General features: G+C 38.4%; 1 protein-coding gene across 2 annotated transcripts; it reads right to left on the bottom strand.

Moving 5' to 3' along the window:
• Positions 1–2,554: 2,554 nt before the first annotated feature.
• Positions 2,555–33,908, bottom strand: LOC119816978 (cytochrome P450 2J3-like). Of its 2 annotated transcripts, XM_038334090.1 has the most exons (8): positions 33,699–33,908; positions 29,573–29,735; positions 20,345–20,494; positions 19,819–19,979; positions 15,120–15,296; positions 13,189–13,330; positions 9,852–10,039; positions 2,555–2,662 (listed from the first exon to the last, which is right to left on the bottom strand). In XM_038334090.1, exons 1-8 carry the CDS (start codon positions 33,906–33,908, stop codon positions 2,555–2,557), a joined length of 1,299 nt encoding a protein of 432 aa, XP_038190018.1. The 2 variants fall into 2 exon arrangements, with proteins under 2 accessions (XP_038190018.1, XP_038190019.1); XM_038334091.1 differs by lacking the exon at positions 15,120–15,296.
• Between the last annotated feature and the right edge of the window lie 27,040 nt (positions 33,909–60,948).

Genomic DNA, 60,948 nt, shown 5'->3' with positions numbered 1-60,948 from the left:
GCCATCACATTCCCCACCATTCCTGTCTGCTGCCACACTCCCCACCATGATGATAATGAATTAACCCTCAGAAAATGGAAGAAAGCCCCCAAATAAGGCCATAGTTACTCCAACAAAGCCACACTTCCTTATCTTTCTCAACAGTTTCACTTCTTGGTGACTTGTATTCAAACCACCACACTCCCAAGGGTTATGGTGAGTCATCATAGCTTGGACAACTCTTGGAGAAGAGGGTATTAATATTGCCTCAAAGAAGTGGGAAGGCTCACCAGCCACACTCCCCAGGTAACACAGACAAGAAACAGTTGCGGGGTCTGGGAATGGGGAAGGGACTCTTCATTTGTTATTAAAGCTGCCCATCAATTAAGCAGGGCACTCTTCAGTTCAGATGCCTTTGAATCACCCTTGCTCCTTTCATACTGACTCACCAAGCTGGACTTTGTGGTCGATTGCTGCTCTGGGAAGAATAGACGTAGATGTTTTTAAGGAATGCCATGTGACAGGTAGAGTAGGGATAGAGCAACCTTGTCTTGTTTCCTTACGGAGTCCTACAACAGAAAGTGCTTTACTCTGTAAGATTTCTCAGTTCTGCATTTTATCATTTCCACCAGATGGCCAGATTTCTTCTTTTATACCCCATTTTATTTTTTATTAAAAAATGTGTATTGGTGTTTTGCCTGAACATCAGTGTACCATGTATGTGAATGGTACCTGTGGAGACCAGAAGAGGGAATCAGATTCCCTGGAAGCAGTGTTTACAAATGGTTACAGTTGAGTGCTAGGTATCAGAGCTGAGTACCCTGGAAGGGCAGCAAGTATCTTTTATCCCTGAACCATCCTTCCAGTCCCTTGGACCCTATTTTAAAGGGAGAAAACTCAAGATTACAGGTTTCAATGCCGTCATGAAGTCACATGATCCATGTTGCTGTCCTCAAGCCCATTATCCTAATTTTTTTCTACTTTCTCCTTTAATGTTTAGCACAATAGCAGGACCAGGAGGCTTGGGATTGGACAAGGGATAAAGACAGAACATTCTGTTTTTTCCTGTTCTGACTATGTTGCTTCCTCTCCCACAAAGTCCTGTCTTATTTTAAATGTTCACAGTAGCACATCTACTTCTATGTCTTTTTGCAAGACATATTAAGAGAAGAGTCACTTGCTTAGATGCATTTAATAAATTTCCTGCCATTTAATAAAATTTAATAAAATCCTTTCCTGCCATAGGGTTTGTACGTGAGGTGTCAGGTAGAAGTAAGGATGGGAGAGAATATTAGAGAATCAAGAAAAGATGCACTGGGGCATCCGGAATCAGGGAGGAATCGTGGTTGTAAGATGCAACATCAAAATCTTGGTGGGAGACTGAATTCATATAATTTTCTATGAACAATTAAAAATAGGATACATGATTCACTAGTAGACATTTCTATGAGGAGCCATAATCAGCTTCTCTAAACATTGCTGGCTCATTGTGGAAACACGATACTTAGCTTTGTCAATAAATTATGTGGTGTGTTGAGTTCACACTGTGTTCTGCCCTGCTCTCAGTTACTCCTTGCAGCACAGAACAGAGGTTTTTCAACATGCACCTTTCCCTGATACCCTTTGTTTTACAAGCTAGTTTCAGCTCCATTTTGAATAGAGAATTAACTGTGTAGCTGGGTGAACATATGAACGAGACCATCTCTCTGCCACCACTCATGGAGCAATGACTGATGAGAGACTGATGCCAGAGTGCAGAAAGAAAGACACCCTATCAATTTATTGGTATAAGCTGGTACTGTGGGGGCACATGGATATCTAGGAATCATATTGGGAAATATGGGTTCACCTTGTGCACAGAAGCACAAAGCTTGCCCAAGTAAAATTTGCTCTCATCTTGGGCTTGAACACCTTTAATGTTCAGAAGAGCCCTGTGCTCTCTTTAGTTTGGGCAACACCACTTAGAGTCAGAGAAATGACATCATAGTACAGTCTTACATAGTTGCTTATCACTTAGAGTCAGGGAAATGACATCACAGCACAGTCTTACAGACATAGTTGCTTATCAGTTTTATTCACAGTGAGAGTTCACAGGCTATGAGATGGAGGAAAGATCTCTGCACCAGTTTCACAAGAAACAATTTAACATCTAGAAGCAATTGCACATTTATGAAGGAGGCAGGAAGTGAACTGAAGGTACAATTTTATGATATGACTTTAATGATTTCCATGCTGTCTCTAACCCACCTTTCATATTTACAACACTTTCTTTACAGGAGGAGCCTTCATTATCTTTGTAACTCCTAGATGAAAAGATTTATAAGTGATGTATATATGACCAATTCAGAGGGCACAGCAGTCCAGGACATGAATCCAATAACCGTAGCCTAATCTTCCCATCCTTCCCCGGTCACCTTCCTTCTCTCCCTTCACATAGGAGCGGCCCCAGTGGCTCAGAGCATCACACAGTTATTCCTTTCTCCTTTCTCTTTCTGCCTCTGAAATTAGAATCGAGGGACAGCGCGGAGCTGGTGGCTGACTGGGGAAACGGTGACACCCATTCTGAAGTTCAGGCTCAGCTTCTCATTGACTGGGGGCTTGAAGGTAAATTTTTGCACAAGAGCAGTGAATAAAATAAAGAGCTCAGATCTTGCCAGTTGTTCTCCAAGGCAGGATCGCTTTCCTGCAGAAATAAAACAGAAGATGAGGTACTTTGTCAGCTGCCATTGGTGCCTGCAGGGACTGGTATTGCCATGTTCACCCTGGATATTCTGAACTGTCACTAGGCTTTGTGTCTGGCTGTTTGTTTCTGTTTCTTATGTGTCAGAATGTGGAACTCCAGGGTCACAGGTTTTCATGTGGGACAATAGCAATGAGAGGTATCACAGACCATAATACAAATAGTGCAGATGACAGCTAATATTTAAGAGGTCGACCTACCACAAGAATAACTCTCTGATGGAGACCCCCACTTGGAAAAGACCATGGGGTCACTGGCTGTAGATGACTGGTTGTTTCTGGCTGTAGTTTTTCTCATGTGCCAGCTATGGGTATTTTCCCCACTGCTTGTGTGCTTGTAGATATTCCATCTACCAGGCATACATGTAGCTGTGGATGGTCAGGAAAATGATTTTGGCTTAATCTGTTTCATGCTGATAAATAGAACTATTACTAGGATACTTTTCATTACTCAGACTGACATAGCAAAGTAATAGTGCCTTCTCACAATGACAGCTAATTTTAGACTTCAGAACACATTTAAAGCAAACTGGTTGCCCCCAGATGGATATCTAGTTGCCTCTAGATGAACATAAAAGGACAGTTTCCCAAGTCTTTATTGCTGATTCCATAAAGAAATTTTAGTAGACATAACTTTCTCAGCAAAGGATTTCTCTATGTATTTGCAACCTTAAGGTTTAGCCAATTAACTCTTTGTTCTTAAAGTCCTGAATTTCAATGTCCCTTTCTGTTTGGCAATCCTGATCACTCAGAGCTATGTGCTTACTTTACTAACCGGGTCCAGTCAGTGCTACCTCCCTAGCCAGAGAGAAACTGTGTGATCAGGATGGCTCTGTTTTTTATTATTTACTCTCTGTTATGTAACCCTGAAAATGTGACTCATGTTAGTCCTGAGCATTTGCTGTAAGGGGAGTAGGAGAGAAATGTGAGCAATGTATGTGTGAGAGAGAAGTATGGGAGAAATAGGAGGGATGTGAGAGAGGAGTGTGTGTGTGTGTATATATATATATATATGTGTGTGTGTGTGTGTGTGTGTGTATGTGTATGTATGTGTGAATATGTGTGTATGTGTGTATGTGTGTGTGCATGTGTGTATGTGTGCATATGAGCAGAGAGAGAGTGTATGAGAGAGAGAAGTGCGAACAGAAATAGCTAAATGTGCAGAGAGAGAAGTGTGGGAGAAATAGAAGAAATGTGAGCGAAGTGTGTGTGTGTATGTATGTGTATATATGTGTGTATATGTGTGTGTATGTGTATATATGTGTGTATATGTGTGTGTATGCGTATATATGTGTGTATGTGTATGGGTGTATATGTGTATATGTGTGTATGTGTGTATATGTGTATATGTGTGTATATGTGTGTGTATATGGATGGATATGGAAGATGTAGCTGTATAAAGGAGAGGTGTATGTGAAGGAAGAAGTATATGGCTGCGTGGAGAATGCAACTATGTGGAAAGACATGTAACTGTAATTACGAAGTGTGAAGGTTGTAGCTAAATGGAGAATATAACTGTGTGAAACTAGGTGTAACTGCATAGAGATGTGTGTGTGTAGAAGGTAGATGGGGAGCGAGATGAAGCTGTGTGCAGAGATGTAACTCTTTGCAGGATGTATGACTGTGCAGATACACACACACACACGCACACACACATATACACACATATGTAAAAAGAAAGATGCAACTGTACAGAGAAAATGTCAAGAAAGAGAGATTATTCACGATGAAGTAAGAGAAAAAGTTACTATCAAGAAGTGTGTGCTTGTTCCTTCCTTCTTAGGTTACCATCAGAAAGCGTGTGTTTCCCTGTTACCCCCAGACAGAAAAAGTTTAGCACTCATATAGAGAAATTTTCAAGTTGCAGTAATAAAGAAAGTTACCTTCAGAATGTATAAGCCTTTTCCAAAAGACTCTCAGACACATAACCCTCACTACTTTAAAGGCATCCTTTCTACAACCCTAGTGAAGTTCTGAGAGCAGGGTTCCTGGACTGTGACAGAGATGCCTGAACTAGATGAGAGAATGCATGACTAGTCTCAAGGTTTTTCAAATTCGTTTAATAAACATATATGATATACCACACAATGGCTGAGCCGCAAAATCATGAACTGCTTTGTAACCCTTTTGGGGAAGAGCTTAATGATTAAGGTTACTTTCAAAGTACTGGAGATCAGATTTCAACATCCATATCAGGAGGTGCACAGATACCTGCAACTCGAGATCCAAAAGACTTATGATAGCAATATTCTCTGCAGGGTAAAATCTCACTACCTAAACACACATACCTCCTTACTTCTCAAGATAAAGGTAGCCCTGACTCACTTAAAAATCAAAACTGCATTAGACTGTGGCTCTAAATCTAAGCATGTTTTTAGAAGGAAAATTCAGAGTTTCTGTCTCACATCAGGAGAGCCAACTGGTATGGGACAGAGGGAAAATAAAAATCGAGGGACTAAGGTTATCAAAACTCTGCTTTCAAAATTCCTACTTCTCTTCATACCCTATTTTTGTCTCTGATACCTTTCTTTGAATATACAGCTATTAAAATTCAAGCCTTTCCCTTTTCTTAAAAAAATATTTATTTATTTATTTATTTATTTATTATGTATACAATATTCTGTCTGTGTGTATGCATGCAGGCCAGAAGAGGGCACCAGATCCCATTACAGATGGTTTTGAGCCACCATGTGGTTGCTGGGACTTGAACTCAGGACCTTTGGAAGAGAAGGCAATGCTCTTAACCTCTGAGCCATCTCTCCAGCCCCAAACCTTTCTCTTTTGATATGAATAATGTTTAACTTCTCCAGAGTGAACAGTAAGTTTTCCTATAGCAATTGCTGAAGGCTCCAGGAAGATGGGGCCCCACTACAAAGACCCACCGTGTTTTACATGATGCCATTCAGCTGATAGCACCACTTAAAAATTGGCTTTGGACTACAAACAGCTCAAGACAATTTTGAGGTGTCTAGATGAGTAGATTCAGGCTAACAGACTACTCTATCCAGGACTTAAGACATTTTCCCATTACACAGAGACAATGCAGCCCATCCCTCGTGAAGGTTCTAGCTTGTTAATTGGGTTTACTCATCGATGATAGATAGGCAACTAGAAACAGACAAAGGCTTGACATCTCTGCCTTAATTTTGTACTTGTCTCTTGTCTCAAACATTGAGTCAGATTCCTGCTCAACTCTACAGACAGGCATGTCCATCATTTAGTAAGGTACACATCTAAACCTGGCCATCATCCCTTTCAAGGATGAAGATGCCGAGACGTGAGGATCTAAGGTATCAAATTGAGAATGGCCAGTGATCCTCGTACAAAGCCCTGCAGTAGTACCCAGAAGTCTTCAGTCATTCTCTTAAAGCATCCAAGACTAGCAGAGCCTTGCATGGTCCCTAAGCAGGGCCTGTCATCTCATAGAGGACAACTGCTTAGCTTTCCTTTTAGAATCTCTTCTCTGAGAGGTCCACATCCTGCAAAGAAAATGTCTCCAGGAGGAGTGGAGATTTGCTCAGCACCAAGTACAAATTGCTCACCCCTAGAGTTGGTCATTTTCTGGACACTAATGTCCTGTGTGACCAGAACTGAGATAATGGTCAGCAAGATTCAGTGTGACAAAGACTGTGGTGGCCTGAGTACAAAAATCTGAAGATGTGTCAGGCAGCTGTCTGTTGCTCCACTCCCCTGCATCATCATAGGAAATATAAAATTAGTCATTTGTCTTGATTCTTTATATTTTGCTTAATTTCCAGAGAAAACATTAGTGGGACTCATGATCCAAATCATTTCCTATCTCAGGATTCTGGTTACATTTTCCTTCATCTTAGAGACCTTATGATACGGATGGTGAACAGATCCCATTAGGCTTGCCAGCTGTGCCCATGACACCCTTAATGTCACATGCTAGGCTTAACTGTGTCTCTTTTGTCCTCTTCATATGGACCTGATTACCCAACTTTTTTTTTATGACTTTCAATATTTTTTTCTTAATGATCATGGAAGATGTTTTTCTAAGCATTTTTTATTTACCTAATGGGCAGACTGGGTTTTCTGGAAGAGTATCTAGTATTTTAACCCAATCACCTCTCTAGGCCCTCTATTGACATTCCAGTGCTACTTGCCCCTCTATATTTAATCACTCATGTTTGTCAGTAAGTGTTACAACCCATTGCTAACCAGCACTTGTTTTAAAACCACAAACATTTCAGACTTGACCATTCAAGCTGGTGTTTCCTGATTTCTGAATAACAGTGTATTCCAAACATATAGGTTTTCCTTCTCCAAGACTAAATTTTGTCATTTTCCATAAGTCCCAGTTCTTTTCACCAAATAATAATATGTAGAATGCAATACAAAACAGCTGGTCATGAGGCTTACAGTGTCACTTGTGGATTGACAGTTCTCAGCTTGGACTGATCACTGCTCTGTCCTCTATTCTTTCTCTAGAGATCTTGATCACCACCAATCAGAGCACAGGATGAGATGTAAAGCAGGGAAGCAAAGGTTCTCTAAGCCACTGACCTCGTGTGGAAACCTGTGAGCAGTAGTAACAGGTGGTTCTTATTAAATGATGCAGTTTGTGATGCTAACTGATAGAAAGGAGATGGACTTGGGAAATCTTCAAATGGATAGGCCCATAACTTTGGTGGAAAGTTACACTCTGGATGTATTACAAAAAGAACTAAACTACAAATAAAAAAAAAATAAGACCCTGCTCTATTAGTTCTTGGGACCTGTGATCTTGAATAAGAAAGAACTCCCTATGTATCTCTCTTCTTTGGAATCTGCTTATGGGGTGGAAGTAAACATTTTCTTCCTGAGTATTAATGACTGTATTTGTGGTGATTATCTGACACAATGGCCTGCCAAATGAAGTGTGTAGTTTAGACTAAATGGCAACATTTTAAATAACTGTAGATGTGAAGTGTGTAGTTTAGACTAAATGGCAACATTTTAAATAACTGTAGATGTGGTCTCTGTTGGTTGTTACTTTTATTTTACAACTGGTATAGATAGAAGAATTCTTTAAACTCGGTGAGGCAAGAGGCCTCTATGGGAAGAGAATTTTGCACTATAGCGAGGAGAAGGCTTGTTTATGGGCAGCAATGGGCCTCGAAGTACTGTAGAACAATGCTCTTGTGCCCTGTAAAGATTTGTCACTTGCATTGGTTTAATAAAATGCTGATTGGCCAGTAGCCAGGCAGGAAGTATAAGTGGGGTGAAGAGAATAGTAGAATTCTGGGAAGAGGAAAGGCTCAGTCTGCAGTCATCACCCAGATGCAGAGGAAGCAAGATGAGAATGCCTCACTGATGAAAGGTACCAAGCCACGTGACTAACACAAACAAGAATTATGGGTTAATTTAGTATGTAAGAGTTTGCTAATAAGAAGCCTGAGCTAATGGCCTAGGCCAACAGTTTATAATTAATGGAGGCTCTGTGTATTTCTTTGGGACTGAACGACTGGGGAACCAGGCAGGGATAGAAACCTCTGTTAACATGGAGGAACATCTTCCTGTGGAAGCCATGATGATGATCTACTCTCATTCTTCTCACCATAGTCCTAGGAATTATCACATAGGGCATTTAATAAAAATGTAAAAAGGACCATATTTCTAGCCTCTCCATATTTTATGGATCTGATTCATTAACGTAGAATAGTTGAATAAGTGAAATATGTATCTAAGGTTTTGTCTTTATAATTTTATATTATATTATATATTATAATTTTTATAAATAGGAAGAAGGGACAAAGTCTCTGTGTCTTATCAGCTTTCCTATTAAAGTGAGTTGTGAACAGTGAGCAAAGGGACAGACGGTCCCAGATGGAAAGACAAAGAGGTCAGAACAAACGCAGGGCAGCCCAGCCCCAAGAAACACCAGCTCTGGATCAACACTAGCTGTGCAGGCAAATGCAGTCTCCTCCTAATCTGAGCCTCTGCATCATGAGAAGCAACACTGCCTTAGATAATCAGGCAAACCTAATGATCATATCAAGCATTTCAGTGTGCTTTCTGTGCAGCATTTAGTCACCTTCTGTAAACAGTGTTAGGAAACAGAGCTTCTGTGTGAGAAAACCTGGTGGACACTGAGCTCTGGGAGAAGCACATTTGTCTAGGTCTCTGTACTTTTCTCTGCAGTGTTCACTGACTGCGGCTTGGAAGGCTGCAGTGGGACACATGCTCCAAGGGGCAGCTCTGCTTCATCTCTTGTCCCACACGTTCCTGCTCTCAGGTTGTTTGTTTTTATAGGTTAATGCTTAGAACACAGTTATGAAATTAAAGAACTGCAAAATTACTTGACAAACCATATGATATATATCTCAATACCTAGAATATACCAGAACATTTGATTATGGATTCCGCACCCACTACCACTAGAGTCTTTAGAAAGAGTCATCACGGGCATATGCTTTCCCGCATGTCAGGTGGTGCAGCAGATGCATGTACTAACTACAATTAACAAAGGCATTCCAATTTAAAAAGAAGACCTATTCAGGGAGGGTTCATGGGATAGAAGCCTATTTACTTAAGCACATGTCAGTTAAAACTATCTAACAATGAAAAACATTAAAATTCAACTCTCTTCTATGTAAGGAGGCATCTGTTAAAAAGAACTGCTATGTTCAAAATGTCTACACAATGGCAGGAATTCAGCTTTGTTGTGCTCAGCAAGAGGCACAGATTAGGTCTTTGTTGTCAGTGAGGTAGAAAACAGAACAAAGGAAGTTGAAATCTCCATCAGAAGCAAGGATTGACACTGTACCTGTGTGTGTATTTGGGTACTGACTGAAACCAGCTGCAAATTGGAGATATATGGGAAGACCCATCTGTAAGGATTCCAGGAAGAAGAGAAGGGATAAGGTGGAGCTTTGATCCCCCTCCTGCTCATCACAACTCACCCATTGAGAAAGGCAGAAAAGATTCTCTCTTCCTAAACTCTCCATTCTCCAAAAAGTGCTCCGGATTGAAAACGTCTGGGGTGGCCCATTCGTTGGGGTCCATGTGCAGTGCAGTCAAATTGGTCTGGAGTATGGAGCCCTAGGGAAGGCAACAAAGATTCAAATAACATATGGACTAGACACACAGAGGGTTGGTTGTTGACAAACTTCCAAGCCTCAGTTACTTACCTTCGGCAGATAGAATCCAGCCAGCGTAGTGTCAACTGTCACTTCCCTGGGAAGATTCAGAGGGATAATATTTCCCATCCTCTGCACCTCATGGACAACAGCATTGGTGTAAGGCATGGAGTCTCGGTCATTCAGGCTGGGCTGCTTCTTCGGGCCAATCACTTTGTCAATTTCAGCCTGGACTTTTTCTTCAAGGAAATAGGAGGCTCCATTAAGTTTAAAGGTTAATGTTTTCTTCTAAAGATAGAGAAAGCTGTCTTTCAAAACATATATGCTTTTATTTCATCTAGTGTCCTGATTGTGATGAATTAAAAATTCCCTATTCCTTAGGAAGCCTGATTTAGGAAACTGTAAACTCTATAACTTTCTTCTAGCCTACAGCATAACTATTTATATTTATATAATATATATATTTCCATATATACTGAAGTAATAATCCGGATGGCCATGGCTAAGCTTGTATCAGTATCTATTCAGACTTTTATAAATAAATACTTTTTACTGAATGATTATCACCAGTATACTTTTTTTTCTCCTTGCAAAGACTGTGAATTCTAAGATAAGGACATCAACAGAGTTCTTGTCTGGTAAGGACCAATTTCCTTTATCAGAGTTGGGAAATCTTTGTTGTATCATCATGCCACAAGGTGGAAAGAACAGGTCTAGCTCCTCTTTCTAAAGCACGAATTCCCTTCATCACAGGAAATTACATCCTCACACCATCACATTGGTAATTAAGTTTCAATGAGTTTATAAAGGAAGACACAAACACTGAGACCACAGTGTATCTGCAGACTAATTTCTCAAGGATATGTGCTATCATGGGCAGTGAATTGCAATGTGTTTCTGGGCAGCACTGATGATCAAACTAGAACTTTTTTATGAGCGTTGGGTTCTTCATCTGATTATTAAAAAAATCAGTTTTATCACAAGGGGATTTTAAAATTTACGTAAATTAGTATAATCATGATAACACATGGTAGACGCTTCCTCTCAGTATCTTCACTGTCTTAGAGCAGTAGAGACTCAGCTGTTTCCCTCCTTTTCTAGCTAAAGAAGTCGTTTCCCAGATCCCTACAGAGCAAATGTGACAGAACTAAAACATAAGCAGACATGGTGTTTCATCTTTGGGACAAAGCTTGTGGAGACAATGTCCCCTTCCTTCTCCAGTTCCCTCCCTGGGGTGCAAAGGTGGTTCTCATGGGAGCCACTGCAGAGTCTGCTAGCCTCATCTGAGCTCTACCACTGCCACAATGTAAAAGAATTTGGGACTCAGGTCTTTTACAAGGTCCGTCATGGCTCTTTCTCTTAAGAAAGAAATATAAATGTCTAATGTTGGCAGTACTGTACATATAAAAAAATTAAATGGAAATAAAGTTTATATAAATCAGATTTCAAAAACTCTGATGATTTTGAGTTATGGCAAATTCATGTCCATGATCACCTTTAATTTTCAACCTTCTTGCCTCCGTCTATAAGCATTTTGATTAATGACGTGGGCTGCTAATCATAGCTCTTTTTGCAGTTTTTAATTTCTATTGATATAAGATTAAATATATGTTGAGGGATATTTGATCATATGGTGAATTCCAAGTTTGCATTTGCATTAATTAAATAAAATTAACCTCAGGTTGGGAGTTGAGTTAGCAACTAGTCCACAGAAAAGTAATAATAGATTATCAGAGTGGATCTCAAAGAGATAGACAGATGCACCGAAAGTAGTTTAGAGGGGTTTTGAGTGGTTTGACATTTTTTTTGTTTGTTTGTTTTGGTGGAGGAGAGGGATGTGCTTTTGGGAGACACCAGCTATGAGAGAAGTTTAGCTAGCTGCTACTCAACCTCTCTGTGCTTGCAGGTTTTCACCTCAGTCTTTGACTCTGGAATTTTACTTCTAAATAGAATGATAGAGATTTAGTTAATGCTACCTTTAGCACAGTGGCAGAGCCAGGGCCTGTGGGAACAGAATTCCTGCAGGCTGTGCCCTGAGTGCCTGGGCTACTGACACAGAAGCAGGAAGGTAACTGAATTGCAGCTGCTGGCTGTAAAGGCAGTAGATTGAGCAGAGCTACTGTGCCGAAGTTGAAACAACGGATTCATCTACATTGTTGTTTAAGTAATGGCAGGACCAGTTGATCTTGTAGAGCAAGCTACCTCTTCACAATCCATGGTTTATCTCTCTTATATTCTACCTTCCATGTCTACAAATTGAACTATTCTAGAGAATTTGTATAGTTTAATATACAGGACTTTTTCTTCCATATTCATGCATGCATCAAAATGTTTTTCCTCAAGGACTGAACTTTACTCATGGCCCATGAGTATCCTGGATGCTTCAACTGTTGACTACTGTTAATATTATAAAATGAACATAAATTAAACTTCTATCAAAATATACTGGATGGGGAGATGGCTTAGCACTTATGGCCAAACCGGATGATGTGTGATTGAGTTTGGGAAACCACGTGGTAGAAAGATCAACTTCCATAAATTATTCTTTAATCTTCATATGTACACAGGAAAAGACAGCATGCAAGTGTGCAAATATACAGACTATATATATATGTGTGTGTGTACATATATAAATGCATATATATGTACATATATATATATACACATAAAGTTTTAGAAATATAGTAATATATTCTGGAATCTTTGTTTCAGAAGGCTAGCCTGAAACATAAATCAATAAACTTTAAGAATCTTAAAAATGTAACTTTCATGAAGAAAGGCATTTTAGATAGTAAGCCAGATATGCATAACATAGATACAGATGGCATATTTAATATGCATTAATATAATTTGTGTGTGTGTGTGTGTGTGTGTGTGTAAGTTAGAGTATATGATTACCATACAAGCATGTGAACAAGTTGGAATTACAGGACAGATTTAAGAAAGCCAGGTATGGTAGTCTGTACTGTTTGTTGTCCTAACACTTGTGAGGCAGATACAGGAATATCCCTGGTCTGGCAGAGGGGCACACATGACAAGACATTAGATACCAAAATAAATAATTAGTACAGTACTCAAACTGGAAAGGATTGTTACAAAGGAAGGAGGGTGTGAAAGGGTGTGAATGAATGTTGTGTGGTAAATTCACACTCTGTGGAGCATACCACAATGTGAATTGACTTCTCTCTTTATTCTGAGCTTCAAGATAGTTGAAGGTACAGACTAGAATATCTGTACTCCTGGGATCATCGTAGTCCTCACAGAACATGTGACAGACATGCTCTTTCCCGAGTGCACAACACCTCACATATGCTCCTCTTCCTCCCATGCCCCCATCCTATCTTCTGAACCCATTCTGCCTTGGTTAGATGCTGTCACCACATCTCACCTTGGATTTCTGGGTAGACCGCCATGTAGAGCAGAGCCCAGCGCATGGTCGTGGATGTTGTCTCAGTTCCAGCAAGGAAGAGGTCCAGAGTGCTGCAAATGAGGTTTTCTTCATTGAAACTTGTAGTAGTTTTGTCGGGGTGCTAGAAAAGACAGTGTGTATTTGTTCAATCATAAGATTTTTGATTGTCTCATAACACTGGTCCTCACCCTGAGGAATCAGTTGCATTAAGTCATTCAGAGTGATGCTCTCTTTGATATTTCACAGGTGACTTTGCTGATACCAGAAACATGAATATGAATTTTCTGTGTTTATTGACTCTCCAATCTGCATCATGTTGCAAAATCAAACCGCACTGATTCCATCAATAGTTCTTTATGACAAACATCACCTTTCTCACTTCCTCTAGAAGCACCAGTTTGTTAATACTGCTCTTAATGTTCTTGTTCTCAAACCTGTACTTCATATGGTAAAGGATTTGCCTCCTCCTCTGGGTGTAAATATCGCTTCTATCAATATTATATTAAGATGAAATAAGAGGAAAGATAATAAACACACACACACACACACACACACACACACCATTGTGCCCCAGCCAGAGGAGGAGCCCATAATCCAGAGAGTTGAAGCTTCCATGACAAATTCAGTGATCTGTATTTACCAGCGCTTGCTAGGATCAATAGGATCAAAACTTACATTTTACAGTACGGTTTGAATCCAACATGTTCCACCACAGGTTCATGTTTTACATACTGGTTCCTTGCACTGATAATATTTGGGGAAGTTCTTAGAAATAGGAAAATAGCATCCATCTGACAGTAGGGATGGTAGCGCCTAGAGTTACACCCAACCCATGGTTCCTTCCTTGCTTGCTGTTTCCTAATGCACTGTGATGTGAAAGCCTCCACCATACCCTTCTGCCCCATGAGCTGAGCTGCTTTGCCATTCACTTTGATGAACTGAAATGCTCTGAAACTTGGCCAGGTGACATTTTTGCTTTATTCAGTAATTGCTCCCACTTATGGTTGCGACAATGATGCAAAACTAGCTAATATGTTCTCTCAGTGTCTTCTTGCCTTGTTCTATTATTGAATAGTGCTCATGTGGAGTCCAGGGAAAGGTATGTGTCTCAGCTATACATGAAAGTTAAACTCTATGATTTATGTAGCTGAAGTTAGTTTATTTCAGTGGAGTCCCACTTGGGGAGGGTAACAAGGCCTGGACCAACTCACAATAAAATAAAGCTCTAACATTTAACTGCTACATTTATTTTTCATCTAACTCCTTCAGATATGGGAGAAGGAACAAGGGAGTAAATAATATGAAAGGAGCTGGGCATTTCTAGGACCTCAAGCCAAATGGTAGCAAATCCTTTACTCCAAATCTTTATTCTAAAGACCCAAACAACACAACGTTACGTTACCATGCAATTATAAAATGTTATTCCTATGTTTTACTTCTAAGGGTGTGTTAAATAATGATCTACAAAGATGTTCATCTTGTCATCTTTGCAACCATGGCATGTTACCTGATGCACAAAAATAGATCTTGAGGATATGATCATTTCAGGAGGAAAGGTTATCCTGAGTTATTCTTATGAGAGGGGCCTCCAGGGTTAGAACAGGAGAAATGAGATGTAAAGGATCAGAAAGGAAAGAGATGATATAATCTCGGCACTGAAGATGGAGCAGGGAACCACAGCAACAAACACCAGTGTCCCCTAGGAGATGGGAGACACAAAGCAATGACGTTTCTATTGTTTCCCAAAGTTGGTTGCCTGGCTGGCAGAATTACAGGAACGATCTAGAACTATGAGAGAATAAATCTCTGCCATACTAAAATCCTACCTTTGTGCTAGCCTGCTGCTCAATCAATTGGAAGCTATTCTACACCACCCTTTCTGTAAGAAGACCCAGGGACTGTCTTCCCACCTTGGTCATTTCCTTGAGAAAAGCGTCAATGAAGTCTCTCGGCTCATCAGGGTTCCAGTTTCGGCGGTGTTTGTCAACTATATTAGACACATATGATTTCAGTTCTCTCCAGGTAGACAGTGTTGTTTGGTGTGATCCGGGAAGATATCTCATTAACCATGGGAAGATGTTATAGAGCTAATTAGGGAGAAGAACATGATCATTGAAACAACATAAAATCACTTTACGTTTCAAGACAGTCTTTACCTCTTAATCTCTTACACTGGAATATCTGGACTGCTGTTTTTCTTCATACCCACTGGTGGGCATTTCAGTACTCCCATGCAAAGTATACCAGGTTCAGACCACTTCTCACTGGTCCAACTCTTTCCTATCCAGGACACACATTGGCATAGCATTCAGTAGCTGTCCCAATTTTGATTCCAATGTCATCAAAGACAATGAAGGGTCAAAGGATGAAGGTGTTGGAATGTGAGATCAGACTGGGAATCATATAAGGTCAGGGAGATAGCCCCACCTGCAAATTGAACTTAACAACTGAAATTAACCCCGAAATTTGATATTTCTGAGTCTGAAATCATGGACTGGATTATGCAGCTAACCTTCTGTGATTCATTGCTGTAGAATGGAGAAATTCTGACATTACAGGGGTGTATGTGACATGAAGAGGGGTATTCCTGCTGCAGCATAGTGATTGGTACTCAGGGATCCCTGAAGGAGTAAAAGAAGGTGTTGTAATTTAGAAAAAGTGGCATGCAAGAGAAAGGCGCCATGTGAAAGAGCCCAGGTGGAGAAGTTTTATTTATTTATTTTTTTAATTGGGGCAAAGTAAATGGGAAAAGGGGAGATGGGAGAGCAGAGACCAACCTCTGAGGACAGGAGTGGCAGAAAAAAATAGAGAGAGGCCGGGTGGTGGTGGTGCATGCCTTTAATCCCAGCACTCGGGAGGCAGAGGCAGGCGGATCTCTGAGTTCGAGGCCAGCCTGGTCTACAAGAGACAGTTCCAGGACAGGCTCTAGAAACTACAGGGAAACCCTGTCTCGAAAAACCAAAATAAATAAATAAATAAATAAATAAATAGAGAGAGAGAGAGAGAGACAGAGAGACAGAGAGACAGAGAGAGACAGAGAGAGACAGAGAGAGAGATGGGAGGTGGACAGGGCCCTTTCAAAAGGGAACATAGTGCATGTGCACAGGAGGTGTTCTTAGTGGCTACAGCTGAGGACGTACACCCCAATGTCAGGCCAGTACAGATGCCTGAGTACTAACAGCAGGTCCTCTTGCTTCCCATACACTTGGCATACATCCCCACCTGAGAGTCTTAGCAGGGGTTTTAATCTAGGAAGTCTTGATGGTGTGAGAATATGTGCCCTAATCACAAAATGTTAAGGTAATTCTGGCTTATAGAGGATATTGTTACCTACAGAATGAAAGGAGCATCCGTGAAGACAATTCTGAAGATAGGAGATGCTTGCTTCAGTACAGACTCAGCAACAACATGCGCCAAAGACAAAACAAGAGTCCACAGGGCTCAGCTCATCTCCTCCATGCATGTAACCAGCAGCCTCCAAATTTTATGACCCAGAATGCAGTTGGGTCAGTTGTCTCTTCTTTATGGTTTCTCTTTTGATTTTTTTCCTTTACATTTGCAAATTTTTTAAGTGGACACTGTTTTTCCTTAACTGTTATTATTACATTTTTAGTTTTTATTCTTTTTCAAGAATTCATCTAACACCATTTATCTATAACATTTCTCATCCATAAATCATTTCTACAACCTATAATATTCCCTTGCATTTAGTAGTATTTTGAATTTATTGAGTTTTTAAAATAATACCTTTATAGTTTACTTATTTTTAATATTTATCTTATTTTATTTCTCAACTTTTTCATTACTGAGTAATATTTTTGACACCCCCTTAAGTTGCTTGTATTTTTCTCTTCTCCCTCATATCATTTCTCTCTGCTCCTTATTATTGAACCTTGCCTGTCTTCTTTTTCTCCATTTCCTGATCTCCTCCCTTTATCTCACTTATTTAACTTTTTCCACACTTACTTTCAATAATTTTGTCTTTCTAGCAAATTACAAGGAGCCTTCACATTATCGTTTCAACAGAGACATGATAGTGAACTATCAACAATTTTAAGTGTATTTTTAGATCTGTATAGGTTAATATTGCTGCTAGAGGAGTTTGTTTCTACTTGCAAAATGATACTTGCCTTTGAGAACAGGGTGCTCAATATGAAGATCCTTTCAAAGAATCCAGAAGAGATATCCCTATCAATAGATGCGGACATTAAAAAAAAAATACATGAAACAAAAAGGGGAAGATGATGCCTCAAAAAAATCATAACCCAAATAACACATATTTCAAAGACCCTGAAATATGTCAAAAGTTGGGTGCCCAAGCATTTTCCGATCAAGATGATCAGAGATTGAAAGGAAATACAAAGAGGCAGAGGAGTCCAGCGTGGGCTCTAGAGGTGAAAGTCAGCCGAGTGGAGGAAACAGGGGAAAGGAGGAAAGGGGCAGCATAAAGATGAAAACTGGGCAGAATAGGAGAAAATACAGCAAGGAAACTGAGATTTTATAGAAACAAACAACAAACAAATAGAAGTGTTGGCAATTTTAAAGCTGAATCAAAAACAAGACAAAATGAGATAAAACAAACAAAAAACCACAACAGAAAACACCAACAACAACCTCCACCCAGAGAAGATCCAGAAGGGAGAATTGCTGATGAGAAGCTGCACTCAAAGAGCAGCAACAAAGAATGGAAATAATGACCACAGGCAGAATGAAGAACTGTCATATGATCAAGAGACCTAGGAACGTGCAGGACTTTATTTCAGAAGCTGAGCAAAAAAGTAAAGGGATGGAAAATGAATTCAATAAAATTACAGGAGAAAGTTTCCCAAGTCAGAGAAACGAAAAGACATTCAAATACAAGAGTCATTTAGATCCCCAAATAAATATAAGTAAATAAGAACATCTCCATCAAAACCGTAAAGGAAAGCAGCAATATTTACATTTTAAAGGAGATGGCTCAGTTAGTAAAAGTGTTGGCTGCACAAGCCTGACACCCACATGCACACCCCCAACAGAGATATAATTAAATTTCAAAAATTAAGTTCTAATGGAAATATTCTCACTGACACACAATGACTGAAATAACCATCAAGATAGCGCTGAAGAAGATACTTAAGTGAGAGCTGAACACAGAGAAGGAAGAAAGATGAGTCTCAATCATGAGAGCATAGGGAAGAATAAATGGTATGAGAACATCTGGATAAAGAAGGGCCAGGAAGGAATCCATCATGTCTAGCACAGTAAACAAGCAAATTCTTCGTAGTAGTTGATGGAAAGTAAAAAACCAAATAATCCAAGCAGCCAGAAAAAAAAATGAAACTGATGGAATTAACATGACTAATCAACCTCTCTCCATAATAACCTGAAACAATACAGGAAGCAAAGAGAAACTGGAATCAAGCTCTTCTGATGTTAAAACAAAATAAGCTAGAGGATATTTTAAAAAAAGCCACTACCTGTTCATAAAAGGAACAATTCATTAGTTAGAACAATTGTAAATATGCATGCATCATAATTTGGGACTCGTAATTTCAAAAGACAAATAACAATGAATACGAAGTTCAGACAGATTCTTATGAAATAATTAAGGTAATGTCAGTACTCCACTCCCATTCCTGCATAGGTCATTTCACGCAAAATCCAACAGAGAAATCTCAGAGCTAAACTGCATGAATCAAATACACTTCACAGACATCTAAAGAGTATACCATCCAAATGAAACCAAGAATATTTGCTTCTTAGCTGCACCTGGAATTTTCCTCTAAAATAAGACCCAAATCTTAGCAAATACAAAAAAATGAAATAATCTGTTATATCCAAATAGACTATACTGTAATAAAAATAAAAATATCAATAGCAAGAAACACTACAGAAACTACACAAATACATAGATTAATAAATTGTTGAATGAACATATCTCATTGAAAAAACATGGAAAAAACTGTCAAGCTCCTAGAACCAAATGAAGATGAAAGTTCAGTCTACCAGATCATTTCTGAGAGAACCAAGCCAATTCTAAGAGGAACATTTGTATAGGAATGAGCACGGGGACAAACAACCCAACAACATGGGGCGGGGGTAAAGATTTATGTCTAAATGAAAACACAAGAAAAATAAGTGGATGTGGCAGCATGAACAATTAGAATATTCACAACACAGTGTTATTAATACAAACTTTAGCTTAGAAACAACTGGATGTCTAACCACTGAGAAAAGATTAATGAACAATGACAACAGGTTAGCAAAGAGAAGCACGCACACAGGATTATAGCTAGAAAGTATGCTTCTATCTCTCATGTGAGGTGTGAAGTTGCAAGAGAGAAATAAAGTCAAAGTCAGCAATAAGATCTTCATACTTAAAAAAGAGAAGCATTTGGACATGCATGGCTACCACATAAATGTTGGGACTTCATTAAAATACTGTGTTGTACACAGTAAGTTTTCTTATTAAATACTTCTAAATCAGCAGATTAATTTGTACCACGCTCAATTAAAATACATTATGTTTTAGCTTCAAAAAGTGCCGGGAACCAAAAGAAAGAGCCTACTTGTACTTGAATTAGCCCCAGTCCAATTTTCTCCCAAAACAAAGGAAACCAAAATACTTACATGGACCATTATTGAGGAACCCAAATACATGGCCTCTTCCAGTAACCTCAGCAGCTCGTGAAACTGCTCGTCATGGTAATCAAAACGCTCACCAAAGGTGATGGAGCAAATGACATTGGAAACAGCATTGTGGATCTTCAAGTGAGGGTCAAAAGGCTGCCCTGAAGATGAATAAAGAAAATATGCATCTTTCAAAGATACTGGTTTATTAATTCCATATGACAGAGAAAGATACATAACAGAGAGCTGGGTTAGTTTGCTATGAGATTAACATATACCAAAAAAATCTGTCAGTATCTGTGAAGTCAGACTGATGGCCAGGCCTTAACTGCAGCAGTGTGTGTCATGACTGTTGTGTGCTTAGTTTCAGAACTCCAAGGGTAAGGTCATGGCTACATGTTCACTGCTCTATCCTCAGTACTCAGTACAGTGCAGAGGCCAAGCCAAGCACGTAGACATTTAGGAAGATTCTGCTCAATGAATGAAAGGGTCACAGCCGCCCACACCAGCCCTGTGGAATACCTACCTTTCTCCTCTTTTATGGCCCCTACAAGGTGTCGAGCTTCTTCCTGTATGCGATGCTCTATGCTCTTCCTTCCCATTCCAAAATTCCTCAGGGTCATCAGGGCAAACCTTCTCTGCTCCTTCCATGTTTGGCCACTGGCGAAGACCAATCCTGGAAACAAGCAATTCAGCCTTTATGACATTGTGATTCTGGTTTAAAATTACCTAACAAACAAAGGAGAAGAGCCAATAATGGACTTGACAGCTGTCTAAGGAGAGAGAATATCACAAAACAAGGAGCACAGTGGCTAGCATCTCCTGGTGACTTGCAACACCACAGTTTAGCTAGTATTTCTAATATCTTCTCTACTTTAATACTCGTAGAAAATCGAAAGGCTTATTATCAGAACATTCCAGATCTATTACAATGGGTGGAAAAAGGAGATGCAAGAATAAAGTACATTTTTAAGGGAACTAGGTACACAGCATAATTATATATACAAAACAGTTGTCTGTAGTGATGAGGCGAGTGGGCCACGTCCCGCCACCTGGCTAGCTTTACCCGAAATAATTACACGAAAACTGTATTCTTTTAAACACTGCCTGGCCCATTAGTTTCAGGCTCTTATTGGCTAATTCTCATATCTTGCTTTAACCCATATTTAGTAATGTGTGTAGCACCACGAGGTGGTGTCTTACCAGGAAAGATTCAGCATGTCTGACCTGGCAACTGGCTCCATGGCATCGGTCTCAGAGAGGAGAGGCATGGTGTCTGCCTATGGCGACTGCCTGAAGCGTCTGCCTAACTTCCCTTCTTCCCAGCATCTGTTCTGTCTACTCCATTTATCTAAATCCTGCCCTATCAAAAAGCCAAGGCAGTTTCTTTATTAACCAATGAGAGTCCTACATCAGTTGTCAAGCAAGAACTATAGTTACAATATTTAGTTCATCTACATTTGACAAATTAAAGAAAATGCTCTATTATCTATTCTATCTTAGCTTTTTTTTTTGTTTTTTTGAGACAGGGTTTCTCTAGTTTTGGAGCCTGTTCTGGAACTAGCTCTTATAGACCAGGTTTGCCTTGAACTCACAGAGATCCACCTGCCTCTGCCTCCTGAGTGCTGGGATTAAAGGTGTGTGCCAGGGCTGGAGAGATGGCTCAGTGGTTAAGAGCATTGCTTGCTCTTCCAAAGGTCCTGAGTTCAATTCCCAGCAACCACACGGTGGCTCACAACCATCTGTAAAGAGGTCTGGTGCCCTCTTCTGGCCTGCAGACATGAACACAGACAGAATATTGTATATATAATAAATAAATAAATATTTTAAAAAATGTGTGCTACAATCACCTAGCTGAGTCTAAAGTTTTATATCTAATTTATCTTTTATCATAACTAAGGAAATAATAACTATGTGTGTTCAACTCTTCATAGACCCCAGAAGGATATAATATTACCTAAGTAAATGAGAAGGGCATTGTAAGCAGCTTCCAAAACTATAGAATTGACAGAGACATTTCCCTGAATGGACAGTCTACCAAAGTTCTTCTGTAATGTTGGGTTATCCATCTTCAGCCTACAGGCCCATAATATCTGGCAGACTTTTCAGTGAAGCAGGGAATTTGAAGAACTGTTCTGCCTTCTAATGACAAAATTCATCAGTTGCTTTTTTTCCTGTGTCTTGCAGAATGTCTTGGCAGTTTCTTCTGTGAAGCAGGAACCCTAAAGCATCATTCCATCTTTTGGAAAGCTCAGTAGTCACTTTTCTGTGGGTCCTGAATGTCCAGTTCATACAGAATACCATCAAGTAGTCCAGGCAAGAACAGTTTCTTACCCAAATGGCTAGCTTTGTCACACTGAAGGCAAATTAAATAATACATTTCTTCAATGTCCATTAATCTCTCTGAAGTAATTGGTACTGCCAGAAGCAGATATGTCTCACTGTTGAGAAAAGTTTAAGTTCTTAAAACCTTTTAAATGCCATATTCCGTAGGTCTTGAAGTGTTGAAGGTTATTTATCTAACTGAACTATATCTCTGTATATCTAGAAAAGCTAACATGACTAAAAGTTTGATTATTGTAGATGATACATATTAATCTGTACTTCTTAATTATATATTACATTTTTAAATGAGCTGAACAAAAATGTAATACCTTAAACAAGAGCAGAAATACATATATACAGTGTAACAAAATTGACCTTAAGTTTGTATCAAGTTCCATACCAATGCAAAGTATTCATCTCTATATCATATCCCTCTTTAAATAAAAACAAATATTTATAAACAATCATTTTGGGAATTTGGACATTGTTTTCTCCAAACTGCTTCCTGCTGTTTGTTGGGCAAAGTATTTTTAGGGTTCATGGAGACTTTCAGGGGGTCTTATTCCACAAACCACATTAGACTGAAAGGACCCCACAGATTCTCATCTTCTATGGAAACAAAAGCACAACCTCTTTCCCAAAACAACATATCCCTAGAACCAAATTTAAAACAAGGTACCTTTATGTTGGCTTAACTTAGTAGCCTCCAGTATCAAATGTCTCTCTGCAGTTAAAAAATTCAAAGAAAACACAATAATATACATAATCCAGACTCTCTGTGCTGTAGAAAGTCTTACAGCCAAAGGTTACCCGCCCATTGGGGTGTGGCCTCTTATACTATATAAGCTGATGTAGAGTATGCCTCCATTCTCTTTTCCAACCTCTCTGTTCCTCTTGCGAATTTTGGTTTCTGATCTCTGTTCAAGCAGAGGATTCTGATTTGTGAGTCTACTCCTAAATAAATAACCATCTATTTTCTCAATTCTGAGCTATTGTGGTATTTCTTTTAAGCATCCTTTCAAATTTGGTACCCATGTGGAATCGGACTCCACGCCTCCAGGGTGGATGTGCTGAAGGCCTAGCTAGTCCACAGCCCAGACAGTCTCCCAAATCTGCCTGCTTGGCTTGCTTTTACCTAAGCAGTTTTTGTAGAATCTCCACCACAGTGGAATTTATTGTGTGTGGCAACTTGGAAATTTCCCAAGCACATGCACGACTGTCGCATTCCCTGGTGTGGTTCCTTGCAGCGTGATGACTTGTGCAGCTTCCCGTTTCTGCTCCCTGCCCATGAGTTCTGGGTTTCTTGCTCCATGTATGGAATTGATTTAATTGCTTTTAATTTGTCAAGCAAAGCATATTTCTCAGTATTTAACCAGTACTAAGGCTAGAAACTAAAGCAGCTCAGAAACTAAAGCAGCTCAAGACTGTTCCTGTTGCCACTGCAAATCTGCAACCACGATATCTACTGGACAATAAAGATTATTACACCTAAAACAATTTGCCAGATATCATAACATGTAATTAATAAATCAATGTGACAGATCACGTTAATATTGAAACTTTTAGTAATTTTTTGCTAATACTATGGATTGTATTCTGCGAGGTTTATATGGCTATGGTGATACTTCAATTTATTGGGTATTGGGATTCAGTTTTTTTCTCCATATTCTATCATTAAGAAAAAATATGGCACTTTTAGGAATGATACAATCTTTACAGACTAATAATGAACAGCTTGTTGACAGGATTAATACCATCGAAAATCAAAAGTTGCCTCAAAAAATTAATATTATTAAAAAGGATAACATTAATTTTATAGACAAAATTGAATACATACTAAGGGTATTAAGAAGTTATCTGAAAGAATTCATACTGTTGAATTTGATAATCACTATTTATTAAAAAATTATGATAAGTTAGCAGATAGGCTGGCTGTCTCTCCAGGATGGCAATCTGCACCCTATTCAAGTAATGTCCAAGGATGGGATGTTATCTTTAAAGGAGAAATTTCAGACCTTGAAATCACATGTGCAGAATGAAGATCAGAGACTAGGTGCCTCAATGAAATCACTAGAAATATATACAGGCCAGGAGATTCAGGCTTTACAAAAAATAATAATAAAAAGATTTGAAATAATTGAGGAAATTATTGGAGCTGATGAACAGAGAAAGAACACTGCCCCCATGACGATTAGCTGGAAGTAATTCTAGAAGATGACATCCCCTTTCCCAACAAAATTTGTCCTCAGGGTTAGGGACATCATTTAGTGGTTGATTATAATTGGTATAGGGTTGGGGGTTGGGGAGGAAATTTTATAGGCTCAGGTATCTCTTTAAAAAAAGAGGGGGGCTTGGATGGGATAATAGGTTAGTATGATCTACTCACACTATTAGTAATAATACCAAGTAATAGAGTGAATACTTGTAATTATTTATAGGCAATTACATTGGTATAGATTCTTGTAAATTGATACAAAGTTAAATTATATTGAATATTGTATGCATGCATGTTTCTACCTCTGCTTAAAACATTTTTTATATAATGATATATATTTATCATATTGCAATGTACATTTCTACCTCTGATCAAGATACTTATACATTGTTTATATTTTGAGGTCATTGTCCTCATTTCTTGCACAATTGATTATTGTATAATTTTCTAATACAAAGTCTTAGTCTTTAAGTTATATAGGTATTAAGAATTATAAATCAAGAGTCATCTATGTTTGTCATACTTATAGTTAGACTAATCAGGTTCTTTAGACACGTAGAGATTATATTCTGCATAGATAGGTAATCTTCAACCACTTCAAAGAGCTGTAGATTATGGCATTTAAATATTACTTAAGGTTCTGTTGAAGTGAGACACAATGGCAGCACTGATCTATTCCTGAGAGAATGTTGAGCACTGAAGACACTCCACTTGGAGCTTGTTTTCTTCTTGGCAAAACTTGCCTTTGGGCAAAGAAATGCCTATGCCTCAACCACTGACAAGATACATGATATTCAGAAATGGATAAGCAGGACTGTCAAATCTTGCCAAGACAGGATAAGATAGTTTTGAAAAATTTCCTACCTCTGTTATTCTAGGCCTTAGCCAAAGTTGATTGCTTCAATGTTGCAAATAAGACTTTGGGTGATTGCCCAGGTAGCCAGTTGTCTCTGTCATTTGTTGCATATTTTGGAAGTTACTTGATTGCACTTCCTGTTTACTCAAGTAATATTATTTTCTTTCTTGGACTTCGATGGGGTTGAAGACTAAATAGTTGTAGTTACTTTCTTCTCATGACTTGACCAAGTTATTTATTATACTAGTTAGGATAGGTTAATTATTGAATATATTTGTTCTTATTGTAAATAATTTTGTATTAGGCTTAGAACTCTCTTATTTAAACAAAATGGGGAGGTGCTGTAGGAAGTCTTACAGCCAGTGGTTACTCGCCTATTGGGGCGTGGCCTCTTATACTATATAAGTTGATATAGAGCATGAGTCTGCTCTCTTTTCTGGCCTCTCTGTTCTGGTTGTGGATTTTGGTTTCTGATCTCCGTTTAAGCAGAGGATTCTGATTTGTGAGTTTACTCCTAAATAAACAACCATCTATTTTCTCATTTCTGAGCTAGTGTGGGATTTCTTTTAAGAGTCCCTTCACATCTCTGTGTATATTCCATCTTTTTGTGGCTTAATTTTCTTTACTTCTTAAATCTATGACACTGTCTCTTTAAAGACTTTCCGTTAGGGGGCTGGAGAGATGGCTCAGAGGTTAAGAGCATTGCCTGCTCTTCCAAATGTCCTGAGTTCAATTCCCAGCAACCACATGGTGGCTCACAACCATCTGTAATGAGGTCTGGTGCCCTCTTCTGGCCAGCAGGCATACACACAGACAGAATATTGTATACATAATATATAAATAAATATATATATAAACACTTTCCTTTATTTTTAAAATGATTTGTTTCTTTTTATAAATGTCTATACTCTTTTTCTCTTCTCTCTCCCAAGTCTACGTACATTCTTTAAACACACTATGACCCATTCAGAGAACTCTATCTATATGAATCTGTCCTTATTTTGTATCTGCCACCATTTTCAAACCAGGAGTGCTTTTAAAATGGTAAACAGCTTGGTTGCAGCAGCTGTGGATGCTGGTTCTACTTCTCTTGGCCTTTCCTATGGCAGAGGTATTTTTACCGACAGCTCTTGGAGTCATGCTCACTGCCCCAGCTCCAGGGACACAGCAGGTCTATATTGCCGTTAAGCAAACCCTCAGTGCTCTGTAGAACAACCTCCCAAAAGATCTGGAGCCATTCATGCTGCCAGTAGGAATAAGAAAGCCTTCTCTTATAGAAACTGCTCTTCTGCTTGAGGCATGCAAACAGCCTATCTGAAAAAAAAATGCAGCTACCAACAAACTGTGTTTGGCTCCTATTTTTGTGAGTCTAGAAGCCCTCTATTTTTCTCCACCTTTTTTTAGGTCTTATGTGGATCCATGCCCCAGACAGTGGGCACCATTTTGTAAGTGGAGACTGCTCTTTTGTTTCCCAGCCCCCTAGACCCGAATAATCACACAGAAAGTATATTAATTACAACACTGTTTGGCCAATGACTCAAGAATATTCCTAGATAGCTCTTATATCTTAAATAAACCAATTTCTATTAATCTGTATATCGCCACAAGGCTGTGGCTTACTGGTAAGATTCTAGCATCTTTTTCCTTTGGCAGCTACATGGCATCTCCTTGACTCTGCCTATTCTTTCTATTTATCTCTGCTCAGATTTCCTGCCTGACTTTATTCTGCCCTGACATGGGATGAAACAGCTTCTTTATTAGCTTATGGTAACAAAACATATTCACAGCATACAGAGGGGGGATTCCCACATCAATCCACATTTTTGATTAGTATATGTATGTCTTGTTATCTATGTCAAGCTAAATACTACTACTACTGGTACCACAATCTGAATTAGTTAGAGTTCTTTTAAACAGTGGTTCTCAACCTTCCTAATGCTGTAACCATTTAATACAGTTTCTTGTGTTGCCATGACCCCCAAACATACAATTATTTCTGTTGCTAATTGACAAGTGTAGTTTGGATACTGTTATGAAATATAATGTAAATATCTGATATTCCCAATGGTCTTAAGTGACCCCTGTGAAAGGTTTGTTCCACCCCCAAGAGGGTGGTAACCCACAAGTTGAGAACCACTGCTCTAAAATCTAGAAGTACTAGAAAGGATCTAGAGATATTAAAGGGTATTTAGTAAAGTGACTTATAAGCTAGTCTAAAAATGACTATCTCTTGATGGAAAGGCCAATAAAGCTATGATTTTTCAATTTATGAGGCTGGATGTCTCAGCTGATCTTCTTTATACACTGGAATCCTAAAAAAGCAGACTCTAATACCAGTGAAGGATTTCTTCATCAGCAGGATAGCTGAACTTGCCAGTGACAGTGGGAACAAGAAAGCAAAAGGCAAAAGCTTCCTTCTTCCACGTCCTTTTATATGGGCTTCCAGCAGAAGGTTTGGCCCAAATTTAGGGTGGGCCTTCTGATCTCAAGTGATGCAGATTTAGGGTAGATCCTCTCACCTCAAAAATTCCAATGAATCAAAACTCCTCATTTGTTTGCCCAGTTTCTAGGATTTTAGTTGATTCCAAATGCAGTTAAGTTACAACCAAGGTTAGCCATCAAACGGCTGGTGGAGTTTTCTCAGCATCCTGCTCTCCTGGCAGCTAGATCATGGAGTCATGTTGGCTTTTCTCTAGCATGCCTGAACTTCTGTTTGTAAGGCTTCAAATGCCATTGCCCTGGTCTAACTCACAGTGTGGTTTTGCATCTGGAGTGTGTAAGCTCCCACCCTTCACATCTAAAACAAGGTTCCCTTTAATATCTCTAGATCCATTCTAGTACTTCTGGTCCTTTAGAGCAGTGGTTCTCAACTTGTGGGTCATCACCCTCTTGGGGGTGGAACACATCTTTCTCAGGGGTCACCTAAGACCATTGGGAATATCCGATATTTACATTATGTTTTATAACAGTGTCCAAACTACACTTGTTAATGTCTTTCCTCCTCTCTCTACCTGATATCCTAAGATCTCCTCTGCTCAAAACCACTCAGAAGTTTTACTGGCTGTTAGAATAAAAATCAGCATTTAGCAAACACTGCCTGTGCTCTTTCTGATCAAGCTCAGAAGTATCAAGAGCACTTAATCATGTCCTTTAAATACCACGCTTGCTACACTGGATGTCTTTCCATTCCTCAAGACATCTCTCCTTTTTGTCTTTTCAAGGATATTATATCCCCTTGACTAAGTATTTTTCAGTTCATTAAATAAATATCATTTACTCAGAGAAGATTTTTCCAGAATCCTCATACAATCTTAGATATCTCTGATTAAAAGCCTTCTGCATTAATACTGCTTTACTACTTTAATCCCTGGCATTAACTTACACTGTGTTGGCTGGTTTTATGTCAATGTGCTTCAAGTTAAATTCATTGTAGAAGGGGGAGTCTCAATTGAGAAAATGCCTACATAAGATAAGGCTGTAGGCAAGCCTGTAGGACTTTTTGACATTAATGTTTGCTGTGGGAGGGTCCATCTCATGTTCTTAGTGCAAATCCTGGGCTGGTGGTCCTGGTTTCTATAAGAAAGCAGGCTGAATAAGCCATGAGGAGCAAGACAGAAAGCAGTATTCCTCCATAGCCTCTGCATCAGCTTCTGCTTCCAGGTTCTTGCCTCGAGTTTCTGTCCTGACTTCCTTTGATGATGAACAGCCATATATAAGAGCATAAGCCAAATAAACCTTTTCATCCCCAAGTGTCTTTAATCATGGAATTTCATCATTGTAAAGTAACTCTAAGACCGATGTCTCGTACTGTGCTTCTCAAAGCAAACATCACAGTGTACTGATAATTATTTCGAAGAGTAATTAGAAAGCACATAAAATGCTGTTTTGTTGGATTAATAGATCTCAAATTCTGTGTTCAACTTATGACTTTATTTGATAACAATATAAAGTATTCATACTAATAAATTATAATATTGATTTGGGGCTTAGAAGCTACAAGCAAGATGCAATAGAAAAGAAAAGCTGACTTACATCCATTTTCCTAGGGTTGATGTGAGAAAATGAAAGTGAGCACTGTTTGGCTGTGTTTGGCTGTGTTTGGGTGCTGTGGTTACTTCCAATCAAAGCATCTAGAGTTAGTTTTTCCAAACATGTGGTTTCACCCAGTCTCTACTAGGACACACTATAAACCATCTTAAGGGTGCTTTCATTTAAGAAATGTGGTATCCAGCTCCCATTAATGGTGGGATTTCATGAAGGTATTGACTTATGAGAGTGTTGGATAAGTAAGGCATAGAGATACCTTTAATATATCATAAATATTACAATGCATATCTGATAACACATAAAAAACTTACCATTTTCCTTAAAAATATGTTTGTGAATAGGAAATTTAGGGCGACTCATAAAGTTTTCTTCCAGTTGAGTAAAGGCTTCTTTGATTAAAGGCAGGCTGCTTATAATCACTGAAGACATGATTCCAAAATCCAGACTGATAACATTCCCATACTTCTTCACAAGCTGAAACATATTTCAATAGTTAGAGGTGGGTGTGTTCATACCTCTCTGTCCAGGGATGGAAGGCATGTGTGTAGCAAATGGTAATCATATTGTGATAAGTCTTTATTTCCCTGTGGATGATACACCTTGGTGTTTGGAAATGGTTTCGATTTTATTTTCTTTGAAATGTCCTAAACGCAAATCAACTTTAAGAATGAGATTTACCAATATAAATCCATTAATAGAAATAAATGAGTGGAAGATGTTATAGTGTGTATCTCTGTATAGAGATTTTAGTACACAGATTTCAACAAATAAGCAAATTCTCTAACTCTGGCATTCTGCAGTCTAGGACAGGCAGAACACAGTGTATGCCACCTGGTAAAGACCAAGGTGTGTCTGTGTGAGTCTGCTGTAGGTATAACAGAATAAGAAAAAAATATTTTTACATCATTTTATTCATTGTTTTTTGTGTGTGTGTGTGTCTGTGCGCATGCATGTGAAGGGTGGTGTTGTACATGAGTATGTCAGTGGACATCGTTGGGGATCGTTCTCTCCTCTCACCATGTTTATCCAGGTGATCAAATTCAGGTTACCAAGTATTTCAGCAAGTGCCCTTACCCAGTGAACAACCTCTATGGCCTGCAAGCATGAAATTCACAGTAAATGAAAATATCTGTTGCTGGCTTTCTTGTATAAATGCTATGATAACAGAAGCAACAGAAAAATAACTGTGGCTGTTTAAATATTTGAATGTGAGTTAGAAGAGGACTCTGGTAATGGAAACAACAAAAGATGGAGGGGCAGAACCCAGAGACAGTGCTGATGGGCTCATGCAGCATTCACGTCACAGAGATCCTGGCTGATGTGAAAAAATCGACCTGGGTTCTCAGGGGTCTGCTCTGATAATATGTAAAAGATGAATAAAAGGAAAAAAAGAAAATGAATGAGCATCAACTCATAGGAGACATCTGAACAGTGACTTGGAATTTATTGAGTAATAATATATTTTATACATACAATGATCACATGATGGATGCTTAGGGGGATTGTATGTTGGGGTCCCATCATTACAGCTAGCTTGAAGTGCATGCTAATATCTAAGTTGTGTATCACAGCCCACTTTCAGCCTGACAAGGCTTTCTCTTATTTAAGCAATGTTCTTGTAAGAATTCTGTGAACTACTACAGAGAAAGCTAAGAAACTATGATGTGGCAGGAAGTACAGCTCCCACGTACTCAGCAAGGAGCCCAGCTTCTTCACTGTCCCTATCCTGTTTTCAATGATGTCACCTAAACTGATCTAAAATGTCCATTCCTATACTTCACTAGACGCTTGTTAAACATTCCTTCTAGGCACAACTGGTGACATCATTCTATCAAAGGCTAGGCCCAGAGATGCCCATCCATCTAGATTTTGTATGATATCAGAATTGTTAGCAGAATCCATAGGACTCATTGGACCATAGACTGTCCTGTGTTGTGCCTGTCACGCCAAGCATTTGTTTAATGTCTCTTGAGTGAATGTGTCTGTGAATAAATATATCTAGTTATTAAAAGCCATTTTATTCTATTAGAATATATGTTTTAAGTTATTGTATTGAGTTAAATCATATATGTTCAGGCCCTTATTTTGTCATTATCCCACTGAGCAACCCGGGGAAATCAGTTTACCCCTTTCCTTGACTTGAAAATGGAATGCTAACAGATGATTGCTAATTGTTCCATGTGTGCTTATCATGGAGTCTGAATGAAGGGGGCATAAACCCCAAAGGTTTATGAGGAAAGGCACACATCAGTTTGTGGAATTATTTAAAAATAGCAAGATTAAAATTTAATTATGCCTCAAGTTATATCATTTAACTTCATTTGTTTATACCCAGATATCAAAATATCAAAATGTAAACCCATTTGAAATACAAAATAAAGAAAAGAAAAATTACTGGACTGGCATGATGTTTCCAGCCTCAGTGTCACCATGACCTATTGCTGTGACACCAGACATATCACCCAACCTCATATGACTGTGTAGCAAGACATAGACTGGAATATTTTAACCCTGACAAGATAAGATAAAAACATTTCTTTTTACTATTGCAACACATGCTATCATTCGCCAGAAGCAAAACTCCAACCAAAATTTACTCTCTTTTGCCAAAATACAAGAAAAACGAGGCTCAACAGGTCAGAAATCTTTTTTAACATTTTTGCTTATGAAATCAAGCACCATTACGATGGGACCCTACAAAGGGTTAACAGTGGTGGGGTTCATCTATGACATCTTGTCACTTGCTATGTGTCTCTTGGGCTGAGCCTGTGAGGTGAACTGTGACTTCTCCAGCTGAATTGCTATGGAGAGAATCTCCGAAAAAGCCTGGGAGAGAATTCTGCTCCCCACCCTTTTTTTGCAGCAATAAATACATCCCTTCCCTATGAGACAATTACGGGAAGATCACTGGTATTCATCCTCCTACAGTGAGTTGCAGCTGCACTATACTGATGGGGCCCTGAAATTTGCAGCCATCTTCCTTCTTGCCAGCTCGTGCTGCTTAGATTGAGGAGGCAGACGTGGCAAGCGCAAACGGTGGTTATTCTGATTCATAAAATTTATTCTGAAATTTCCATTTGAAATGCCTTTCACAAAAGTGAGTTCTCTGAGCCTCTAAAGCTACTCCTACAAGTAAAACATGGACCTACTGTGTGCATCAGCCTTATAGCACACTACACACAATGCCCAGTCTGACATTGCTTCGTTCACTCACTGAGACCCAAGAGAACCTCAGCTTTGTTGAGATGGCGCAGATGTTGGTAAGATGGAAAAAAATTTCCAAGAGGTTATTACAAAATTATTCCAAATCGTAACAGACAAAAGAAAGATAAGCAGAATAGGCATGAATTGACGACAGAAAGCTGTCATGGCCTCTGTGGAGATCTGCACAGCAGAGCTTGGCAGAGCAGTGCAGAGGTGAGAGGCAGCTCTCCCATGCACAGCACAGAGAAAGCCGATGGCAAACAGCAAGACCCAGCACCATAGATGTCATGGCTGTGCACCAATGTCCTGAAAACAGGAATGTTAGATGAGAAATCACCTGAAAAAATGGTGGAAACTTCCTAGTCTGGGAAGATCAAAACCAAAAATGAAAGAATGGAAACAGCAAATAGACAACTGCAAAAATTAAACATTTTGTTTAATGCTTATATATAAGTTGTAAACAGATGTGTCCCAATTAATGATGAAACTTGAATAATAAAAACATCCCAAGTATATGCAATCCAGATGAATGCAATTCTAGTATCATGCGTAGGTAAAAATAAAAGAATTGAAAGGCATATGCCTTTCGCATACTGACCAAAAGGGGGCTTGCAGGGTTTAAGACATCAGAGAAAATTCAGGCAAAACAAATCTGGATAAAGAGGGATATTACATGGTCACATGGCTAAGGATTCAAACGGCCTGGCAATCTTAAATATGCATTGTGCATACAGAACAACTTAATGAGGGAGAGCTTCCAGAACTGAGTGAAGAAATGGGCACTCTCCTGGCAGAGCTATATAGAGACTTGATTGTGGCTTTCTTAGTAACTGATAGCATCAGTAGTAAGCAAGGATGTAAAAAAAAACCTAAGGCTTAGTAAGAGAGAGCTAACACCTAAATAGCTTCAGTCTTCAGTCAATCTCTCTTTCTCCCTCTCTCTGTCTGTCTCTCTCTCTCTAGGTTTCTCTGTGTAGCCATGGCTGCCTTGAAACTCGGTCTGTAGTCTAGGCAGGCATCAAATTTACAGAGATTCGCCACCACTGCCCTGTTGATCTGCATATGTCTTAAAAGAGCATGTTTAGAAGTTAATTATTTGGCTTAAAATTCGCAACGGTGAGCATAAACCTTTAAGCTAGGCCCACCCCACCCCCACCCCTGTTCCCGGATGTCGCCAGTCTAGCCTTTTAGGATTATGTCACTGCATCCCCAGGCAACATTGTCTCTTCCTACCTGCTGCACTGCCAGATGTGGTTGCTCCAAGTCCAATTGCAGCATGTTGCCCACAAAGGGCAGACGTCGTGGCCCTGGTGGATAGTTTTTTGGGCGCCTGCTTTTGAGATAGTCGGCCAGGAACAAGAAGGTGACAGCAGCCAGCAGCAGGGTCCTGAGATGGATCGCTGCCCAGATGGCGGCCACAAGGGAGACCGCGGCTGCAAGCATGGTTGTTATCCCAGCAGACTCTTCAGAGGAATGAGGGTCTGAGCTGAGGCTCAGGGCTCCTCGTTTTACAGAGATCTCAGCTAAATCTGTTCCTGTTTCCTACCAATCACACCCCTCCGTTCAATTTGGAGGTCCTAGGATGCAGAGAGCACAAACACCCCCGCTCTAACAGCCCCAGCCCTCCTTCACTAACCAGAGGTTTTAGCCACGCCTTCCAATTAGCACATGGCCCTATCCCTTATGCTCCGAGCTCTCTGCCCTGCCCCCTTACAAGCTTAACCAGACAAGACAGACATTTGGAGTTGTGGCTTTTCCCTTCAAATGACAGTTACACTAAGAGCTAAAAGGAATTTGGGTTTAAATTAGTCGTTATAACTTGCACTTACTAATAAACTACGTTGGTATCATGTACATGATATAAAAAGCCCAAGTACCTGTAGAAAGTACATAGATACACATAGCTGTAACTGAAGGTGGATTATTTGTTCTAAAATCTGATTTCTGTAGCTTCTATTTAGATCTATAACTTGCCAGTTTTAAGGTTACACCATCTGGTTTTATTTTCGTAGCTCTAAGCAATTACTAATTGGAAATTTATCCTCTTAAAAGTATGAGCCAATATTAAGCAGAAACCTTTATTTTTTAAAGACACAGAACTTAGCTGGAGCAGTGATAAGGCTCTTAGGCAGGGTGAGAAGTCATTGACAGCCTGGTTTTAAAATAATGTTTTTCCGCCAGTTTAAAATGGAAGAGATAAGAACTTTGAAATACTTAGCTTTTGAATGTGACTGTTTTTGGGGATTCTATCTCCCTCCTGAAATCCTAATCATGAAAAAGAAAATTTTAAAATAGATCTTTGTAAAGAAATTTGTCCTTTTTACATGTATTACAGCTCAATAAGAGCCTCCCTTACCATATATATATGTATATTAAGGATATTTTTGAAGACATTTTAATAAGGATTTCTAAGATATATTCCCAAGAGGCATTCTGATTAACATGAAGCATTTTATACCATATAGTTCTTATTTTTCTCATGATCATTAGTTAATTAAAATAAAAATTTAAATGATTTTTTTCATTATAGCCTGTTTTGGAAGAAAATCCTATTCAAAATCTATGTGTGTAACATTAAATTTTATAACTTAAGGAAACATTAGTCCTACAATTCCAAAGAATGGTGTTTTATATAAACAAATATCATACTAAGGTTTTTATAAAACACTTAATAGACCACAAATACCATTTTAAAAAGTTTGAAGATATTAAGCCTACCTGTATAAGGCAGCAAACATTCATTAAGTCTTTTAAAAATAACTCAAACACTCACATTTATAAATACACACTTGTGCATTTGAATTGAGCATTCTACATATATGCATATATACATTTATAACAGTGTATATATATATATATATGCCTATAGCAGTACTCAATGCAAATAAATAAAAAATTGAAGTGGCCACAGGATTTGTTAGTCTTTCTGTGGAATGAAAACAACATGTGAACATATTTATCATAGACTAGACACAATTACATGCAATGCAGACATGTTCAGTATAATAACCAAGTAGAAAGCTCATATATTCCTATCTCTTTAAGATATGAGGAAGGCTGAGTAAAATAATCAAAAGGTCAAGTTTATCATTTATACTTAAGGCAACATTCTTTTCTAATTTTAGAACTGATCTGATGGTGATGAAATGTCATCACAAATAAAACAAACTACCACCCCAATGCTACTTTACATTAAAAAAAAATAAAAAGAACATTTACTCTTCTAATTTGTAGTGGGGCTGAACTACATTTCCCATACCTGCTTATGTATCTACATGAAAGAAGAGGAACTAATTGGAAGTATAGCATCATGGACCAGCTATCAGCTCCCTGCTTACTATCAATCTCACCTGTATTTTGTCCTCGTCTACATAAAAATGATCTGTCCCAAATTTACCTGGCATCACCAATATTTAGGTGGCTATTTTTCTGTCTAAACATCCTTAGTATCCCCATAGATCAGAAAAGATTCCATCCATTGATATTCTGGGAAACATATGCTAAGTTCCCACCATGAAGTTCCTTTCACCCATCTAGTACAAAGTCTAAAGACAGCTGAAGTTTAAGGCTCATAAGAAATAAAAATGCATTGAGTTTGATTTTTCCGATGTTGGCCTTAAATGTCCTGAGTCAGCCCCTTCTCAGAAAATCATGGGAATGCGAAAGCAGACAGAGTCTCCCTTGTCTAAGCAATTAACTTTCCACAAAACAGAACATGAAGGGAAGCAAAGGAGCAGAAAGTCCCTTGAGTAATTTAGGGGAGACATAACTATCCTAATGTGATTTGAATTCAGAATGTGTTGCTTTCTCAAGCAGCCTCTGTTGTGTCTCGGGAGGCTCTCTTGTAGGCCAAGAGTGGCTTGGTATATTTGGGAGCATAAACGTTATGAAGATGTTCCCTAGAAAAGGCATGTTTTATTTCATCTACTCAGGAATAGGGTTTGGATGAGTCTAGACTTCTGTCTTTGGTGCCGGTGGTGCTTTACAACACTAAGTGGGAACCTAAGGTAACTTTCAAGGCATGCTTAGCAAGAAAGATAAGCTGAGTAGTGGTCAGGTAAACTCACCAACAGAGCTTCAGGACAGATTCTGGCATGAACAGCTGTAAACCTTAGTTGGGACAGAAACATGGCTGTATATTGTCATCATCTGCAGCCACCTGGAGAGTTCCTCTAGACTTTCTAGTACCCAACTCATGCCAAATTAGGACTTTTGTCTTGTGGTATAGTAAAAAAGATCTTCTAATGAAAACTTAAGCAAGATGCTTAAGAGAAAGAGAGATCCTCAAAGGGAGACTAAGATGTTTCAATGGAGGTGAGAGAGATTCCCAGCCTTGACAATTTTTAATTGCGATGTTCTCTATTTTGCTGTTATCTTAAACTAGGCCATAAACATCTCTTTGGAACAATGATTTTGCTCCTCTCGGAGATAAAGAATGAAGAGTCATGGTCGGAGGATGATAGGTAAATATGAATCTGAAAATAGTCACATTTCTTTTACTGTTGACCAAATCAAGGAAATTTAGAGCCCAGAAAGCATTCATTAAAATCCACACGAGGAGATAATACTGGCAGTTTGGATAAAGGGGATCCATATTGGTGCCTGTCTCATCCAGTGAAAAGTTGTTTGTTTCGGAGGCTTCCACATCTGGACACCATAACTGTTGGCACAAAAAAGAAATTTCACCACAAAGGGTAGGATGCAGTTTATTCTGGACATAAATATGAGTGACCATGGCCCAGGAACACAGATTCAGTTAACACTATTTTCCATGTTTCAAAAGTGCTATTCTTGGCACACCTGATTTAAAGTGTATGTGTCCATGTGAGTGCATGCGTGCGTGCGTGCCTGTGTGCGTGTGTGTATGTGTGTGTGTGTGTGTGTGTGTGTGTGTGTGTGTGTATGAATGCTTGGACTTATTCAGGACTCCCTTAAGAGGTGGACCCTTGCTAGGAGAAGTAAGTTACTCTAGGTGGATTTGAGTTAATTTAGCTTGACCCCCACCTCATGTTTTCTCTGTCCGCTTCTTTTATGAAGATGAAATATCATCTGGCTGCCTTCCCATTGCCTAGTGGGTGAGCCTTATACTTCTGGTACGATGCCTTCACCATTATAACAAACACTCTCCATTGGAAGTATTAGTCAAAACAAATCCTTTTCTAAGTAAAAGCCAAAGCAATCCTGTACAATAAAAGAACTTCGGGAAGCATCACAATCCCTGATTTCAAACTCTACTCCAGAGCTACGGTACTGAAAACAGCCTGGTATTGGCATAAGAACAGACAGGAGAACCAATGGAACCGAAAAGAAGACCCAGATATCAATCCATACATCTTCGAACACCTGATCTATGACAAAGAAGCAAAAAAATCAAATTCAAAGAAAGCATTTAACAAGTGGTGCTGGCATAACTGAATATCAACATGTAGAAGAATGAAAATAGATCCATATCTATCACCATGCACAAACTCAAGTCCAAATGGATCAAAGACCTCAACATAAAGCCAGCCACACTGAACCTCATAGAAGAGAAATTGGGAAGTACACTTGAACACATTGGCACAGGAGACTAGTTCCTAAATATAACCCCAGCAGCACAGACACTGAGAGAAACAATTAATAAATGGAACCTCCTGAAACTGAAAAGCTTCTGTAAAGCAAAGAACATGGTCAACAAGACAAAACGACAGCCTACAGAATGGGAAAAGATCTCACTAACCCCATATCAGACAGAGGTCTGACCTCCAAAATATACAAAGAACTCAAGAAACTGGTCATCAAAAGAATGGATAATCCAATAAAAAATGGAGTATAGACCTAAACAGAGAACTCTCAACAGAGGAATCTAAAATGGCTGAAAGACACTTAAAGAAATGCTCAACATCCTTAGTCATCAGAGAAATGCAAACCAAAACAACTCCGAGATTCCATCTTACACCCCTTAGAATGGCAAAGATAAAAAACACTGATAACAATTTATGCTGGAGAGGTTGTGGGGTAAACGGAACTCTCCTGCATTGCTGGTGGGAGTGTAAGTTGGTACAACCCCTTTGGATATCACTATGGTGATTTCTCAGAAAATTAGAAAACAACCTTCCTCAAGACCCAGAAATACCACTTCTGGGTATATATCCAAAGGATGCTCAATTGTGCCACAAGGACATGTGCACAAGTATGTTCATAGCAGCATTATTTGTCATAGCCAGAACCTGGAAAAAACCTAAATGCCCTTTGACCAAAGAATGGATAAGGAAAATGTGGTACATTTACACAATGGAGTACTACACAGCAGAAAAAAATAACTACAGCTTAAATTTTGCAGGAAAATGGATGGAGCTACAAAGCATCATTTTGAGTGAGGTAACCCAGACACAGAAAGACAATTATCACATGTATTCACTCATAGGTGGTTTTTAAACATAAAGTAAACTAGTCTACAAACCACAATCCCAGAGAACTTAGACAATGCAGATACTAAGAGAGACTTACATAGATCTAATCTACATGGGAAGTAGAAAGTAGAAAAAGACAAGATCTCCTGAGTAAATTGGGAGCATGGGGACCTTGGGGAAGGATTGAAGAGGGGAGGGGAGAGACAGGGAGGGGAGCAGAGAAAAATGCAGAGCTCAATAAATATCAATAAAATAAAAGAAAAAAAAAGAGAAGTGGGAAAGAAAAAAATTGCGAGTAAAACTGTACATAATTGTAACTATGGGATAAAGAAATACTATTCATTTATCGGTACAGTTGCTTGGGTGTATTTTGATCACTAGAGAAGCTAAAATGGCGCAGAAACAAGGCAGAAAAATTTCGAGTTTTTATATAGCATATTCCTGCCGCCGCAATTCCGCCACGATGCCACCGCGATGCCACCGCGATGCCATCGCAATACAGCCGGCTGCAATGGCGGTGCTGCGGCTGCCTTGGGACTGAACCGGAATTCAGAATTTGAGGAAGCCAAGGTGAGACCCACTTTCCCTAGAATGCGGCAATGCTATGGTCACTGAGCTGCAGTTTCTAACGCTGCAGAATGAATAGGAAGAGTGAAGCGTTTGTGCAGCATTCTGTCTAGAGATCTCCTAGGTTACCGCTGAGATCGGCAAGCAGGAGACAAAGAAGTTTAAAGGACTATCTTTACCTCCCACCGTCAGTGACCAGAGTCCGTCAGTTGAAATGCATAGAAGCTAATTGGCTGACGAGGCAAAGAACCTATATGGATAATTTTAGAGCTTTTCACAGAGGAGAAAACCCAAAGATTCTCTTAAAATTATGATTACAAGATTTAAAATAAAAAAAGGAAGAATAATAAGAATTGAATCGGCAGCCCAATTGATCGAGGGGCTGACTGGCTTATCCCAGGCAGGCCAGCCAAGCAGTGGAGGGAGCATGGCTTGCCCCCCACCGGCTTCAGCTAAGAGCTAACAATCGAGATACAAACTAGGTAGTGGGCAGAGAACTGCAGCTTCAGGCCTGTCAATGTCTGTGTAAATATAAAAAAACAGGGCAATTTCCATTTTGTTCTTCTTTATAAAAAATCTGGTGTTCGTAGGCGTGTAGACTTATATCTGAGGTCTTTGAATGCAGTCCCATTGACCCTTGTGTCTGTTTTTATGTCAATATCAAGCTGTTTTTGGTACCGTGGCTCTAGTGGAGTTTAAAGTCAGGGACTGTGATGCCTCCAGAAGTTTATTGTACAGGATTGTTTAGGCTATCCTGGGTTTTTGTTTCTTCTTATGAAGTTGAGTATTTTTCTTTCAAGGTCTGTGAGGAATTTTGCTGTGATTTTAATGGACATTGCACTGAATCTGTAGATTGCTTTTGGTAAGGCTACCATTTTTACTATGTTAATTCTACCTACTGAAAAGCATAGCAAATCTTTCCATTTTCTGGTATCTCCTTAATTTCTTTCTTCAAAGATCTAAAGTTCTTGATCTTCCATTTGTTTGGTTAGAGTTATTCCGAGATGTTTTTTTTTTTTTTTTTTTCATGGCTATTGTGAAAGGTGATGTTTCTCTGATTTCGTTCTCAACTCATTTATCATCTGTGTAAAAGAGGTGCATTTTGGGAATTTCCAGGTTCTGGCTGTGACAGGTGATTCTGCTGTGGGCATGGTTGACCACAAGTCCTTGTGGTATAGTTGAACATCTTTTGCATATATACGCAAAGGTGATATTGCTGAGTCTTGAGGTAGACTGCTGCCTAATTTTCTGAGAAATCGCGATACTGGTATCCAGGGTGGCTGTACCAGTTTGTACTCCCACCACTGTTGGAGTGTTCCCTTTACCCCACATCCTCTGCAGCATAAGTTGTCATCAGTGTTTTTGATCTTGGCCATTCTTACAGGTGTAGGATGAAGAGTTGTTTTGATTTACATTTCTCTAATAGCTAAGGATGGTGAGCATTTAAGAGTCTTTTAGTCATTTTAGAATCATCTGTTGAGAGTTCTCTGTTTAGGTCTGTACCCTATTTTTTTTCAATTATTTGCTCTTTTGATGACCATATTTTGGAGATCAGCCCTCTGTTCAGTATAAAATAGGTGAAGATCTTTTCCCATTCTGTAGGCTGTCATTTTGTCTTGTTGACTGTGTCCTTTGCTTTACAGAAGCTTTTCAGTTTCAGGAGGTCCCATTTATTAATTGTTTCTCTCAGTGTCTGTGCCACCTGTTTGTATGTAGGAAGTGGCTCCTGGCCAATGCAGTCAAGTGTACTTCCTATTTTCTTTTCTATGAGGTTCAGTGTGGTTGGTTTTCTATTGGGGTCTTTGGTCCATTTGGACTTGAGTTTTGTGCATGGCAATAGCTATGGATCTATTTTCATTCTTCTACATGTTGATATCTGGGTAGACCAGTACCATTTCTTGAATATTCTTTCCTTTTTCTATTTTCCTGTCAGCTAGGCAGACTTGCAACTTGGATTAGAAAGATATCTTGCTAAAAACTTTATTTAAAATTTCCTATGAGAGGATTTGAGCCACAAAGTAAAAATTCTTAAAGGAAGCAGTGATCCAAATTCCAGTAGGCAGCTTATGTAAGCTGCCAGACAGGTACTCAAGCAGGTAGAGTATGCTATTCAAAACAGCAAGTACTGTATCTTAATTATGATTCAGCTTTGGCAAGCATGTATATTACTTATAAAACTTATCTACAGCAGCTTATGGGCAAAACAGTCTGCACCTTCCTTTTTTTTTTTTTTGCCAGTTAAGATATTAAACTCTTATTTTGAAGCACTAGCTTACTTAGTACAGAAGAACAGTGTGAAATCTAGGAGATATTTTGGCAAGGAAACAGTTATGGTCAACATTTCTTATACTAAGTAACAGATTAATTGATAATTTTAAAATAGTGATTCTTGGGCAATTGCACTCGCTCAATTTAAAGGCCAGATTAATAATCTTTTCCCAGCTGATCATTACTGAAATTCACACACCTCTGTTCATTTATTTTTCATAATGTTATAGCCAAAGATTCCTTAAAGGATGTTATGCTGAATTTTACAGATGGCTGTTTCAATAGAGGAACTGCACATATGGTTAATGGTGAAAAGTAATTGTGGACCGTGTCCATAGCTCCTTGAAAACAACTTAAAAAGATAAAAACAAGAGAATTAAAAATCACCACATAATGCCTTTAGTCATGCACCTTTTATGGATGTACATGAACAGTCTGCTGCAGACAGATTTTGGCATGATGGCACCAAGACGATCTTTGCTAAGGGCAGGTGACAAAGCCATTGCACTGGATTATAAAAAAAAGACCCAACCCTGTATTAATTTGGGGTAGCGGATGTGGGTTTTTTTCACATAAAGAAAATAAAGCTGGATGAGATGACTGCCTATACAGTAAAGGAATGGCAGACCTGATGACATTGTAGCCACAAATGCCTCCACAGAGGAGTCTGAACAAGAGCTCAGGGTCTTGCCTTCTCTGCCCCCGTGGAGAGGAGTGCCTGATCCACCAGACCAAGCTTAAGATGCACATGGCCGACCTCGACCTGCTGCCGCCCTTGTGTGTTGCAGCACACTGGGCTGCTTCTGGACACTGGGGACCCAACTGCCATTGGGGCCCTGCTGCTGCTGTAGAAATTCTGACTACCATTTGCTGCAGTCTGAATCCTGTTTCCCTTGGAGCCAGACTAGAAATACAGCATGAATATTTGACTGTTTTACTTTCCCAATCGAGGTGATCCCCCTTTCCTTTAATTAGGAGACTATAGCTATTAGGAGCGTGAAATTCTTAAAACATTATCTAATTGCAGATGAACTCTCGTGACAAAAAACTTTAGCTCTGAGAAACAGAGCCCAGAGGGATTTTTATCCCTTAATCTCTTTTGTTCAGAGAGGTCAGCAGTCAGAGACAGGTTTGAATTTTCTTCCTCTCAGGTACCTAAGACAGGGATTTGCATAATTAGAATGAATTCCTGTTCTGAGGATGGGTAAGTCTGGGAAATTGAGGAAGTCTTCACCTAAGGCAGATACGATAATCTGTCGTGTTGCAGAAACACAGGATTTATTAAAATTAATAGAAAGGGAGGAATTGTAGGAGCTGAGAAATGTAGGCCCATTTCTTACCATTGTCTGTTGGTCAGAGAATTTGAGAGACTAAAATGTGCAATTTATACCTTCCAACCCATGAAGTGGTCTCCTGGCTCTTTTGAAGTTAAGTAAACTCAGTGCCATCCTGACAGGTGGTCAGGATATGCTAATGTGATTTGGTTCCTTCTTTGTAACTATGAGTTCACCTGGGGAGGAGGTTGTTAGAGGCTGTGGATCACCAGACCCTGAATTTCTTATAAACAACTGGTTTTCCTGTGTTCTGAGCAGCCTGCAGCTGCTCTGAGCTTGAGACCCTGATGACGGAGTGATTTCTAGTGGGCCGTGGCTGAAAGATCCTGAGAGGTGGGGCGTCACTAGAGCCCTATATAAGCTGCTCCTGAGCACAATAAAGTTGGCATTCTTGTATCAAAAATGACCTGTGTCCCTGTGTCTCAGTCGGTCTGTATATGCATGTGTTTTTAAGTCTCCAGCCTAGTTCTCTGAGCATGTACCATCCCCGTAGTGCAGGCCCTATAGGAGGTGTTTTCTTCCTAATGACCAAGCATTGACCAAATAAACATGATGAGTCATCCCGTTGCCTAGGCAACAGAATGTTATGAAGCTTTTTGTTACCTACTCTCCCAGTTTACATTCATATAAAAGCTGTGGAAAAATAAAGGCTGTGATTTCAGGATTTGAATGATCCCTGAAACTCCCTTCCAATACTGTCCTGTGGTTTGTGCTTTTCCCATGCCTCTACCCTGGCAGGAAGTGTTTTTTGTTGAGGCCAGTCCTCAACAAGGGTCAAAAGAGTCTATCTCAGCAAAAGAAACAGAAGTAATGTAATTACTAAAATGTTTTCTGCTTGACAAACTTAATATATAAATTTGAAAGATTAATTTTTGAATCAACCTATGTGTAGATCTACCTTGATGGGAAACCTTTGCCAACCAATTATCTTTAAAAGGTGGGACCAAGTTAGGGTGTGGCTTTCTGGGACCTGGAGAAAAATAGCGTGTGGCCCAAGTGTGCTCTCTCTGTGTGATTCCCTCACAGCACAGCTGTGCTTGGACTTCTTGTTTCTGTTTCGTGAGTTTTCTCCTATAATTGTTTTATCTTTTAGCTAGCTGATTATTTCCCGAATTGAGCTAACTTCTACAGTTAGTGCCCAATGTGGGTCTTGGGTCTCCAGCGGCTCTAGTCAGCCACTGTCAGGCTCCACACCATTCATTTGGGTATAGAATTCCTGCACAGCATCCCAGAATAGCTGCTAGCTGTGGTCCTTCATATTTTCTCATTATTCACCTGGGAGCTGCTCCAAGTCTTTAGGCACCTTTGCCACCCTTAACTGCATGGTTGGATTTTGGGTTCAGTTTTTCTGGCACTCATGGAAGCTCAGGCAGGACACAGGCTTCTTTGGTTGTCTCTGTTCGGCATTGCTTTCTTGCTCTCTTTGTGCTCTTGCAGCTGCTGGCCAGTCAGGAACTTCCTTGGAGTATATGGTCTGTGATTTATGCTAAATAACTGTTTTCAATTTGAGCATATCTTTCAGTATTTAATGCTAAAATCATATTCAAGCTGGCCACGGGGCTGCAAGTGTGCTGCAACACCTACTGGCAGGTAATGGTTATTGTACCTACTCAAACTCAACCACAGGTAAGATTTATAATTTAAAATATAAATTATATTTTAATTTTAATTATATTTATAATTAATATTATATTAATTATATTTATAATTTAAAAGGACAAGATGATGGACAATTTAACAATCCTAGAATTCAATAGCTTTTTTAACCTATACCATGTATGATGTTATGCAAGGTTTATATGATTTTTCTCCTACATCCCTCTATTTGATTCTGGGGATTAGCTTTGTCCTTCATATTTTCTCCTTAAAAACATGATTTGATAATAGGACCAAGAATGAGCCACTTTTAGAAATGATACAGTCTGATAATGACCAACTAAAAAGGAAATTCAGCACTCTGGATAAGGATACAACCAATTTGACAAACAAAACCCGGTCAATGACAGATGATGCTGAGACATTGAGAGAATCATACTGTTGAATCAGACTCTGTTGAATGGTTATAATAGATTGACTGATAGAATGTTTCTCCAGGAAGGTAATATGCATGCTATAAAAATTATGTCCAAGGACAAGACGTTATCTTTACTGGACAGACTTCATACCTTGGAATCCTTCTTTTTTTTTTTTTTTTTTTTTTTTTTTTTGGGTTTTTCAAGACAGGGTTTCTCTGAAGCTTTTTTAGAGCCTGTCCTGGACCTAGCTCTTGTAGACCAGGCTGGCCTCGAACTCACAGAGATCTGCCTGCCTCTGCCTCCCGAGTGCTGGGATTAAAGGCGTGCGCCACCACCGCCCGGCTATACCTTGGAATCCTTGATGAGGGCATTAGAACAGAGCACTGGAGAGGAGATCCAGACATTACAAAAGGCAGTGGTAAAAAGACTTGAAAAGATTGAGAAATTTATTCAATTTGATGACCAGGGACAAAAGGTACAAAGACAAAATGTAGCCTCATCAGTATGTACCAAACACAGGGATATCTTACCCAGAGTTCTACCTGCCTTTCTGGTGATATCATCAGAAAGAGCATCTGGCACCAAATACCCTAAGGTAGTCAAAAAATATACATGGGAGCCCATACATATGACTGATCTAAAGGAAATTAAAACAGCAATGGTATATTATGAAATACATTTGTCCTTCATTAGGGAAATGGTCAAGATGTGTTCTTCAATGCCACAAGATTAGATTCAGTTTATCTCAGCAGTCCTAGAAAATGGACCTCAGCTGCTTTGAAAGTGTTATTAGAGAGAAGAAGCAAAAATTTTAGAGCAACAGGGAAAAAAAAACAAAAGGACTTGAGATATCCCAAGATCAAATTCTGAGTTAGGGACATTACTCTGATCCTCAATATCAGCTCTTTATGATGAACACACCTGTCCCTAGGTAGCACAGCAGCTTTAAATGCTTGTGACAGGATTCAGAAACCAAGAAAGAGAACTGAATCACATATTAGAGTTAAACAGGGTCAGAGGGAACCCTTTAGTGACTTTTTACAAAGATTAACTCAGGCTGTACAAATAGGAGTAACAGACCCAGAAGCTAGACATGTACCAATTGAATCTTTGGCTTTTGAGAATGCCAACTTAGAACACAAAAAGATCCTTGGGCCTTTAAAGGTCAGATCAACACCAATGTATGAATGGATCTTGCATACAATAAATATTGAGTACTTGAGTACTGAAACTTGGGTAGAAGAAGAAATTTCCATTGGTATGAGGAGACATCCAAATACCAAATGTTTTACTTGTGGTAAAATAGGACATCTGAGAAGGAATTGTAGACAAAGAATTTTTGGGAATAATGTCTCCTCTGGAATTGGCAAGAATAGGAGGATTCAGCCTTCAGGTATATGTAGGAGGTGTGGCAAAAGGCCAACATTGGACTAATAAATGTAGGTCAACAAAAGACAGACAAGGCAACCTGATACCATCAGGAAACTCCTTGAGGGGGCCTCTTGCAGATCCCCATAACAAAAGTGGTCCAATAACTCCCAGTTACCGTGGAGAACATGTCTCACCAGAAAAATTAAAAAATACAGTGCCTACTGTAAAAAACCATACTGGTCTAGATAATGGACTAGATGTGGAGGCTAAATCAAAATCTCCAGTAGGACATAGGAAATGTATATTCTGGCAGACTTCTATAAATGATCAAAGACCAAAGCTAAGAGTGTGTAAAAGACATTTTTATTGAAGGCTTACTAGACATCAGTGCAGATGTTAAGTATCATTACTCCAGAATCTTGTCATCTGAATTGGCCTCTTCAAGAGGCAGATATTAGTTCATAGGAATTGGAACCCTATCTCAAGTGAAACAAAGCATGAGATGGGTTGAATGCATAGGGACAGAAGAACAGAGAGGTAGACTGAGGCCATATATTGCTAATATTACAATGAATTTGTGGGGTTGTGACCTATTGCAGCAATGGAATACCCATATTAACATACCTGTAACCCCCAAAACTTATCTTTCTGGGAAAGATATTAGAAGATATTATAGACAAAGGTCACCAGCCCTTCAGGTTGTACAAGAACACAAAGCAATTGACAAACCTTCAGCAGTATTAACAGCCCTGCCTTTATAAAGTGGTTAACTGAGAAACCAATATGGCTTAAACAGTGGCCTCTAACAGAAGAAAATCTGCAGGCTTTAGAACAGTTGGTACAAGAGCAACTAGATGCTCACAATATTGAAGAATCTACCAGCCCTTGGAATTCTCCCGTATTTGTTGTTAAAAAGAAATTTGGAAAATGGAGAATGGTAACATCTTAGAGCTATCAACAAGTTTACTCAACCTAAGGGGCCTCTACAACATGGAATTCCTCTGCCTTCTCTGTTACCAAAGGGATGGCCTCTCACAGTTATTGATTTAAAGGATTGTTTCTTCACTATACCTTTACAAGAAAAGAATAGAAAAAAATTGCCTTCACAGTGCCTACTTTATAATAATTCCTAGCCTACTAGGAAATATCAATGGACTATCCTCCCACAGGAAATGCTCAATAGCCTACCCTATGCCAATACTTTGTCCATCAGCCACTGGAAATAATATGTAAGCAATTTTCTAAGTCTATCATTTACCATTACATAGGTGACATTTTGTTATACAATTCAAATGCAGATACTTCAAAAAGAACATTTAAAGAAGTAAAGAAAGATTTGCTTAAATGGGAATTACAAATTGCTCCTGAAAAAATTCAAAGAGGAGATTCTGTTAATTACCTAGGCTATAGAATAGGTTTACAAAAGATTAGAACACAAAAGGCACAAATTAGGAGAGACCAGTTACAGATTCTTAATGACTTTCAAAGATTGTTAAGAAAAATTTCCAGTCTATGACTGGCTGTTGGGATAACACCTGACCTAATAGTTCATTTAAAGAAAACCTTAGATAGTGACAAAGACTTAAATAGTTCCAGAAAATTAACAACTGAAGTGGAAAAGGAATTGATGATTGATGAGGAAAAATTACAGGAGGCAAATTTGGATAGGGTGAATCCAAATCATAATTGTATTCTAGTCATATTGTCTTTGGGAATTTCCCCTACAGGAATAATGCAGAGGGATGATATTATCTTAGAATGGTCTTTTTACCTCATAAACCAAGTAAAAAATTAAAAATTATGTAAAAAAGTCTCTGAATTAATTATAAAAGGTAAATTGAGACTTCATCAATTAGCAGGTATACATCCAGCAGAGATTATAGTGCCTTTTACTACTGATGAAATAAAAGAGATATGGAAAGATAATAAATCATAGAAAGAGCTTATGCTAAATTTTTTGGGAGAAATTAATAGCAATTATCCCAAAAGCAATAGACTTAATCTTATAAAGAGAACTTCTTGTCTACTTTCCCGAATTGTACGTGATGCCCCAATAACTGGAGCCCATACATTTTATACTGATGAAAATAAATCAGGGAAGGCAAGATACAAATCAGAAGAATTAAGTAAGGTGGAACAAAGCCCTTATCATTTTCTGTCAAGAAGACAGAATTAGATGCTATTTTTATGGTACTAATGGATTTTCATGATGCTGATAGTGCTACTACAAGACTGGTTTTGGGGTACCAGCTGCTGAAATGGTACACCTTCTCATGACATTTTGGCCAGAATTCCAAATAAGAACTTTGGAAAAAGCCCTATCAACTGCTCAGAAATTGTTTGCAACTATAGTAAACAGTAATCTTGAAACTTAACCATCACCTTACTTTTACAGGATCCCATAAAAAGAACATCACCCCCATGACAGCTGGAAGTATTCTAGAAGATGGCATCCCCTCTCCCAACAAAGTTTGTCCTCAGGGTTGGGAACACTGTTTAGGGGTTATTGATTATTACTTGTACAAAGTAGAAGGTTGGGGTGTAAACTATTTAGGCTCAAAAAAAAAAGGAAAAAATTGAATGGGCTAATAGATAATTTAGGGTGAAGTTTTTCACCTGGCAATATTAGTGGGTAATAGAATGAATACTTGTGAGCTATTATTTATGAATAATTTACAGTGGTATAGTTTTTTGTATATTGATACAAGTTCAAATTATATTTGTTATTTCTGTTTACAGTATTTGTACACCTATGCAAAGTTTTTTGTCAGATTGTATACATGCCTGTTTTTACCTCTGTTTAGGACATTTTGTATATTGATACAACTTTTAGGATATATTTTTGCATTGCATTATATATTATTCTTATCTTTGATCAAGATACTTATACATTGTTTACATTTCTAGGTCATTGTCCTCATTTCCTGCACATTTGTTTACAGATTATTTAATATTCTGATATGAAGTCTTAGTCTTTAAGTTATACAGGTATTAAATATTATAGGTCAATAGTTGTTCATGTTTGTTTTACATATAGTCAGATTAATTAGGTTCTTTAGATACACAGAGATTGTATTCTGCCTATATAGGTAATCTTCAATCACTTCAGGGATCTATAGAACATTGTATTTAAATAACTTAGGGTTCTGTTGAAGTGAGATATGATTGCTTCTGACAGCATCAATCTATTCCAGAGAGAATGTTGAGTGCCAAAGACATTCTACTTGGAGTTTGTTTCCTTCTTGGCACAATTGGTCTGTGGGCAAGAAACTGCCCATGCCTCAATCACTGACGAAGTACATGGTATCCAGACTGGACAAGCAAGACACAGGGAAAAAGACTGCCAAACCTTGCCAAGCCAGGGTAAGATGGATTTTAAAAATTTCCTGCCTCTGAAAATGGTCTGTCAGTTACTCTAGGCCTTAGCCAAAATTGGTTGCTACAACATTGCAAATGAGACTTTAGGTGATTGCTCAGGTAGCCAATTGTCTCTGCCATATACTGTTCACTTTGGAAGCTGCTTGATTGTACTTCCTGCCTACTCAATGCCTTCAATGGGGTTGAAGATTAGATAGTTGCAGTTATCATCCTCTTGGTGGTTTATCCAAACCTATTTCTGATATAAAACTTAGACTCTTTGGGATAGAATGTCTATTAAAACATTTATTATGTGTTCCTTGCTTAATATTGTTTATGTTGGTTGTGATTTTATACTTTATATCTGTTCCTATTATATATAGTTTTGTATTGGGTTTGGATTGTTCTTGTTTAGACAAAAGAGGGAGGCAATGGGGAATCTTCTCCAACCAATTATCTTTAAGAGGTGGACCAAGTTAGGGTGCGGCTTTCTGGGACCTGGAGAAAATAGGCACACAGCTCAGGTGCTCCCTCTCTGTGTGATTCCCTTGCAGGGTAGCTGAGCTTGGACTTCTCATTTCTGTTTTGTGAGTTTTCCCCTTATAATAATTAAAAATATAATTGTTTTATCTTTTAGCTAGCCTGGTTATTTCCTGAATCGAGCTAACTTCTACACTACTTTTATGTGATTTCTGGTCTTTTGTCTATATGAGGTGAACATACATCTTGTCTGTATTGATATGTGTTTTGTCTGTATTACATGAGATAACTGTTTAATTGATAATATATTTTGTTATAAATAAATTTATGAGTTAATATTTTAACATTTATCTTGGTGTAAAAATCGTAAGATTACAGAGATAAAACTAGGTTCACAAAAGTGCAGTGTTAGGTTTTAGGGTCTCTGTTTCATTATATCTCTAAAAAAATATTTGTGTTTGCAACAGAAAATGTTCTTGTAATATCCATAGAATTGTATATATATGTATGTATATATATACATATAAAATAACATATAAAATAATCTCCATAATGGTAACAGATATAACATGACAAAATGTAGAAAGACTGATTATTTTTCAGTTTTTAGATAAACTTCTACTGAATGTACAGTAGCTATATCTATAAATGCCATTCACTATTTGTCTGAAAAATATAAACTACAGAAAACTAATTTTTTTTAACCTGGCTGAACTTTTTTCTTTATTTGTATAATAGATGATATTGATTTACATTTAGATGTTTGACTTAAACTACGTCTCCAAGAGAATAACCACTCGATCATTTTATGCAATCTTATAAATATGTGTTTTTCATTTCAGTTTGCAGAAAACTAAATCTTAAAAGGATTATATGTTAATTAGGTTGATCATAATAAAAGTGCTTTTTATAAAGATTTTTTTTCTGCTTTATATTTAAAGAAATTAGAATATTGGTTTTCTTTTAATTAGATAGGAAAAGAGTTATTTCTTTTTCAAGACAAGATTTCTCCGTGTATCTCTGGCTGTCCTGGAACTCACTCTGTAGATCAGGCTGTCCTTGAACTCAAAAAGATCCACTTGTCTCTGCCTCCCTGAGTGCTGGGATTAAAGGCATGTGTCACCACCACCTGGCTGAGAAGGATTATCTTTAAAATCGAATTTAGAGGTTAGGATGTTGGCTCTATGGTAAAGGCACTTGCTTCCAAGTTTGACAACCTGAATTGGATCCCTGAGATCTCAGTGGTAGAAGTTATTTACATGCACAGGTACATGCATGCACATGCATGCACACACACAGTAATTATAACTTGTATGTAGATACCTTAATAACTTACATTTACATACCTTAAAAACCTACCTTATTAGACCCTAAAAATTCTTAGATCATCACATCTTGACCTTTGTATGTGAAAACATCTTTTGTTTAAACATGGTACGAAGTTAGGCTGAAATCTGTTTTGTGAGGTTGTCTTTTTTAAAACTGGCGAACTTCCCAGCCTTCAAACTGAACCAGAGTTTTTGAGAAGGATAAAATGACAGAGAACTTACTTGACTGGATGCCTAAGCAGCCACCCTGGGGACTTCCATGGTCATTGAAGGGAAGTCTTAGGACAACATCCATCTTCTGACTGGAAGCGCGGGGCCTGACAGGCTTCAGAAGATCCTATGCATTAGGAGGTTGTAGGAAGAGCAGCCCTGGCACTGAGTCAGTTAATTCCTCAGCGTTCTGCTGCCCTCAGTCTGAAGAGCCTTGCAGGAGTTGAGGTGAAAGGCAGTTTACCTCAGTGCCTAGTGCTTTCTCTTGATGAAGTGAGTTACAGATGGAAGTTCTTTGCCCTCTCATCTTTGGAGGAAGGAGAGGTTGTTGTCAGGAGCCAACTTGTCTCTCTGTTACAAAAAACCTTTTTAATTAAACATTTAAATGCCGTATTTCCAAGATCTCTGAGCATTTGAGGGCTGTCTATTGGGTATATATGAGTTTTGACTACAGTATAGGATCTCCCTGGAGAGGTCCATACAAGTTGAGAGATTGTGGAGGAACATTTTGCCCAGAGTCTTCCAGCTTGACTGTAACTGGATTTAACTTAACAGGTGAGATTTATATTTGCCAAGGACAAAGTAAAGAAAAATTGTTTTTAATAGAAACTTAACAGTAAAACTGACAATAGTGAAGAACAGCTTATAGGAAATTTCTAGGTTAGCTTTTGTTAATCTGAAATATATCTTTATATTTTATTTTAAATAAAATAAAGTTTTTTTATTTTTTATCAATTTTTTACTATTATGTAAAATATATTTTAAAACTTGGTTGAATCACATAGACTGCATATTGGAACAGATCTAACCATATATTTATGATCATTTAAAAGTATATGCCAATTTAAAATATTTGAGACTTATTGCTTCGTTAGTCTAGAAGGAGACACATTCAACAGAGTTCCTTAGCATTAAGAAACCACTGTGGCTATTTAAAGCATTTTTCTAAACTCTAGCTGAATGTGCACATACAGCAGCTGAATTTAAGTTTCATATGAATACATCCACATCCCGTGATAGTTTGCTGAAAACTCAGATGAATAGTACGAGCGAGGGCGCTTGGCTTTTCCATTTCTGATTTCCATGTTGCAGACCCAGCTGCCAGCACTGAATGAAAGGAAAAGATTTGTTGTAGGTGTGAGGAAGCTGTTACAGGCGAGCAGGATCCCTGTGTAGGGGTAGACTGCCCTGGCACTTGATTAGGAATGCAAGCACCTGACTCCGCAGCTCCTCCCCATCCAAGTCCCAGTTGCCACCTGGGGCTGAGTTGCTCATGTGGTTGCCCATAGCAAAGATAACAAACAGGAATATTTTGGCTATCTTGGGTTTTTATTTTTCCATATGAAGTTGAGTATTTTTCTTTCAAGGTCTGTGAAGAATTGTGTTGAGATTTTGATGGGGATTGCACTGAATCTATAGGTTGCTTTTGTTAGCATCACCATTTTTATTATGTTGATCCTACCTATCCAAGAACTTGGGAGATCTTTTCATTTTCTGGTATCTTCTTCAATTTCTCTCTTCAAACACTGAAAGTTCTGGTAGAATTGTTTTTTTGTTCTTTGGTTAGGGTTACCCCAAGATACTTTATGTTATTTGTGGTTATTGTGAAGGGTGATGTTTCACTGATTTCTTTCTCAGCTTTATCATTTGTATGTAGGAGGACTACTGATTGTTTTGAGTTGATCTTGTACTGTGCTACATTACTGAAGGTATTCATCAGCTGTAGAAGTTCCCTGGTAGAGTTTTGGGGATTACATATGTATACGATCATATCATCTGCAAAGAGCAAAAGTTTGACTTCTTCCTTTCCAATTAGTATCCTCTTGATCTCCTTTTGTTGTCTTATTGCTCTAGTCAAAACTTCAAGAACTATGTTAAACAGATACTGAATTGGTGGACAGCCTTGTCTTGTTCCTGATTTTAGTGGAATCATTTTGAGTTTCTTTCCATTTAATTTGATATTGGTTGTTGGCTTGTTGTTTATTGCTTTTATTATGTTTTGATATGTTCCTTTTTTTTTTTTTTTTTTTTGGTTTTTCGAGACAGGGTTTCTCTGCAGCTTTAGAGCCTGTTCTGGAGCTAGCTCTTGTAGACCAGGCTGTGATATGTTCCTTTTTAATTGTTTTTATTGAGCTATATATTTTTCTTCTCTCTCCCTCTTCCCCCACCCCCATCCCCTTTTACCCTCTTCCATATTCCCTATGCTTCTTATTTACTCAGGAGATCTTATCTTTTTCTACTTCCCATGTAGATTAGATCCATGTATGTCTCTCTTAGGGTCCTTTTTGCTGTCTACGTTCTTTGAAATTGTGAATTATAGGCTAGTTTTCTTTGCTTCTTGTCTAAAAGCTACTTATGTGTGTGTGCATATTATATTTGTCTTTCTGGGTCTGGGTTACCTCACTCAATATGATGTTTTCTAGATCCATCCATTTGCCTGCAAATTTCAAGATGCCATTTTTTTTCTACTATGTGGTACTCCAGTGTGTAAGTGTACCACACCTTCCTTATCAATTCTTTTGTTGAGGGGCATTTAGGTTGCTTCCAGGTAATGGCTATGACAAATAATGCTGCTATGAACATAGCTGTGCACATGTCATTGCGGTACGATTGAACATACCTAAAAAGTGGAATTGCTGGGATTTGAAGTAGGTTGTTTCCTATTTTCTGAGAAATCGCCATACTGATTTCCAAAGCAGTTGTATCAGTTTGCAAACCCACCAGTAATGGAGGTGTGTTCTCTTTGCCTCATGTCCTCTCCAGCATAAGTTGTCATTAGTGTCTTTGATTTTGGTCATGTAAAATAGAATCTCAGAGTTGTTTTAATTGGCTTTTTTCTGATGGCTAACAATGTTGAGCATTTCCTTAAGTGTCTTTCAGCCATTTCATGCTTAACTGTTGAGAGTTCTCTGTTTAAGTCTGTACCCCATTTTTTTATTGGAATATTTTTTCTTTTGAATATCAATTTCTTGAGTTCTTTTTATGATGTTATGTCCCCCTTTTCATTCCTGATTATGTTAATTTGGATATTCTCTCTCTGCCTTTTGGTTAATTTGGATAAAGGTTTGTTTATTTTGTTGATTTCTGAAAGAACCAACTCTTTGTCTCATTGTTTCTTTCTATTGTTTTATTTCTATTTTGTTGATTTCAGCTCTCAATTTGACTATTTCTTGTGTAGCCCTCCTGGGTGAGTTTGCTTCTTTTTGTTCTAGAGATTTCAGGTGTTCTGTTAACTCACTAGTGTGGGATTTCACCAGCTTCTTTTTGTAGGCATTTAGTGCTGTGAACTTTCCTCTTAACATGGCATCCATTGTTTTCCATAAATTTTGTATGTTATGTGGTCATTTTCATTGAATTTTAGAAAGTCTTTAATTTCTTCCTTCACCCATTTGTGATTCAGGTGAACATTGTTTAATTTCAAAGTGTTTTTGGGCTTTCTGAAATTAGTGTTGCTGTTGAATTCTAAATTCAATCCAGTGTGATCTGATAGGATACATGTGGTTATTCCAACTTTTTTTTTATCCTTTGAGGTTTGTTTCTTTACCTAGTATGTAGTCAGTTTTTGAAAATGTTCCTTGAGGTGTTGAGAAGAAGGCATACTTGTTTATGTTTGGATAGAATGTCCTATAGATGTCTGTTAAGTTCAACTGAGTCATAACATCTGTTAATTCCTTATTTCTCTGTTAAGTTTCTGTTTGGCAGAGAGTGGGGTGCTAAAGTCTCCCACTAGCCGGGCGGTGGTGGCGCACACCTTTAATCCCAGCACTCAGGAGGCAGAGGCAGGCGGATCTCTGTGAGTTCGAGGCCAGCCTGGTCTACAAGAGCTAGTTCCAGGACAGGCTCCAAAGCCACAGAGAAACCCTGTCTCGAAAAAACAAAAAATAAAATAAAATAAAATAAAACCCCAGAGATAGATATTGAGGTTCAACCTGAAGGTCAGAAAAGCCAGCCACTGGCTCTTACCTCTATTCAGTCTGAAATGTTTTCTTTGTTTCTATTTTATTGATTTCAGCCCTCAATTTGATTATTTCTTGTTATCTACTCCTCCTGGGTGAGTTTGCTTCTTTTTGTTCTAGAACTTTCAGCTGTGCTGTTAAGTTGCTAGTATGAGATTTTCCCACTTTCTTTATGTGGGCATTTAGTGCTATGAACTTTCCTCTTAGCAGTGCTTTCATAGTGCCCCATAGGTTTGGGTACATTGTGCCTTTAATTTTTGTTGAATTCTAGGAAGTCTTTAATTTATTTCTTTATTTCTTCAATGACCCAGTGGTGATTCATTTGAGCACTGTTCAATTTCCATGAATTCGTGGGCTTTCTGCAATTAGTGTTGTTGTGAAATTCTAACTTTAACCCATGGTGATTCAATAAGATACAGGGGATTATTTCAATGCTTTTGTATCTGTTAGGGTTTGCTTTGTTACTGAGTATGTGGTTAATTTTAGAGAAGGTTCCATGAGGCACTGCAAAAAAGGTATATTCTTTTGTGTTTGGGTGAAATGTTCTGTAGATATCTGTTAAGTCCATTTGAGTCATGACATCTGTTAGTTCTCTTATTTCTCTGTTAAGTTTCTTTCTGGTTGACCTGTCCATTGGAGAGAGTGGAGTGTTGAAGTCTCCTACTATTAGTGTGTGGGGTTTGATGTGCGATTTAAGCTTTAGTAATGTTTCTTTTACATATGTGGGTGTTCTTATATTTTTGGCATAGATGTTTAGGATTGATACTTCAGCTTGACAGTTTGTTCATGTGATAAGTATAAAGTGTCCTCCATCTCTTCTGATTTATTTTAGTTTCAAGTCTGTTTTATTAGATATTAGAAGAGTTACATCTGATTGTTTCTTAGGTCCATTTGATTGGAGAATCTTTTCTCTACCCTTTAATCTGAGGTGCTGTCTATTTTTGAGGTTGAGGTGTGTTTCTTGTATACAGCAGAAGGATGGATCCTGCTTTCATATCCATTCTTTTGGCCTGTGTCTTTTTATAGGTGAATTGAGTCCAGTAACATTAAGAGATATTAATGACCAGTGAGTGTTATTTCTTGTTTTGTTATTATTATTATTATTATTATTTTGGTGGTAGTTTTTGTGTGTTTCCCTTCTTTGGGGTTTGCTGGTGTGACGTTATCTGTTGCCTGTGTTTTTGTGGGTGCAGTTAGTTTTCTTGGGTTGGAGTATTCCTTTTAATATTTTCTGTATGGCTGGATTTGTGAATAGGTAGTGTTTAAATCTGGTTTTGTTATGAACTATCTTGCTTTCTCCATCGATGATGATTGAAAGCTTTGCTGGGTTATAATAGTCTGGGCTTGCATCTGTGGTCTCTTAGTGTCTGCAGCCCATCTGTCCATGACCTTCTGGCTTTCATTGTTTTCATTGAGAAGTCAGGTGTAATTCTGATAGGTTTGCCTTTATATGTAACTTGGCCTTTTTATTTTGCTGCTCTTAATATTCTTTCTTTAGTCTGTATGTTTTGCGTTTTCATTGTTATATTGCAAGGGGGCAAGGGGGCTTTATTTTTTGGTCCAGTCTATTTGGCGTTCTGTAAGCTTCTTATACTTCCTCTTTAGATTGGGAAAGTTTTCTTCTATGATTTTTTGTTGAATATATTTTCTATGCCTTTGAGCTGTAGTTCTTCTCCTATCCCTATGATTCTTAGGTTTGGTTCCCTCATGGTTTCCCAGATTTTCTGGATATTTTGTGTTAAAAATTTGTTGGATTTAATGCATTTTTTGACCAATGAATCTATGTCCTCTATAGTATCTTCAACACCTGAAATTCTCTTTTCCATCCTTTGTATTGTGTTGGTTATGCTTGCCTCTGTAGTTCCCATTCATTTACCCAGATTTTCCATTTCCAGAATTTCCTTGGTGTGTGTTTTCTTTATTGCCTCTGTTTCAGTCTTCAAGTCTTGAAATGTTTAAACTGTTTTCTTCAGCTGTTTGATTGTTTTTTTCCTTTTGGGGAAGTTTCTTTAAGATATTTATTGATTTTTTTCAATTATTGTTTGTCTTTTCCTCCATTTATTTATGGCTATTTTTATTTTCTCATTAAAGGTCTCTGTCATCCTCATAAAATTATGTTTAAAATTGTTTTTTTTCTGCTTCTTCTGGGATAAGATGGTCTAGCCTTCCTGTTGAATCACCACTGGGTTTTGGTGTTACCTTGTTGCTTTTTAGGTTGTTGAATGAATTCTTGCATTGATGCCTAGCCATCTCTTCCTTCAATTGGTGCTGGCAGTGTCTTTGCATCTTGTTACAATCCTTGCAGTTGCTATCTGTGTCTTTGGAACTGTTCTTGATCTGTTCTGTACTGTAAATTTGTGTCTCAAGGAACCCCTGTGGTCTCTGGCTTCAGAGCTTGTCTCTCTATCTTTTTTAAAATTTATTTATTATTTATACAGTGGTCTGTTTACATGTATGTCTGCACACCAGAATAAGGTACCAGATCTCATTACCAATGGCTGTGAGCCACCATGTGGGTGCTGGGAATTGAACTCAGGACCTCTGGAAAAGCAGCTGGTACAGTGCTCTTCCGAGCTATCTCTCCAGTCTCCTAAAAAGACCTCTACACATGCATACAAACTAAGACCTTTGTCTGGCCAGGGCACTGCCTGAGTACATCTTTCCAGAAGACAGGGCAAGCCAGCATAATGCCTGAATCCTAACAGTCATTATTACTTTAGTAACCTTTATGAACTCATCAGTCTCATAATCAGTGTCAACTTGGAGGTCCAGCAGTCTAGGAATTTTATTCAGTTTCCTTACTCCAATTTCATCCATCTTTCCTCAGTTGCCTTTGTCCTATTGTGTACACAAGCTTCAGTGAATTTGCAGTACATGTAAGTCCTCCTTCTTTTCTTTACTGTTTCTTTCTCCAGAATCATAGTCTGGGTACAGCACAGATGCGGTGACTGACTGGTGTAAGGGTGAGGCCCATTCTGATCATGAGCCTCAGCTTCTCATTGACTGGGGGCTTGAAGGCAAATTTTTGCATAAGAACAGTGAAGAAAATGAACAGCTCAGACCTGGCCAATTTTTCTCCCAGGTGAGCTCCCTTTACTGAAGGACAAAAACAGTAGTCACTTTGTCAGCTGACTTTTGGTACACCTAGGGGAGGGGTTTGATACCTGCCTCAACTTAATGTGCTAGGCTTTGTTGACTCCACATGAGAGGTCTTATTCTTTGGGAGGTGTGGAAGAGGGGTGAGCTGTGGGGGAAGTGATGGGGGGCAGGAGGAGGAGTGGGAGGGGGAGAACTGTGGTTGGATCTAAAATGAATACTAAATAAATAAATAAATAAATAAATAATAGTTGCCTTAATGATTGTGTGTCTTCATAGCAACATCATAAGTATTTATCTCGAGACTTTCAGGTTTTTTTGGACTTGGAAGCCTCTTTCTCATCCTCTCCAACTTGCCAAAGGCCATTTTGTCATGATGAACCTGTGACTGTGTAAATAAAACTAGTAACAATATATACTGTTGGCAGAATCTTTCCATGTTGATGTCAGAGGTCATAATACCAAAGAAAAATTCCTTTTTCTATTTTTCCTTTTTCTTTTTTTTAAATTTTTATTGCTTTATAAACAATACCATTCAAAATTTCTACTTTCTCCCCTCCTCCCATTTCCCTCCCACTCCCTTATTGTGTTTTCTTTAAATTTTTGACTGTGAATGCACTAAGTACAGAGAGACATTTCATTGTATGGGCTGCTAAGCTTAACCAGCATGTGTATTATATAAGTATCTTGACTTTGAAATTTGGGTCTAAGGATATGGTGCTTTGGAAAAGAGGTTCTTCTTTTGTTTTCACAGAAGATGAGAACCTTTGTATTGCTTCTAGATTAGTATGGTTTGATAGACCATGTTCCCCTGAAAAGTTGCTGTAACCACCCTTAAAAATTACTTTGCCCAACTGCTGACTGAGAGGAAACTAGCACACAGGATACAGCATGAAAGACCTGATTAACAGTGCCCCCAAATAGTAGGCAGTAGTATGGATAGAACTATGCCCATATTCCCAAATATTGTTTATAATTGTTTGTTTACAATTAAATGAGGATGTGATATAGATAAGAATAATTTGCATTGCTATGAATCATGGTTTATTGATACGAATTTATGGGCAATTTTGTTATATGTATATTTTTGCTCTTGATTAAGGTATCGTGTTTGTGTAGCTCATTTAAAATTGTAATGTATAATTAAAATATAGGTTAATAGATAATCATCTATAATAGTCAAGCTTGTAGTCATGTTAGATTTTCTAGATGTATAGAGATATATTTCAGTATATAGGTATTCTTCAAATCTTTCAGAGACCTTTAAAATACGGCATTTAAAATGTTTAAGAACTTAAGACTTTTCATGACAGTGAACACGTCTACTCCTGGCAGCACCAGTTACTTCAAGAAGAAGATGGGAATTGAAGAGGCTCCTTATGGAGTTTGATAGCCATTTGAGCAAGAGACTACTCTTGCCTAGACTGCTTCACTGGACATGTAGGACTTGCAGAGAAATGATGGCTGAACTTTCCTAAAGGTGACATGATCCTTCAGGGTTCCTGTTTCATGAAAGAGTCTGCTGGATACTATGGGCCTATAGGCTGAAGATGAATGTCACAATGGACAGAAAAACTTTGGGTGACTGTCCAGATGGCAAGATAGCTCTGTCATTCTAGAGTTTTGGAAGTTGCTTACAATGCACTTCCTGTTTACTTAGGTAATACTATATCCTTATGGAGTCTTTGATGGTGTTGAAGAATTTATAGCTGTAGATTTTTTAGTTATGATAAATGATAAAATAAATATAAATATTGTAATTGTAGTTCTTGCTTGATACCTGTTATATGTAGTTTTGCTATGTTAAAGTTAAAGCCTTCCTTTTTTGTTTAAACAGAAAAGGGGTAATGCTGTAGGAGGTCCATCTGTCTATGTGTTGCCTTCATTGTTTAATGAATAAAGAAACTACCTTGGCCCGTTGATATTACAGAACTTAGGTAGGTGGGGAAGATGGAAATGAATGCTGAGAGGAAGAAGGGCAGAGTCAGAGAGAAGCCATGGATCCTTTGCTTGAGACAGATGTGGGTTAGAATCTTTGCCAGTAAGCCACTGCCATGTGGTGATATACAAATTAATTGAAATGGGTTAAATTAATATAAGAGTTAGCCA

The sequence above is a fragment of the Arvicola amphibius genome, chromosome 6 (genome assembly GCF_903992535.2).
Source record: "Arvicola amphibius chromosome 6, mArvAmp1.2, whole genome shotgun sequence".
Taxonomy (NCBI): Eukaryota; Metazoa; Chordata; class Mammalia; order Rodentia; family Cricetidae; genus Arvicola; species Arvicola amphibius.
Note: the sequence above shows the minus strand (reverse complement) of the source record. Positions and strands in the feature narration are given on the sequence as shown.

Coding starts and splice junctions, on each gene's coding strand:
- LOC119816978 (XM_038334090.1), bottom strand. CDS start 33,908: ATGCTTGCAGCCGCGGTCTCCCTTGTGGCCGCCATCTGGGCAGCGATC. Junction 29,736..33,698: donor CACATCTGGCAGTGCAGCAG/GTAGGAAGAGAC, acceptor AATATGTTTCAG/CTTGTGAAGAAGTATGGGAA. Junction 10,040..13,188: donor GGTCTACCCAGAAATCCAAG/GTGAGATGTGGT, acceptor ATTTCCTTGAAG/AAAAAGTCCAGGCTGAAATT.